Raw genomic sequence first — 72,089 nt, 5'->3', positions numbered from 1 at the left:
CAGGTCTCCTTGTGGCCTGTCTAACCGACCCAGACATGCAGCGTTCTTCCACGATCGTGGGAGCCCTACTCCAGCTGCTGCTGTCTGCCACTGTGGATGTCTCTGATTACCATCCAGGGCTGTGCAGCCACTCAATCGCCATCGGTCGTGGAGGAAAATTTCTTGCTGCCTGACCCTGCTCTGGGCAGACATTGCTGTTGGGAGCTGCCACTTTTTTATGTGGTCACTTGGGAGATCGTGTCTGCCTTGGCAGTCCTTGACTGGCACCACTAACCAGCGCAGTCGATGCAGAGTTCCTGTCCTGCTAGATCACTGCACGATTGGCATCCCCATCTCGCCTCATGCTGACTCCAATGCCTTCGTCCACTGCACTATTCACATTTCTTGGGTATTGCCTGCCTTCATCATAGCCTCAACTACTGTTGCACTCTGAATAATAAATATTTACATTGTCGATACCGTTTCTCTGGCACCTCACCAAGCCTCTAACACATGATTACCCATAAATAATGCACCCTGCAATAGTAGAAATAGCAGCCCTAGCCTCTGCAAAATGTCACTTGCACAGTACCAGAAACAACTGGATACTAGATGTAACATTTTCGAGGCTGTCGCTGATACATAATAGTCGCAAACGTCTAAGTCTGAAGACATAGAAAAACTGCCAGAATCAGTAAAACTCCTCACTCTAAGGAAATTTAAGAAAATATTGAGGTACAGTTTAAAAATAAGCCATGCTATCTAATGGAAGATAACTTAAACGTAACTTAAAGAACATGCATACTTAGGAAAAAACCTTAGTTACTGGAAAATAAGAGTATCATAGCCATGTAGTTATTCAAAGCAAATGTGTAATCATAATACACTTTTTCATACATGTCAGATGTAGATATACCACATACAATGTGAAATCAGAGGAGAGTGGGTGTACTTCCGTAACCAACAACCAGATATGTAATAGAAGAGGTAATACAGCATAATGGAGTAGATACATAATCAGAAAGAACTAAAACATAAAGGAAATGGGACCAGAGATCAAACTGCCAATACCCGATGGATTGTGGAGAAGGCAAGAGAATTCGAGAAATATGTGTATATCTGCTTTATTGGTTATGCTTTTCTGTGTCGACAGCAATAAATAATGGGAAGTGTTCAAAACCATCGGAGTACCAGATTACCTCATTTACCTCACATGTAAATTATATTCTGACAAAGAAGGCACATTGAGAATTCTAAATGGAGCAACTAATTGGCCAAAGGTTGAGAAAGGAGTGTGGCAAGATTGCACAGTGTCACCTTACTTATTCAATGTACATATAGAGCAAATTATGAGAAAGAAGAAACCAGAATTAAAAGAGCTGAGATTAATGTAAATAACCTTAGTTAGTTAGTTTCTTGTACTATGTATCATTTGTACAATATAGCATAATGATGTGGAACACATCGTTTTACATTCACATCACAAATTTATTTGTAAATACAGCTACATCTTGAACATTTGTGAGCTAATTGTTATTTTTTATTTTTTTTAATATACCGACATGAATTACTAATTCACCTTTTACACTTTACAGTAATAGACATTCTATTTCATATCACTGGCTCAATTTTTGTTGCAGCATTGCGCATCCATTTTTGTGCCAAAGGCAGTCTTAATCTGGAGCAATGAATATCATTTATCCTTCTGGTATTGCAATTATGTACACAATTATTCTTTTTGAACTGCAGTGGATTCCTTACAACAAACTTCATGAGGCAATAAATTCACACTGAAATGGTATTCAGAGTACCCAACTACTTAAATAGACATTTATAAGATGATCATAGGCGAGCACCACATATTATTCTTACAGGATGTTATTGAGCAATGAAGAATTTCTTCCTTAAAGAAGAGTTCCGTTGCACATTATTCCATAAGGTATTACTAAGGTATTACTAAATGACAATATGCTAATATCTCAGCTTACTGGTTTGTCTCTTCCCAAGACTTGCAATGGTTCTGAGTGCAAATGTAGCTGATCTAACTTGTTTTATTAATTTCGAAATGTGCTTTTTCAAGTTTAGATTCTCTTCGAAATGGACACCTAACAATTTTGAAATTATTATTTTCTCATCATGTGTTAAACTTATCACAGCTATAGTACTCCTAGATATGCAGAACTGAATAAGTTTTGTCTTTTTAAAATTGAATGTGAGATCATTAATAAAAAACCAGTCAATGATATTTCTAAGAAACTTATTTACCATTTCTTGCACTGCTGTATATATGCTTGGATTAATTACAATATTAGTGTCATCTGCAAAAAGAACTGACTCTGCTTATTGTATATTAGGCAATAGATCATTTACAAGCATTTACAACAGTCAGCAGATATTTTAACTCTGCCCAATTTTAGCTCAGTCAATGTGAAATGTCAGCTATCTTTATTGCATCAAAATATTCGAGGACTAAGAAATAAAATTAATGAATTAATTATCTGCATAGATGAATTAGAGTCTTCAAACCCAGCTGACATAATCTGCCTCTCTGAACATCATGTGACCACTTGTATAGAACTATTAAATGTTACAGGGTTTAGGTTAGCATCTCACTTTTGTAGATCAGAAATTGAGAAACGAGGAATTGCCACATTCATCAGGAACTGTCATAAATTTAAGAACATAGACATTAATACATTTTGCCTAGTACAGCATATGGAAGCATGTGCAACAGAAGTAGAATTTCATAAAAAATCCTTCATAATGTTAAGTGTATATCGAGCACCTGCTGTTTGTAAACCACTTTGAAGCTGTACTGGCCCATTTAACAACCAAAAACAAAGAAATAGTGGTTGCTGGTGATTTCAATGTAGATTTCCTTAAAGACTCTCCCAATAAGAACTTATTTGAGTTACTAACACTATCATTCACCTTAATTCCCACTGTAAAGTTCCCCACTAGGGTAGCTGATTGCTCACAAACAGACATTGATAATATCTTTATAGAAAAGTCCAATGAACAAAATTATATTACAAAGCCAATAGTCAATGGCCTCTCAGACCATGCATTGTTCCTTCTGTTAAATTTTAATACTGAACAGGATATAAAATCTGTTAAACCTGAGCTCAAGAGGGTAATCAATAAGCCAAAAATTGGTTATTTTAGGACACTCCTCAGAGACGTTCACTGGACTGATGTTTACAGTGCTCATGGGATGAATGAAAAATATAACACTTTTGCTAGTAAAGTGGTTACCTTATTGGAATGCTGTTTTCCCCCAAAACTTACCAAGGTTAGAGCAAAGTCTACAAAGATGTTGTGATAGTGCCACGACATTTAACAGTGCCGCCACGACAGTACGCACAAACGGCGATAGAGGCGCTCCGCAAATCAGATGAGCGCGGGAGCGCCACCTAGCTACGAACGGCACCGGCCGCATGTCACGGCACAGCAGTCGAATACGAGAGACTGAGTTGTAATCATGTGATCAGCTATTGTTTCTAAGAGAGAGTGTGAAAATCCACGCAATTATTGTGATTAAAAGTTATAACACTTTTTGGCGACGAGGTCGGGATATTTTCACCGCGTTGTGGATTTGCGTGTTCGTGACGGGGCAGACATGGAACAGCTTATGCAAGCGCTCATTGAACAACAAACACAGCTGACGGCAGCGATTCAGGCGTTGTCGACGTCGCTTACTCATCGTCTGTCTTCCTCTTCTCCGCCTCCATTCCCTCCTTACGACGAGGCCGCTGAAGACTGGGAGAATTATGAGAAGCGTTTGCGGCAACACTTCTTGGCTTTCGGCGTTGTCGACGCTCCTATGTGTAAGTCGTTATTTCTATCTTGGATTTCCCCTCGGGTCTATCAGCTGCTATCTCAGTTAGCCCCTCTGCGGGAACCAGCCTCCCTGTCCTTCCAAGAAATGTGTGACTTATTGTCTGCCTATTATCGAACAAACACCCACGTCGTTGCCGCCCGCGTGGCGTTCTACCGGTGTCGTAAACAGCCCCATCAATCTTACCGGGCTTGGGCGGCGGAACTACATGGCCTGAGTAGGAAATGTCAGTTTGTCACGGACACTCATCACGAGTCTTATGCGGATTCAATGGTTAGGGATGCTATTCTGCGGCTTGCTCCTGATAAAGAAGTTCGGCAACGTGCCCTACAACTGCCAAACCCGTCGTTGTCGGAAGTTCTAAGCATCGCTCAATCCTTTGAAGTGTCTCACGCTGCTGGCGCGCAAATAGACGCGTGGTGTGATGTAGGCGCTGTACAGTCAACTCTCGACAAGGACAATTTGCCTGTTGCACAGGAGAACGAAGATGTGGCGGCGGTTCACTCGCGTAAACAACGTCGCGTTGGGCCGCAACGCTCGCAGCGAAACCAGCAACCACAGAAGCCGGTTCGTTCCGCGCTTCCTTCTTGCCCCCGTTGTTTCGTACAGCACGACAGGGCAGCGTGTCCAAAACGTTGGGCCACGTGTAATTCATGTAGGAAAAAAGGCCACATTGCTTCTGTGTGTCAGTCCCATAAAGTTCCTGTCGACGAGGACGAGGCGTCGGACATGGATGTTCACTGTGTGCTTTCTCAAACAAATAAGTTGTTTGTTACTGTTCGTGTTCTGAATAAAGACATCCGCATGCAAGTGGACACTGGCTCTGCAGTAACTCTCATTAATTCTCGCACGTATTTGGCGTTGGGCTCCCCTCCTTTGTCTCCAGTTACGCGCAATCTGAGGACTTATAATCAGCAGAAAATTCCTATCATGGGCCAGTTTGATGCTTCCACTGCCTACAAGTCTGTTGTTCGGCCCCTCACGTTTTATGTGGTGGATCATGCGGGCACTGAAAACCTGTTCGGTTATGATGCTTTCCAGTTGTTTGGGTTCTCCATTGATGATGATGTGCACCTCATATCTGAGGACATTCCGTATCAACAGCTTGATGGATTGTGTTGTGAATTTTCGTCCGTGTTCTCTGCTGGTCTGGGTTGTGCCAAGGATTTTGCAGCCCACATTACTCTTAAACCTACGGCTCGCCCTAAGTTTTTCCGGGCACGCCCTGTTCCAGTGGCGTTGCGTGCACCTGTCAAGGCTGAGCTAGACAGGTTAACAGCTTCAGGGATTCTCCTTCCGGTTACCTCCAGCGAATGGGCATCGCCGATCGTGGTGGTTTCTAAACCAAACGGGAGTCTGCGATTGTGTGGTGACTTTAAAGCCACTGTCAACGCTCAGAGCGTCATTGACACTTATCCTCTTCCTCGTCCTGAGGAGTTGTTTACCAAGCTCGCTGGGGGCCAGTTCTTTTCCAAACTTGACTTATCGGAGGCGTACCATCAGTTGCCGTTGGACGCTCCTTCCAAGGAATTTCTCGTTATCAACACTCCTTGTGGGTTGTATCAGTACCAGCGATTACCATTTGGCGTCGCTAGCGCACCGGCCATTTTTCAGCGGTTTTTGGAACAGCTCACGGCTTCCGTTCCCGGCTGCATAAACTATCTGGATGACATTGTTGTCACGGGAGCCTCCACTGCGGAGCACCTTCGTAATTTACGTTCACTGTTTCGGGTTTTGCATTCGGCTGGGTTGAGGTGCAATCTGGACAAGTCACAGTTCTTCCAACCCTCCATTGAGTATCTTGGTTTCCAGTTGTCCCGTGAGGGCATACGCCCTCTCCGTGAGCACGTTGCGGCCATTAACGCTCTACCCCGGCCGTCTACGGTCAAAGAACTGCAGGCGTTTCTAGGCAAGATTGCTTATTATCACAAATTCATTCCATCCGCAGCAGCGGTAGCTTATCCTCTGCATCAGCTGTTACGCAAAAACGTCCCCTTCTGTTGGTCCGACGGGTGTGAGCAGGCTTTTGTCCGCCTGAAGGCTCATTTGCAGTCGGCGCCTTGTCTTGCCACATTCCGTCCGGGTCAGCACTTGGTTCTGGCGACTGACGCGTCACAGTATGGCCTAGGGGCTGTTCTCGCCCATCGGTATGAGGATGGGTCGGAACGACCCATTGCCTATGCTTCCAAGACCCTCAACGAGGCGCAACGGCGTTACTCTCAAATCGAAAAGGAGGCGCTCGCTATCATTTATGCTCTAAAAAAGTTCAGCGTTTTTTTGTATGGTTCTAAGTTTCACCTCATCACCGACCACAAACCGCTGGTCTCTCTGTTCAGCCCCTCGGCGTCACTTCCGGATAAGGCAGCTCACCGCCTGCAACGTTGGGCCTTATACTTGTCTCGTTTTCATTATGAGATTCACTATCGCCCCACGGCCCAGCACGCAAACGCGGATGCATTGTCGCGATTGCCGATGGGCCCCGACCCTGTTTTCGATCGCGATGAACTCCTCTGTTTCCACATTGATGAGGAAGAACGTCGTGCTGTCGAGGGCTTTCCACTTACAGGTTCGCAGGTCGCGTCAGCTACTGCGCGGGACCCGGTCCTGCGTCGGGTGATCGGTTTTGTTCAACGAGGTTGGCCAGACAGGACCGGGGGCCGGGCATCGGATCCCCTTCGCAACTACCATGCCTTGCGCCTTCGTCTGTCTGTTCGTGACGGTGTTGTTCTTCTGGCCACGGATGGCGCATCTCCACGGGTCGTGGTGCCAGCCTCTCTTCGCAAAGATGTTCTCAAACTGTTGCACGGAGGCCATTGGGGTATTTCTCGGACTAAGTCCCTGGCCCGCAGGCACGTTTATTGGCCCGGCATTGATTCGGACATCGCCCATATGGTTGCTGCATGTGGCCAGTGTGCTCAACAACTGGCGGCACCTCGTACAATGCCCTCTCCGTGGCCTGATCCAGCTCAGCCATGGGAACGGGTGCACGCCGACTTTGCTGGCCCCTTCCTCGGTACTTATTGGCTCCTGTTGATTGACGCCTTCTCGAAGTTTCCATTTGTTGTTAGATGTCCGTCGCCCACCACTGCGGCGACGACGCTGGCTTTGTCCAAAATCTTTGCGCTAGAAGGTCTTCCATCCACGATCGTCACGGACAATGGCCCTCAGTTCTCTTCGCAGGCCTTCCGTGATTTTTGTACTGGACAAGGGATTCATCATGTTACCGCACCTCCCTTCCATCCGCAATCGAATGGGGAGGTCGAGCGCCTTGTCCGCACTTTCAAATGCCAGATGAAAAAATTCCTTAGTGATTTTTCCACAGATGACGCCCTGCTGCAATTTCTGAGTTCTTATCGCTTCACGCCTCTGGGTGATCGCAGCCCTGCTGAACTCTTGCATGGCCGCCAACCGCGCACTCTACTGCACCTGCTTCACCCTGTCAGGCCTTGTACTGTGTCCCCTAGTGCGGGAAAATACTCGGTGGGCGCCGACGTGTGGGCACGAGGGTATGGATCTCGCCCTAAATGGATTCCAGGGGTGGTCAAGGCTCTTCGCGGCCGCCGGCTTTGTGAAATCCGTACGGGCGACGGCACGGTTGTTCGCCATTACGACCAGATGCGCCCACGAGTGGTGGCCACGCCTGTGCCACCGCCCCATTTTTCACCTCCACCAGCTCGAGACGCCAGTCCTGTCGCTGCTGCCGATCTACCGTCCGTGTTGATGCAGCCGCCGTCGCTGCCGCTTCCAAGTACTCCGGAACCGGCCCCAGTCGCGACGCCGCCTTCTCCGGGACCCATCTCGCTGGAGCACACTCCCAGGTCAATGACACCTATGGATGCTGCTCCGGAGTTTTCACCCATCATCTCATCCAGGAGGCACGTTCCTCGCACGAGCTTCCGTCCTGGACATTTTCGACCATACTCCCGTGTCTCTGCGCGGGATCTCCTCGGGGCCTCACAAGAGGCCATGGATGTCTCTGCGCTGTCCATGTCTCCAAGGAAGTGAGTGTTTATTTTTTTCAAGGGGGGAAAAGTGTTGTGATAGTGCCACGACATTTAACAGTGCCGCCACGACAGTACGCACAAACGGCGATAGAGGCGCTCCGCAAATCAGATGAGCGCGGGAGCGCCACCTAGCTACGAACGGCACCGGCCGCATGTCACGGCACAGCAGTCGAATACGAGAGACTGAGTTGTAATCATGTGATCAGCTATTGTTTCTAAGAGAGAGTGTGAAAATCCACGCAATTATTGTGATTAAAAGTTATAACAAAAGAAGCCATGGAATAGGGGTATCTTGTAAAACAAAAAGAAAACTGTATCTGTCAATCTGAAACAGTTATGATGTTGATGCTATAGCACATTACAAGAAATAATGCAAAATATTCAAACTGTAAAAGATAGCCATATCAGATAACAAAATAAAGACTTTATAGGATATAGTGAAGGTGGAGACCAGTAGAAGCAGACATGAAGAGGGACAAATAGCATTAAGAGTAAATGAAGCACTGGTGATATATGTGTATAGTGTTGCAGAACTTTTTTACAGACATTTTATAACTGTTACTGACAAGATGGGGTTTCCAGGTTCTGTAGATGCTGCTATGGAATACCTGAGACCAGACATTTCAAGTAACTTCCATAATATGAATTTAACCCTCACTACCCCAGCAGAAATAATAGCCATCATAAAACCATTAATAATCAAAACATCTAGTGGGTATGATGAAATATCAACAAAGTTAATTAAAGAATGTGATTCTGAGTTAAGTAACATATTAAGCTATCTGTGTAACCAGTCATTTATCAGTGGAATATTTCCTGAATGGTTGAAATATGCTGAAGTTAAGCCACTGTTTAAGAAGGGAGATAAAGAAATAGCATCAAATTTTCCATCCAATTTCACTTTTGACAGCATTCTCAAAAATTTTAGAAAAAGTGATGTACAATTGGTTTTATAACACTGGGAATTAATTACATGTGAGGTCACACAAAGTTCCATTTTAGGGACCTTACTTTTTCTTGTGTATATCAATGACCTTTCATCAGTAACATTACCAGTAGCCAAGTTCTTTTTGTTTGCCGATGATACAAACATTGCAATAAATAGCAAATAGAATACTGTCAAAGTCATACTTCGGTTTTCTAAAGGGTTCTGATATTGAGAAGGCTATCTACACTTACAGTGAAAATGTGCTTAATTCATTAGGCAAAAAATTGTAGGCAACTGGTATATTTTCTGATCTGTCAAAGGCATTTGACTGTGTAAATCACAATATCCTTTTAAGTAAATTAAAATATTATAATGTAACAGGAAATGCTACAAAATGGTTCAAATCTTATAACTCTGGCAAGAAACAAAGGGTGTTATTAGGAAAGAGAGATGTATTAAGCTATCAGGCATAATCCAACTGGGAATTAATTACATGTGAGGTCCCACAAAGTTCCATTTTAGGGACCTTAATTTTTCTTGTGTATATCAATGACCTTTCATCAGTAACATTACCAGAAGCCAAGTTCTTTTTGTTTGCCGATGATACAAACATTGCAATAAATAGCAAATCAAGTGGAGTCTTAGAAAGGACAGCCAATAAAATATTTGTGGACATCAATCACTGGTTCCTAGCCAATTCTTTGCCACTAAACTTTGAAAAAGCACACTAAACTCAGTTCAGAACTTGTAAGGGGTGTCCCAAGAGTATATGTCTAACATACGATGATAAGCAGATAGAAGAAGTGAACAGTGTTAAATTCTTGGGATAACAGCTTGATAATAAATTCAACTGGGAGGAGCACACCATAGAACTGCTGAAGCGTCTTAACAAATCTCTATTTGCAATGCGAATTGTGTCAGACATAGGGGATATAAAAATGAAAAAGCTGGCATACTACGCTTACTTTCATTCCATAATGTCATAGGGGATTATTTTTTGGGGCAATTCATCAAGCCAAGCTAAAGTTTTCTGGGCACAAAAACGTGCAGTAAGAGTTATATGTGGTGTGAACTCGTGAACATCCTGCAGAAGCCTGTTTAGGGAACTAGGGATACTAACTACTGCTTCCCAATATATTTATTCCTTAATGAAATTTGTCATTAAAAATATACGACTATTTCAAACCAACAGCTCAATTCATGGAATCAATAATAGAAATAAGAATAATCTTCACAAGGATTTGAAGTCACTTAGTCTTGTACAAAAAGGTGTGCATTATTCAGGAACACATATTTTCAATAACTTGCCAGCAGCCATAAAAAGCTTAAAAACCAATGAAATTCCGTTTAAGATGAATTGATGAATTTCTCAGTAGAACCAATTGATTTATATATACTTCTGCACAATTTCAGTGCAGTAATGTGTTCATTGTAAATAAGTGTGTGTGTGTGTGTGTGTGTGTGTGTGTGTGTGTGTGTGTGTGTGTGTGTGTGTGTGTGTGAGTACAATATAACTTCTGCACCAGTTCAGTGCAGTAATGTATTCATTGTAAATAATTATTTAGTAGTTGTATTACAAGTTCATTACCTTATAAATAAATAAATAAATTATTTTAAATTCACTGCATTAGTATTTGTAAAATGATCCTTCCATATATCGTTCATTAAAAAATGATGACCATGCCACTTGGGACCTGTGGAATGGTACATCAGCTTATTTGTTTGAGTTGTAAATATTTGTCATGTATTGTTGTTTTTCTGACATGTTCTACATCCTGGAGGACCTCCTCACGACAGATCAATTGGAATGAAAGTAAATCTAATCTAATCTAATCTAATCTACACATATGAAGTACAGTAGTGGGCCTATGGGCCTACGATTTAGCCTTGGGGAAACCCTTAATTGATTTCTTCCCAGTCATAATAACGTTCCTGGACTGTGTTGGCTCAACTACTAAGTACAACTTTCTTCATTCTTTTGGTTAAGTATCACTTTAATGGCTTAATCCATTGGTTGGCCATGCCATCAATCCCATACAACTTCCGTTTATCTAGGAGACTACTGTTATTCACACAGTCAAATTCCTTGACTAGGTTAAAGAAAATACTATCTGGCACTACTTTACTATTTAATGCTTGTAAAATCTGTTGACTGAGCATATAAATGACATCAATAGAACAACATGCAAACTATGATTTACTGATGATATTATCGTTGCTCAGGTGAAATACTATTCTAGACGACATTGCTTCCCAAACATTTTGTAAAGTGATGTCAATAGTGAAGTAGGTCTTTAGTTAAAGACTTTTCTCCTATCAGCTATCTTATGGGGGTATTTGTCAATGGCATATTTCAGTCTCTCTGGAAAAATGCCTGGATTTAGTGATACATTACATATTTAAGATAAGACAGGGCTTATCATATGCAAACAGATCTTTAGTATTTAATAGAAAATAGTGTCAAAACTAGGCGAGTTTTTAATTTTGAGAGAATACACAATTTTCTTAATTTCAGTAGGAGAGGTTGGTGATACATGCAAATGAGAGTTGCTTCTTTTCTCTTGAACTGTTTGTCACTATACTCTTTACTATATTTCAGAAATGATTATGAAATCGTTTTGCTAACTATAACTTATCATTTACAGCTCTTCCACTCAGTTCAGTAGTGATGATCTCCCATTTATAGGCGAGTGTCCTCTCTGTAATTTCAGAGCCCTATGTCTGTTTCCTGAATTCTGACATTATGTGCACATTCCTTGACTTTTTAATGATTTTTCTTAGTAATTTTGAGTAGTTTTTGTAATGTATAACTATCACATGATCTGTTCTTGTTCTTGCAGACAGATACATTTTCTTTTTCCTTCCACAAGATATTTTAATCCCTCTAGAGGGATTATATCCATAGATTTTTACCTGACTGTTTATTGTCCTTTCTCGTCACCTTTTACAGATAGCTGTTTTCAAATGATGATATGAATTTATCATGGAATAGACTAAATTTTATGTTGACATTTGGGTCATTATAAATTTCATCCCAGGTCAGATCTTGCAAACTATTCTTAAGGGGGGGATGTATTGGATTTCGGTCCAAAAAAACGAATTTTCAAAAATATTATTTTCTTGATTTAACAGTTTAATCTATGTTGTGTGTGAATTTTATCATGATAGCAGCTGTAGAAATGCCTTTAAATTGTTAAACTGGTTAACTCTGCACTGGCAGCCACTCCCACCTTTTCCAGCATTTGGGAAACTGCTTGCTACAGTGGAATTTTTGTTAGTGTGAAGGCTATTTTCTTTCGATATCTTTGGCTGACATCTATATCTCTGGCTGACATATATATCTTAGCCTGAAAACTTTCTCGCATGTGGTTAATTTACATATTGACAATACTAACACATATTAGTAACTGGAAAGTTGAATTCCCAAATGTTTACATGGAACTCAAGATTTATGGGTGGTGGAAAAACTTTGTTTAGGAAATGGACGTTCCATGGAAATCGGTTTACCAACAAAACAGAGGAATCAAATCGAAATGAAGAACACAAGCTCTCAGCTTCAGCATTGTAACTCGAGACAGGGGATTTGTACAGGTGCATGAATAATGTTCATATGGATTCCGTTGGATTCAGACATATTGATTTAGAGCTTTTCTGCTGGGCTGAAAAGTTTTCATGTTCATGTGTTAGCTGTAAAAATATGGAATGCATGATTGTTGTTCAAGGAAGAAGAGTGGGAATAACTTGAGATTTTAAATTAATTTGTAATTCGTGTGGCTTTGAATTTTCATTTTCTTCCTCCAAAGAAACTTACACTGGTACCTATGAAAGTAATTTTAGGTTAGTATATACTCTGAGATGCCTTGGGCAAGGCAAGGAAGGAGGTAATTTATTGTGTGGTTTTCTGAACATGCCTCCACCGTATGCAAGGTTTGAAAAAATAATTAAAGAAATTTCTGATGCTGTATGCGATACTCCCAAAGTTTCTACGAAGAAAGCAATGGAGGAATTGGTGGAAATAAACCAAAAAGAAATAGATCCTTGGTAGATATTCATGACAGTAAATCTCCTACAAATGTTACTGATCTGTTTGTGTGTCTCCAGATGCGATCTGGATGAAAAGGGATCACAGATCTCTGTATCGAGTTGCAAAGTTTTAGATGCAGAAATTAAGTATAAATGCTGCCGCCAGTGTGCAACAAGGAAAATATCCAAGAGAGAAGACAGTGATAAACTGTCACAAAGAAAGCATTCAGTAGCACACACTAAAAATTATAGTGGCTGAAGTGGGGCATGGAGGCTGCTGCAGTTGCTTGGTGATGGGGACTCCTCTTTGTTTAAAGCTGTAACAGATAAAAATCTGTACAATACAACAGCATAAAAGTTGGAATGTGTTGGCCATATCCAAAAGAGGCTTGGTGGTAGGCTTCGTTGTTTGCTGAAAGAGAAGAAAGGTGAAGGACTTGAGGATAGAAAAACACTAGGGGGAAAAGGCAGGCCTACTCTGAAAGAAACTGATTCTCTTCAGTTATTTTATGGGAGAGCTGTCAGGAATTTAGAGGCAATGAGACGTGCTGTGTGGGCAATTTTTTCCACTATCTATCCACTGACCAAACACCAATGCACAATCTGTGTCCGAAAGACGATTGGTGTAAGTTCAACAACAGAAATAAACACTCTTTACCAGAACCTGTTATGAGTACAATGAAGCCCACATTCAGGTTTCTTGCAAACCCTGATTTATTGAAGAAGTGTCTTCATGGAAAGACAAAAAATGTAAATGAAATCCTCAATAATTTAATTTGGATTAGATGCACAAAAAGGACATTCTGTGGACTTGAAGTACTCAAAATAGGTATCTATAATGCAGTTTTATTTTACAATAACGGAAATAATGGCTGAATTGAAGTGCTGAAGAAAATTGGTATACATCCTGGTGTGTTTACAACAAAAGCATTGTACACCATGACGAGAGCAGGGTCAAGAAAGCTAACAGATCAGTGTCTTACCTGCAAATACAGGTCAGGCAGATTCAAAGAGGAGATTAGAGAAAGCTTTAGGACGAGGAGTATCAATATGGAGGATTTTAAAATTGACGTATGAATATGACAAGAAAGTCTTTGAACCTCATTTTCTCTGTTTTACATTTTTTTATGTTATTAGAAGTCTTTTCTCAAAAAGTATATGCCCTACTCTTATGAAATTTTCAGGAGCTGTTTGGAACGTGTTGCTGTCTCCCTGGAACTAAAAAATACGATGTACTCCAATTACATTCTGATTTTTAGATGGTTGTATGTAGAAAAAAGTTAATTTTGGATGTGCAAAATTAAAATCTCTCTTAATGTTACAATTTGTACCATAAATTAGTAACTGTAGTTCAAGGGCCTTGTAACCTTCTCAGGACACTACAATAAAATTTTCAGATTAATTGCACGATTAGAATTTCAGTTACAGCTTTTAATAAAAAGAAAGTAAAAAAATCCTTAAAATTCACATTTCTGGCAAAATGTTAATCCTGAATATTATATTATATTATTCCGTTAACACACAACTCTTTTGTTTTACACGTGCAAAATTTTAGATTTGTACATTAGTAAATATGGCTGTAATGATTTTTTAAATAAATGTTTACGTTTTATGTTACATCTTCCCTTAAAATAATTTGTCCTGAAGCGTCTTATCTATTGTAACAGTGCATGATGTTCAGAGAGAGTATTTGTTACTGGACAAACATATATTTTCTTCCTTTGAGCTTCACCAAAGAAAATATTGTCAATTAGGGTCCCACTGTCTATAGCCAACCAATTTGGATAGTAAATTATTGAGGTCAGGTTGTAGGATACAAATATGGTTATTGGATCATTTTTCTATATCAGAATCCTTTCTAAAATCTACATCAAAGTCCCAAAAATTATTAAAGGCATGCTGCAGTCTGATATCTAAATCCAGATTCCTCATAAACAGTTCAAATTTTCCCAGTGGAGTTCTAAATACAGTAGCAATTAAAACTGAATTATTTTTTTCATTATTAATTCAGAAGCACACACTTCTGTGTGTTGATTACTACAAAATCTACTTAGCTAAATATTTTTGAGGATGTGTTCTGTCTTAATACACTTAGATGATACTGAACTTGTGGCAGAACAGTACAAAGGTTGGTCTAATGCTGAATGTCAAGAAAACGAAAATTATGGCAACTTCACCTATCGCTTCATGACATATAAGAGGAGAAGCAATTGAAATAGTTTCAATGTTAAGTTATCTCAGCTCCCAGTGGAAGTAGTTTCTATGTTCATTTATCTTGGCTCCCTGATTTGTGCCGATGCTGACTGCAGCCATAAAATCAAGAGGTGCTTGTTACTTGGTAGGATGGCTCTGAGCACTATGTGACTTAACTTCTGAGGTCATCAGTCGCCTAGAACTTAGACCTAATTAAACCTAACTAACCTAAGGACATCACACACATCCATGCCAGAGGCACGATTCGAACCTGCGACTGTAGCAGTCGCTCAGTTCCAGTCTGTAGCGCCTAGAACCACACGGCCACTCTGGCCAGCACTTGGTAGGAATCTAATGTCCGACCTTGACAAGGAGTCAAGTTTTAAGTAGTAGAGACATCACTTTAATAACAAAGTTCCATGTAGTAAGAGCTATTTTCTTTCCAGTTTTTATGTACAGATGAGAGAACTGGGTCACAGGAAAGGCTGAACAGCATAGAATAGACTCCTTTGAATTGTGGTGTTGAAGTAAATACCTCACGTGCTCTATGGACCACAAAGAGAACGAATATGTCAGTATCGTAGCAAGAAAACTCAGTTTGCTCCATAGAGAGCCTGATACTGAAGCAAAAATCTGATGTTTGCAAACTTGCAGCACACTACAGCTGGATAATAGGTCCACAACTTGTCTTATAATTGAAATAAATGGTTGCAGCTTCATCACCAGTTGCACTGAGAGGTATTTATTTTTTATTTCTTGATGGTGACTAGTTTCGGACACCTGCGCCCAGTTTCAAACCATTCTTGCTGTAAGTTTGGCAAATCCAGGTGATAACCTGTGTACAGAAACAGCCTCTGCATTCATCAAGGTGGTGTAGTACAGGCTTAACAACAGCAAATTACACCACATGTGGTGTTAAGTCGGCCATATACCTCTTTGACAGCTGCAGGAGCAGTTTCTGTACGTGGGCTATGGCCTGTATTTGTCACACATGCAGCACAGCTGATTTGAAAAGAGATTCCGGTGTCCGAAACTAGTCGCCATCAAGAAATAAGAACCAGATACTTCTCAAAGAAACTTATGGCAAAGCTACTACCATTTATTTCAAAACAGGTCTACTTTGGGCATATCATGAGAAGACATGACCCGCTGGGAAAGACCTTAATACTGAGGAAAGCCGAAGGCACTAGGAGAAGAGGGCGACAAAGGATGGACAGCGTCTCAGAAGTAATGGATTCGAACATGGGAAGTCTGCCAGTGATAATAGAGAACAGGAGAAATTGACGTGCTTTAGTTCATATGTCCATGGAGAGTCGGAACAGACTAAATGACTAAGGAGAGGTAGAGACGAGTATAACTTTAACTTACGAAGCCATTTGTATGGTAAACAGGATGAAATGCTAATAAGCAAACATCTAACCAATGCACTACAACCAGGAATTGTTTCAATCAGCAATCCAGGTAAGTTATAGTTAATTTTACGTGTCAGTCTCACATGAAGGTTGGTAGATCTAAGCAAAAAAAAATAGTTTCCTTTGAATTTTATGTACAAAGATAATTATATATTGAAACAAAAGCGAAATAAGAAGACACATGCTGCAACCTTTCAAAATGTATTGGATGAAATTTTGAATAAGAATGCAAAAACTGCAGTTTAGCTTATGTCTTATCAAAAAGGCTCCAAAAATGTTGTGGCGGCAGGTCTCGTTTTACCACAGTCTAACATGACAGTCGCGACACTATGTCTTGTTCGTGTTACCCACTGCGATAGCAGTGCATCAAGTGGCCAGCAATCGACATTCTTAATACTATGTCGGATGAGTGCAAATACTATCGTTTATATTGATTTGCAACATAGTTTTACAATAGGGAACGTACGTAGTGCCATAAACACCGACAATAACATAAAAAAGACACCCGATTTGTCATTCTTTATTTTCCTAAGGACCCTTGGAGGTATAAAACGGTACATTATTGGACAGTTTATTTATGATTCTCTTGTAACGTACAGATATTTACAAAACAATGTTGTGTTCCTTTAATAACTAGAAATTGCTATTAAACGGCAAAATACTTGATCTCTTGCGGAAAGACGTTGTATATCTAACAAACAGCGCTAAGTTTTGTTCGCTCACTTCCAGAAAAATCAATGAATGTGGAACGTGGGATCCTGTACACCTACATTATCGAACGTACCAAATATTCCAGAACACCTGAAGCTGAAGGGAAAACCACAAAGACATAATATTAAAAACGTCAAAAACAACAAAAATGTTTCCCAACACATATGAAACCAGTTCCAAGATTTTTGCTACATTTGAATCACAAATGTCAAGAACCTTCAACACATTCGTTTTGAAACAAAAGAAATTACTTCTATAAAAAGATCCGTGTATTAGACAGTCGAGCGATGTGTAAGAATGGGAGAATCATTCAACTCCATAAAAAATTCTTACCTGTCAAGGAAAATGACTAGATGTAATAAGAACAGACAAGAACAGAAATATATGCTTCATGTGGGTGAAATATGTGTTCATATTCTCTTACTTTTAGCGTAGTAAACTGAAATTATATGCAGATTCGAAACTATTCCTTCAGGAATAAATTGTAGCTTATGTCATTGAATCTATGACATTCGGCTGTTTTCACATTATTTCACGATAATGCATGTCTCTCGGTAATTTTGATAACGCGTGGAAAGCAAGAGATAACAATTGTTTCGTTAATTAAGCAGAAAAATTATTAAAAATGAGCTTTATTCTTACGACTCTTATACGGTCTGCTTTGTTGTCCATTGGAGCGCTAGTGTCGCTCCAACTATCAAATGGTAATAACATTCACACGGGTGTCACGACTGTATGTATTAGACTGTGGTTTTACTTTCTTATGCGTTATTCAGACTTAATTTCTACTGTTTCATTGTCTGTCAGTGCTCATCAAACGAAGACTTTTCATAATATGTTCAGAGATCAGATGAAAGGGAATAATATTATATCCAGGTGAACTTTACGATTTATTTGGAAAGTAACTCAGTGATTTCACAATATTCAAGAAAGTTCTCCTGTCAAACTAATAATATGATCAGTATAAACGTATATTTTTGAGGAAGATGTTCGCAATGAAGCGTAGCGTTTAACAGCAAAGTCATACAAATAGAGGAAACGTGTGGCTCCTTAGAGCAGTTCCAGTTAAAATCTCTTTTAAATTCTTCCAAGGACGAATTATATGTGGCCAAGTTTATTTCCCTACATCCTCATAGCTGGTGGAAATCCACGAAAGCACTAACCACTTTCTCTTACTAAAATATAACATAACTGTACATCGTTCATTTGAAGAAATCGTTGGCAAACACTCATATAAGTTTGTGTGTAATCTAGGGAGTAAAAATTTAAATACAACTATATCTGAATTTGTAAGTAGGAACTATTTCTTGTAACTGTATCTTTGCAACCTAAAAAACATAAATAGCTATCAAAAGCAAAGAACACGTTTCAGACTAGACAATTTTGCACACACAGAAAACTTTTTTTAGTTAGATAGTACCATAAACTCCTATGTTACTAGATTCAATGAACAGGAAAAACGAATGGATGTTACATGCAAGTAATCAGTCAAAGTAAAATTCAAGGGGTGAGTGGAGCATTAGAGTGAGAAACGTAATTTAGCGTAACCGAGTGACTGAAGTTTTATAGTAATGTTTCTTTTAGTATGATTGATACATTTTTAGTTTCTGTATACATTTTTCTTATGTTGATAGATTTTCCTTGATATGGTTATGTTACAAATAATGTAGGGCAACCGAATTATTTGTGTGCTGTTTTATGAAAAGTAAATGGGACTACTACTATTGTATCTGCCTTATTTATCACAATGGGCAGCATGCCCAATACCACAGACTTAGGTATGATGCTGTTGTGGACGCATGTCAAGAGAACTACTCACAGACTGCAAATGCAATGAGACAAATAAACCCCATAATGGCCTCTGACACTATTAAAGCCAGTGCCGGTGAAACGTGCCTGACACCTAAGCAGGACTAAGTCTCCCACATCGTTTCAATTATGTGACTACCTTCCAGACATTGGTAAATGATTCCTGTTTTCGCTGGCAGACACATCTTGTCAGAGCTGACAAGCAATCACGCCACACTGTGGAATCCTACAGCATCAAGGCGATGATTGCATCATAAAGCAGATTATGAGTCGGTGTAACTAATGCAATATCATTCATCACTACTGAATTTTTATTTTCTCTGCAGTCTGAACTTGCTTTCTCAGTAAGTTTGTTCAAGCAAAAGAAGGGACCTACAACCACCAGTACTTCGAACATTTAATCTCTACAATTTGCTACTACAGCAATACTTCTAGACCATTCATAGGAACAGTAGTGAAGAACAATAAGCTTACGTAATCTGATCCCAACGATGAGAACAACGAAAGTTGTAACTTTTGATTTAGTGAGCCCTTCCCGTTCTGGAACATAGATGTCGAAACGCCACCAGGGAGGATAGCTGATACCATCAGTGTTGTCTTCAGTCGACTGAACAGCTGTCTTGCCTTCTGGCTCCTCTTGCTCTTCAGGCGGCGGTGCAGCTCCATCATCGTCATCATCGCCCATACTGTTTCACGGACGGCCCCAGGGCATGTATCAAGGTAACGTTTCACACACCTCTATTCCAAAACGGTGGTAACTGCTGCACGCGTTGCGTCATCGCACAAATACCGATAACGTGGGCTCGTATTTCTAAACCTTTTTTTTGTTTCCTCTCACCGTGAACATATAGTCTCTTTGCTGCTAACATTTAGACGATAATTAGATATCTCTGGAACAGATCACGTAGTTTTGTGAAGAAGCAGCCAAATAACGCTTCCTCATATTACGCCAGGATTTCATTGATCTGCTTCATCACCTCAGTTCATAATGCTCATACTATGTTAGGAAAGTGAACAGGGACTGCATTCTTGATTAACTGCAGTAAGGCCGAAAATATTCCCGGCAACCTTCTGTACCGTAGCGACGCAAGCTGACGTATTCACAAAACACGCAATTACGCGTGAACGGGCGGCTGTCAGACGATAAATTTCAAAACGTACGAATTTTATCATTTTGTCTCTATTTCCACGATTTCTTTTTCACGCTCAACTTCCCCATGATAAATGTACTTTAAATCGTTAAAACTGTTTTTATCTAGACGTATGGTCACGAATAAGCCCCTACCATGCCCTAGCGGAGAAGTGAAGCTGATGAACTGAAGTTGACAATTCCAGGGGCGAATATGAATACTGGCATAGTGATTCAAAGAGCACGAGAGGGAAGTACAGGAAAGTGAAGAATAACATAATAGCTTCTGTACTTCACAACACTTATTTTTCAATGAAATATGTCTTAAACGAATAAAGTTTCCTACTTTTCTGTATTAGCTCTACATCAAAAGACGGGTTGCAGATACCTATTCAAGAATGTAGTTTCGTTTCTAATAGGTTGGAGCGAAAATGCAAGTTATCGAGCCAAGATAGTAGCATGAGAAGTAGCGTATAATGATATTATTTTGATATTTAATACATTTTTCACACTAAGTTCTTGTTTAATTTCTCCTGACACATTCTCTGCGCTTATCTGTTGCGCTTATTTTTAAATTTTTAATATATTGTTGTGTGACACTATTTTATCTATTTCCTTTCCACAAATTTATCGTGTTTTTCTTTTGGCTAGCTTGGATGTGAATAATCGTGATCTCCAACATAATATGAACTAGCCATTTCATTTTCACGCATGTGTCTGACACATATACAGAGAAATAATTAACATCTATTGCGCCTGTTCCCGTTATAACCGCCGATGGGACATTTTTATCCCATAGCAAAATTTCAGTCCTACTCCCTCTTGTAATGACTGGAAGAGGTGGACCCTTTATTTTGAAATTTAAATCAACGCTGTCAGTTGCATGGTTTTCGAGAAATAACAATAAATGCCTAAAAATATCGATAGAAAGTTTCTATCTCATGAAAGGAAGTAAGCGTTGCCGATTTCCAGACATTGTTGGTAGCTTTTATTGTTATGTGTTAGCACAACGCATATATGGAACTACAAATATGGCATTAATGACAGAATAATCCATACACGTTATAGAAATGGATGTACAGTCGACAGCAAAAAAAGTGGGACACACCTGAATTCCAACGTGTACGCTGCACCTGAATCTGTGCAACCAACATAGCATATCTGTGTTGCACATCGTCGCAACCCACCACAGTACAGTCGTTGTAAAATACACAATGGGTGCCGCTAGAGACTACTGGAGAACACCGGTCTTTATGACAGTCCGTCCAGATGTAAAGTAACTTCACGATAGTATAGAAGAGATCAGACAGTCCTTAACGTTTGTAAACTAAACTTAATTTCAATAAGTGACATTTCAAACGTTATGGGACAACTAATTTTTTCACATAAATCGTTCAGTAATCCTTAGGCACAATTAAATATTTGAGACATTATATGGATTTTTAAAGTTGTATGGCAATTGGAAACAAGTTCTTTGCTGTCTAAAAGGTTTTCCCAACACATGCTGAACGTCGTTCAACGTTCAACGGTGAGTGGTTTCGCATCAACTTTATGTAATACTACACAGTTAAAAGAAAACGTGATTAATGGCGGCAAGCACTCTAAGGAAATCCCAACATTCACAGCGAATCACAAGTAATATCATTGTTAACATTACTCATCAACAGTTACTTGTACACAAAGTTGTACTTTAAATGACATGACCAACGTCTTTGTTCTGAATCCGAATGCAAACCCAGAACATAAAGCCACTGTTAACGAAGCAAAGCCTTGTGCCTTATCGAGACTCGATCACTAGGCAGAAAGAGACGTCAAATATTGACGTTTGCACCAGTATCAGTTATCAATTCTCAACTTGAACGTAACAGTCTGGAACCGTGAGACCGCTACTGTCGCAGGTTCGAATCCTGCCTCGGGCTTGGATGTGTCTGATGTCCTTAGGTTAGCTAGGTTTAAGTAGTTCTAAGTTCTAGGAGACTGTTGACCTCAGAAGTTAAGTCCCATTGCGGTCAGAGGCAGTTTTGGATCAACGTGAACGTAAATGACGATAATTTTTGCACGAAACCAGGAACCCTAATATGACAATTACCTTCTTGGAAATTAAACTCGAAAGACGTTGTATGTTGTTGCATTGTCAAGGAACAAAGGATGCACATGTTTAAAATTGAAATGCCATCATGTAATGCTGGTGACAAGGATGCGAACCCAGCACCTAATCGGATTGTTGAATACGTTCGTAAGAGTCGAACGCCGCACACATGGTTGTGAAGATACGTTAATAATCAAATCCTTATTCAGTAGTAGCTAGGAGTAGCATGTTTAGATGCAAACCTTAAGGCCTTTCTCATCCCTAGTAACGTGTTGCCTAATACCTGCGATATAATGCTGTTAAGTTACAAGTCTATTGACTGCCGCAAAGAGCAACGTTCTCTAGTAGTCGTGTATCATTGAGATGTAAATGAAGTGCCTCAGCAGAAAGTAATTTCCGTCGTGCATCATATGCAGAAGCTGCCGCCAAACCGGTTTACTTTTACATTCCGCTTAGTTGTCGTGGTTGAATACACGTTTTCTTAAGGCTACATCTAATGCAGAGCGCTTGCAAGAAAGAATAGTTTCCTGCGTCATGCTATTGCCAGCTGAGTGAAATATATTGTGGTAGCTATGTTTAAAATGAATGTATTTTTGAACATATTGTTCGTCAAATATGTGAATGAATCGTACACTGTGGGTGTGCCTGCACATGTTGTAGCATAACAGCTGTAGCTGCGTTAGTTTATACTACAGACTTGGGTAGGTTAGGTGTAACTTTTGATCCTTCAAGGGGTGATCGTGGCCATGCGGCCCGGGTCTGTACTAGCCGCGGCTCGCGAGCTACGGGCCAGCCAGGCTGACCGAGGCGAGACGGAAGTGAGCGAGCTGGCGGTGGCGTTGGTGGGCCAACAGCCCCGGACAAGCCAGCACTGCCTCTGCCTCTCCGTTTGACTTAAATATGTTTACCTCCTCTCCTGGCATCATTATAAGAGCGGCAAACAGAAATACACATCAGGCTTTCCGCCGTAATGGCTCACTGGGACAGGCCTATTCGAGATAGAGTCGTTGCTCTCATTGAAGAAGCATGAGAGAAGCTGGCAGATGGTATGGCGTACCACATACCACTGCAAAGAGATGGTGGAGGATCTGCTTTGAAAGAGGCACCACCAACAGGGCTCGTGGTTCAGGCAGGAAAAGAGTGAGCTCACAGCAGCAAAACAGTGACCTAGTGTCTAGGAGCAGAGAAAATTTCTTTCTGAACGCGAAGCAGTTGAAGCGGGAGACCAACTTCCCCGCCTCCAGTGACACGATTTACCGAGGCTGGGGGACGCTGGACTGCATTCACGACGATCCGCCGTGAAACAAGAGCTCAGCGAAGACAACTTTTTATAGCGGCTAGCATTTGCGGAGCTCCATCTGAGGGCGTCGTGGGACAACGTCATCTTCACCGATGAGAAGGTGTTTTCCACCAGTAACGACGGTCGACGAATCGTTTACAGGCCGCAAGGGACTCGCCATCGACGCGAATATGTAATCACGACGAGAAGAAGTGGCCGGCCTCCTGTTACCTGCTGGGGTTGGATTTCTGCGAGATGGGCTGGAATTCTTCACAGGATAGAAGGAACTCTGGACAGCGTGCAGTATGCCCACATATTGGAAAATGTGATGCTTCCGTCAGTGCGAATGCTGTATGCAGAAGGGGGCGTCACATTGCACGAGGACTATTCTCCCATTCACAAGTCTGCATTTGTTCAGCAGCGGCTCTCCACGATTGGCGTCAACGTCATGGACTGGCCGCCACGGGCGGCTCATTTGAACTCCACGGAAAACATGTTGGCTGAGGTCGCCCAAACATTAACAGAGAACTGGCCACGAAAACAACCAACTACCGCGGACACTCTTTGGGACTGCGTCCTGGAAGCCTGGAAGAAAGTTGCTTCTTCAGGCTGTTGCGTCGGACGGCTTGTACATTCTATGCCAAGATGCATGATAGAAGAACAAAATAATGAAGGATTCTGGGTAAAATATTAGATCCTTAAAATGTTTTGTTATGTCTTCTTTTTCGTCTCTTTTCCTCATTGGGAGCTAGTGGAAGATCGTGTGGCAACAGAAAAGGTACAATATGGGTTAGTTTTCCTTTGAGTTACCTCTTTAATTCAAGTGGGTTTCTTTTGAATATACAATTTGTTAAATATTCTATTTTGATTTCATTTATATTCTGTCTCCATACTTACAAACTAATTAGCGTAGATGGACTCTGATACAGTAGTTTTTGTTATTTCAGATACATCTCTCTCTTTCTCTCCATCCATGAATACACCCTCTGTACTCCACACAATACGCAAACGATTTCATATTATGTTTACTCGTTGTTAATATCTCCTCTATTCTCTCCCTCTCTCTCTCTCTCTCTCTCTCTCTCTCTCTCTCTCTCTCTGACACAATCGCCGCAAGAGCCCCCGAAACTTTATAAACAAATCTAGCGGTTTTCATTGACGCTTCATTTTCTCTTTTAATTGCTGCTGTCTTTACTCTCTATCATTCCTCTCAACACCTATGAATCCGTATTCGTTGATCTCCCCTTCTCTATAACCCATTCTTCGTTCTGAAAACAGTCCTTCCTTATCTCTCGGTCCTAATATAAAACAAACTGTGGCACACATCTAAGTAAGCAACACTTTGGAATCATTTCACGCTTATATTTTGCACTTCTGCACTTCTATCCATTCCAAGATCCCGCCCTCCTTCCTGTTACCTGTCCCTTGACGTCTGCTCTACATCTAAATGAATACTCTGCAATTCATAATTATGTGCTTGGCAGAGGGTTCTGTGGTCTGGTGAATTAATCTTGTGTTGATGTGTAAAGCATGTAGGTTCACATTTCACGTCAGGCGTAGATTTTTAACATACACAAGTAACTCTCGTTCACCCCTAGCAACGCCAACTGCAGAACGCCAGTAAGCTCCGTAGTTCAATATCCACAGTAAAGATAACATCCCTTCGCTGCCGGTTGGGGCAGAGCGGCATTCGTTTTAGCTGTGACAGATGGAGAAACCCCGGAAGGCAGAGACTCTGTCACCAGCAAGCCGTCGTAGAATAGAAAACGTATTTCATTTAATGAACCAATGGCCATGTAAGTTCACAAGGCTCTTATTTTATTTGAAATTGAGACGTTGAAAATTGTGGTGCTGGACTGGGATTAGAATTCGATTTCACTGTGTTCCCGAGGATTGCAAACTCTTCTAGACGTCCTCGAAAGGCACCTATCTGGTTTCAAATCCTGATCAGCACAAAATATTCATTATTTCATTTCAATCCCTAGCACGTGCACTCCGAACTACTAGTGAAAAAAAGTTGCATTTTCAACATCTCTTCTTGCATTGCCAGCGGTAACGTGTTAGTTTCAACTCATAGTCACATTATGAGCTTTTTATCACAACGTTACAAGTTCAAACGTTTCCTTACATCTTTTCAAGTTCAAACATTCCTCTTCATCCTACTGGCGAAAACGGACTTGGGTTTGGCGTTGTGTTCATTGTGATCACCATCGACGATATGTTGTGGATTCAACTTCTAGCCAGCAGAGTATTTTGCATCACATCATTGAAGGTACAAACATGCCACTCCTAGCTATTATTGGAAAAGAATTTGATAGTTAAATTGTCTTCATGACCACATGTGTGGGGTTTGAATTCCATTCAGCACAGAACTTTTCGTTGCCTGACGTTTAGTTAAACATGCACACATCTCGCTACTGATGAACCAACAATAGCTATTTATCGTCTGTTCCTGGCTAGAAAACGACGGCGCTAGATGCTGGGTTGAATCCCAGTCAGGCAAAAACAGTTCTATCGTCATTTAAGGTTCCAACATATCGCTATTGGTGAAAACATTTGATATTTAACTTCTGATTTTACGTACTTCGTTAACAATTCGATTAGGTGCCGGGTTCGCATCCCTGTTACAAGCTTTGTATGATGGCATTTCAATTTTAAACATGAGCATACCTTGTTCCTTGTGAACGACACCATATTAAATGTCGTTGGGGGTAGTTCCTAGGAAGGTAACTGTTATGACAGGATTTCCAGTTCAGTACAAACATTTTCCTTATTTATTTTCAGGATCTGAATTGATAACTGATACTGGTGCAAACGTCTATACTTCATGTTTCTTTATGCCTAGTGATCGGGTCTCAATAAGGCACAAACAAAGCTTAGCTTAGTTAGCAGTGGCTATGGGTGCTGGGTTTGAATCCAGGTCCAGAGCGACGACGTTGGTCATGTCATTTAAAGTTCAAATTTGTGTACACGTAGCTGTTGATGTGTTACGAGAACAATGATATTACTGGTGATGCGCTGTTAATGTTGAGATTTCCGTGGAGTGCTTGTTGCCGTTAATCGCGTTTTTTTACTGGTTCGTCCAATATCCAGTTTCCAGAGCCGCTCGCCCTTGAGCGACGATCAGCACGTGGATGGAAAACCTTTTCGGGAGCGAAAAGCTTTTTTCCAATTGCTGTATAGCTTTGTAACTCCATATATTGTCTCAAGTGCTTAATTTTGACTAAGGATTACTGTACGATAAAATAATCCGTTTTCTCAGAACATTTGGAATGTCACTTGTTGTAATTAAGGTTAGTTTATGAGTGTTATGGGGTGTCTCATCGCTAAGAACGTGTTTTCTAATATGTTTTGTATGGCAATATTAGTTGACACTTAGACTGATTGCCATAAAGACTTTTGGTCTCTAGTAGTCTCTTGTGGTACCCATTGCGTGTAGTCAAACGACTGTACCCCACGGGGTTTTGGTTTTTAGAGGATCTGCAACGCCGCTACATTATGTTGGTTGTATTCGACAGTGACCCACTTTTTTTGCTGTCAAGTTTACATATTTATGTGTGTGCATGTATGTTCCCAGTCTTCTCTTAAACCACTGGACCAATTTCAACCAAACTTGGTACACATATCACTTACTGCCCAGAAAGAATCGCTGTGAGGTAAGAATCACCTACCTATCAAATGGGTGCGGTTGGGCGTGAACCAGCAGCGTAGTCCATGGCGCGAATTCCCATATTTTAGCTATCCAGTATTTGAGAATGAAATCACGTAGTTATTCCCAAAAAAACTTTAAACATAATTTCAAACCTTTACAGAACTTTTTCTTGCTGATAACCTCCACAACATGATGAAGGAAAGAAGATGAAGCCTTACTACTTTTTAACATGCATGTAGTAAAACTACCACAGAAGCATCACATTTTAATTTATTACTTATTTATTACTAAATGTATTCGCGACACATTTTGCAAACAGTATTCCCATATAATGCTGAATGTAACTACAAAAACATATCATTTATCGACACATAGTTCAGGAGATATGACATCACAAACACTGAGATGCATGAAAAACTGCCGCATAATACATGACGTTTTAATTTATTACATATTTACTACAGAATCTATTCACAACACATTTCGAAGACAGTAGCAACATAAACGACTGGATATACCAGTTACATTATATCTTTGTACAGCACATAGTTCAGGAGATACGGCGTCTTAAACATTGAGCTGCATGAAATTCGCAAGAGATACAGGTGAAATACGTGTACAAATACGTGCCAAATATGTCAAATATATATGTGAAATGTGTTTGACATGTGCTTACGCCTGAAAAGTCACGAGAAAAAAGTTCATCCTAAACCAGGAGGACGATTTCAATGAGATTTGGTACACATATTAGTTACGATATGGAAAGAAATACTGTGGCGGTAAGAACCGCCGGCCTCCTATTGGGCTGAGCGTGAAAACGTGGATAGAGAAGAGGAGATGCACAAACAGTGGGCGGGAAGGAGGACATGAACACAAATAGGGAGTGGGAAGAGATTTACATCTACATCTACGTACATACTCCACAAACTACAGTATGGTGTACCATTACTAGCCGTTTCCTTTTCTGTATCACTCGTAGACAGAGGGAGAAAAACGACTATCTATATGGCTCCATACGAGCCCTAGTCCCTCTACTCATATCTCCAATATGCTTACGCGAAATGTACGACGATGGTGATAGAATCGCTCTGCAATTAGCATTAAAATGCCGGTTGTCTCAATTTTCCCAATAGTCCTTCTTGAAAAGAACATGGCCTTCCTTCCAGTGATATCCTTTTGAGCTACCAAAACATCTCCGTAATATCTGCGTGTTGTTCGAATGTACCGGTAACAAATCTGGCAGCTCGCCTCTGAATTGGTTCGACGTCTTCGAGTAATCGTCGCGCGAAGTGTCCAAGTCGTTTGAGGCGCCATGTTACGGAATTGCGCGGCCCCTCCCGCCGGAGTCCTCCTTCGGGCATGTGTGTGTGTGTTGTTCTTAGTTTGAGTTAGTGTAAGTAGAGTATAAATCTAGAGACCATTCGAATAGCTCCTGCTGTAAGCTGGAAACATGAATCGTTACCGCTGCAGGCCACCACCGCCGCGCGCCACGCACCCCCAGACAGAATCGTCCTGGAAACCGGCCACATATATATTTGATCTCTGTACTTACAATTAAATATTAAGATAGCAACCTCAATTGGGCGACATTCGAAAATGAGTGAAGTATTGGAGATACCCCCTCCTGACAACTGTGGCTCTGAAAATAGAAATATCTGTACCACTCTTATAACTTGACATAATTTTCCAAGTAAAAAATAAAAAAGATCTTTCATTCCCTTTGCGCCTATCACAGTTTTCCACGTCAGATCCATACCTTCACTTACAACAGGACATATCCATTTTCTTTGCACATGTTGGAACACTCACACGTACTTTATAAGCCTGATGCTTAAGGCGAATCTATCACTCAAGCCCTGCTACTAAGTATAATACGTCGCCAATAAATGAATGCTAACGATACGAAACAATACTGAGCGAAAATCTGCGATAGGTTGGACGTATCACATAAGTTTTTCTTGCAAGTGGTACCACTGTGTCTTAGGAAGAGAAACGTGATCGATTTACAAGCCACCAGATGTTAAAAACACGAATGCGACGACTATGTTACTGTCACAATCGGTCTTGGTTCTACAGGTGTTCACTAGTACCGCTAATGATATCCATGTTAGAAACTATGTGAGCCTTATAAATCGAGGTATGACATTACCTCTGAATGAAGTGGTTTTTCCACACAAATACCACGACACTGAATATAGATGGTGATGGCCAGAATGTGTATTCACATTGGTGTCTAGCTGAAATTGTAACATGAGAATTTGCATTTGCCCACAGAAATTGTTTGCTAAAATTCGCTATTTCACCTCTTCAGCATACTGCCTTATTTGTGAAAGAAGACTGAAGGTAGAAACAATCTATTAGTAATGACGCATAAAGAAAATGGAAGAATAAATAGAATAAGCCAGTGGCACAGAAATTTACCTGTGATCAGTCACTGGCAGGTGAAGACCGTGAGTAGTAGGACAGCAAAGACACCAGCACATTTTGTTAGTGTGGGCTGCCTACATCAGGGGCAGGTATGCACTCAGGAGCAAACCTATTGTTCTCCTTTGATTGACAGGTACTTAACCTATTGTTCCCCTGCCCCCTCCCCCACCCTGTCCCCCCTTGCTGCTACAGGTGCACTTTCAGGTCTGAGTTATTAACTCACTCTTATCAATTTGATTGACTACTTAAGTAAATTGATCGATTAATTAACCTCTCACCCTCTGTAAACCCCCTCCCCTTCCATGCTCCCTCCTGGAAGTAGGCAGGAAAAAGACTCAGTTGACTGGTTATTTAGAGGGAAATCGGTTGTTGTGTATGGAATAATGTTTTAGGGGATACAAGGCGATGTATGGATTATATGGAAATTGGTGGAGAGGAAGGGTCTCATAATAGGAAATTCAAGGGTATATTGTTTATTTATAAAAAATTCAGTCTGTGGGGTTGGATTTCTCTTGCTCATCATTCTCTGCTGTTTGGCAAGAAGCAATTACATGGGGCAAACATGTTACATAACCTAATGTTCAGCACTGTACTCTGTCTTAACCTATTGTTTGAGCCTTTGTTGGCACTTAACCTATTGTTCTGTTAAGCAGTTTTCGATGTCGCTGTTGTACCGCCTTTGATACCAAATTAAGTTATCAGTTAAGTCCTGCCACCATTTTATGGTACACTTTTCGAATTTCACATGCTTTTGAACGCCACTTCTAGAGCATTTTTCTTTGTCACCAACCCCCTTAAACTATTGTACTGCGCTTTATATAATAATTATGCAAATTAATGTAACGTTCTGCACTTAAACAGCTGTTCTGCTCCATGTCACCCACTCATGCACACCCTCCCCTTAACTATTGTACCACTAACACCATGTTGATATAAAAAATTAATGCAAATTAATTAAATCGATTTTCTTCACATGTATGGAGTAGTTTTTTAAATTCACAGCATCCTATTGGTGGATGAAATCGATGGAATATAGTTTAAACAAAATATCGTTAGTAAAAAAACACATCCCGCCACTCAACGCCCGACGCTGACACCAAAGTTGGGCTGTACCAGCAGCCCCCGAAAAGTGACGCAATGGCCAAGCCTCACACTGGTGCCCATTTGGTTCCCTCAAGCAATAGGCGGCAGCATCCCTTTCATACTTTACATCTGAGAAATTCCTCTCAAAATACGTGCTCACCTAGGCACCATTTCTGATGCAACCAGATAGGAGCAAAGACCTATTTGCAGAGTGCAGACACTCCAAGGGTGCACGCACGTCGATGCCGCAGCAAGCCCCCGCCGGACTCAATCCAGCGTGAGCCATCGCTCCATGCCACTGCTGCCTACAGCGAGCAAGTGTAAGTTGGGTCTATTTTCGTGTACACAGTTAGAGTTCTTTGAGTGTTACACTGATGTCACAGAACTCCAAGATGTGCTCATGTCTTAACCATCCTTCTACATACGAGAGAGTGAAGATAAAATCATATACAAAGAAATATGAATGATGGCTTTTTTTCCATTTGTCTGCACCTTACCACGCATTCATAATTAATGTTTTTGCCAACGCTTATGGTCAATTGCTGTTTCAATAAATTTTAACCTTACCATATCCGAGGGGTCTTTCACCACGTACCTGCACATGCTCAGGTAAGCACACTGTATTCCATATTCCATTATCCGGAAGCCATGGTTCAAGGAACAGTTTTAACACATCAAGGTAGTAGTTACCTGTTATTGACCTTTTGGCAAAGAAAAATTTCGCGTATAGTTTTGCTTTTGTCATAGACAACCAAGCACTCACCTTTGGCATATCACGTTCCCACTCTGATACCTGATGTGGTTTTTCACATGCCCATATTTGGCTGTTGTGTCTGTGCACTTTCCCACAAACGTGAAATGTGGCTCCATCGGGGAATAAAATTTTGTCCACTAAATTCTCGTTCTCTACAGATTTCAGTAGGTCATAACACATTGCACAACGACAGACGAAATCGTCATCCTCAAGATGGTGCAGAATCTGAATGTGGTAAGGACATTTTCGTAGAGTCAAACGCAGGAATTTCCACAATGTTTTGAGACGGACAGTAAATTCGCTACGGGGATGTGTAGTTGATATTTTTTGGACTCCTATCACTGGCAATTTGAACCTGCTGCACTGTTTCTACCGACAGCCGTTGTTGTCCATGACGTGCCTCATCACACACAGTGCTTGTTCACAAGCAGACGAATGTCTGCCCTTGGTTTGTAGAATTTATGGGTAAATTTCGCTCTGGCGTCTTCATATGACAATCTGTGTAACTGTGCACAAACAATGACAACCCATTTTTCTGTGCAAAACATCTTGCATGAAGGTACCAGTATCTGCAGGGAAAAGGAAAACAAATTAGCGTTTTCATGGATATGGATAGTGACTTTAGAGACACACTGTATTACACTGCCCTAGAAGATAAGTGCAACAGATGACACATGCTACTTGCTTGTTTAGATTTTGACAATTAATGTGTTTCTAAAATTATATTTTTGTCTGTGCATATGTTATGTATGACTGAAAACTGGTGGATGGAAATGAAATGAGCGTTTGGCGTCATTGGCCGGGAGGCCCCTTGCGGGACAGGTCCGGCCGCCTTAGTGCAGGTCTTATTACATTTGACGCCACATTGGGCGAACTGATCGCCGGATGGAGATAAAATGATGATGAAAACAACACAACACCCAGTCCCTGAGCGGAGAAAAATCTCCAATCCAGCCAGGAATCGAACCCAGGCCCGTAGGGCTACAATCTGTCATGCTGACCACTCAGCTATCAGGTCGGACAAAACTGGTGAATGACTGAGCAGAGATAAATCATTGAAGCAGAAAACGGTTTGATATCCACAGAATTGGAATATGATTAAGCACAATACTCTTCGCTGACCTCATAAATAGTGTGACTGCATAAAAATATGCTGTAAGACCTTTTTAACCGCTTAGTAATTGTAATTCTTCAGGCTTTCCTGGCGATCTAACGACATCTTGGGTTGTCGGGTATTCTGCCTGATATCAGTGTCGTACTTGTACGATATTTCGGTAACGTAGCTCGTGCGACTTGAAACTACTCCTTGAGTGGACCTGATGCTCCCTCTGCGGTCCGTGCCCGCTAGCTGCGATCTTCTGGAGCATTGCGAAGACAGATGGCAGATGGATTAATTGGCCCCAGTGTTTATCGAAAACCCTCACACACACTGCTTTATATCTGCAGGCCAGCAGCTGTCACCACCTAGCACAGAAGAATGGTGTTCTTAAGACATCGGTCCACAGAGCACATGCCCTGTCAGACCAAGAAAGTCTACTGACAGAAATAGAGCATCTCACAACAGTGTTCTGCAAAAATGGATATACACCAAAACAAATTGAGATGGCACTCCAACTAGCCACTACACCACAAGTTCCAGAGGCAGAGCAAGATGAAGCGTATTTGCCCTATGCTGGTTCTATTTCTGCCAGAATTAGTAGGATCCTCCGTAAACACAAGTGTGTTTTCTGTCCATCCAGCAAGATCAGGGGACTGCTGGGAAAGGTTAAGGACCACCTGGGTTTACGGAAACCAGGAATTTATAATATACTTTGCCAATGTGGCATGTCCTACATTGGTCAGATGACAAGAACAGTAGATATCAGGTGCAAGGAACATCAGAGGCACACACGATTAAGACAGGCAACAAAATCAGCCATTGCTGAACACTGTCTAGAGCTAGATCATACCATGAATTATGAAGAAACCAAGTTTCTAGCACAGACGCCCAGATTCTGGGATAGTGTTATAAGGAGTCAATAGAGATAAAAGTGACCGACAATCTCATGAACCATGACACAGGGTACCAGCTAAGTAGAGCCTGGGATCCTGTTCTGGAATTGTTGAAGAAGCAATGGGGACAGGTGCAGCACTCCACAAATAGAGGAACTGAAGGCGAGGCCATGGAGAACGATCCCCATACAGAGTTCCAGGCGCACCAGACCGAAGATAGAACGCCCATGGTAGGGTCTGACGGGGGCGGACCGCAGAGGGAACACCTGTAACCGCAGCGGACCGAAAATGGAACGGCAACGCTCCAGCACGCCACAGTGAGCGGGAGAGGACCACAGGGGAAATGCCTGGTTCCACAGACGCAATTCCGAATGCACCACACCGAAGATGGAACACCCAGGAGCGCGTCTGGCGGGCATGCGCCACAAAGAGAACACCTAGGACTGCAGCGGACGAAAAAGGGAACGGCAATGCTCCAGAAGATCGCAGCGAGCAGGCGCGGACCGCAGAGGGAGTGCCTGGTGAAGGGGGAAGGCCACAGGCATAAATATTGGACCAGGTCCACTCCAGGAGTAGTCTCAGGTCGCACCTGATCAAGGTAACGAGCTAGTTACCGAAATATCGTGCAAGTACGACGCTGATATTTGGCAGAACACCCGACAATCCAAGCTGTCACATAGTAATTGATTATCTGAAGGCTGTGATGTAGCAGTGACTTTAGGGTCCACTTGAATCATACTACACACAGCAGTGTTCATATGTTCTTCTTGTAGGCATACAGCTTTTTGTGAATGAGTAACCTCTGTGCTGAATGGGATCAAGTTAAGAAGGTTTTTACAAATGCAGTCTTGGCTGGAAAAGTCGCCCCTAATAAGTACGTTATCATTGCGAGATCTCAATAATATTTGATGATTTACTATGTTCCATATCACACTATAACATTTTGAAGTGAGAATCTACAAATGCAGAAATCAACCACGGTTGAGTAGGGGGAGGGGGAGGAATTAAGAAAGGACGAATCCCTCTCTCACTTATTTTCATATTCAAGGCTACTCTTTAATGTTGTTATTACACCCTAGACATCATTTTTGTGAGACAGCAGGGAGTTATCAACATGAGCAGGCACTGATGGGAGCATGTACACTGTTAATGCACTTGGAATCTTTATCATGGCTCCCTTTCGAATAGCACTTTCTAGAGTTAGGAAAAAGCTGGCAGTTTTCTTATTTAACAGTAAATCTTATGACATTTGGGTCTTGGAAGCCACGTGCAGCTGTTACGAGAGGAACATCTCGAAGCACTTATTGGGCAGGACGCTGGTCCCAAGAATTTCTCACACCACTGCGCAGACAATGGTTTCTGCAGAAGAGGCGAAAACAACTGCCTACCTAGATCTATCTGTTAGGCTCCTCTGGCCATGGCAGAGACAGGGACACGGGAGAGAAGTAGGTTGCCCAGCCAAGGCATTTAGACAGTGTCATGAACACCCTTTGTGTAAAGGGATGGCGCTCATAAAAATTCATGAGCTTCCAAGTTCACCTTGGACTGGACACTATCGATGGAGCCGTCAGATGGTTTCATCCCTCTGGCTTCCAAGTTCTTTTGGGGAGCCTCAGGACTTCAGAAAATAGAATGGAACGCAAAATTTATGATGGCTTTGAAATGGTCTGTGTTAGGACACAAAAACACTTCTCTTAGTTTAGCTGAGGCCCTAATCAGCCATACTCTAACGTTCAGCATGTCCAGATAATAATGTATGTGATAAATGTGTCGTTCACTTTAGGCCTAAATGAAAACTCAAAACATGCTACCTAAAGTGGCCAGGGGAAAAATAATTTGGGAGGGTAACGTGCTCTCCTCTCTATGTCGAAACTTGCAAGTCATGGATTGGCTGCTTCTCCAACAGGAAAGAGAATGTTATTGACTTTGGTTAGAATTGGACAGAAGGTAGAGCCTGAGCAAGAGAGGAGATATGATGCTCAAAGAGTCTTGTAATTGGCATGAAAACTTGTGGGTGTCGTTGTGTGGGCGCTTTTTCCGAGTTTACTGAGGTTTGTTAGAAAGGGAGAAGTGGCGAAATTAGGCCTTCTGATTCAGACCTTGGTCTAAAGAGAAGATTGCTCCTTGGGAGGTTGCTCTTGGGACAATCGTCCTGAGCATGAATTTGCACTGGCATTGTCTTGACTGGGGAGCCTGTGGTGGAGTCTTAGCTGTACCAACAGTTTAGACTTCAGTGATCTCGGACAACTCACTGTGTCGAGGATAATCCTATTCGTATAAGATCTGCCACTTTGACGATTGGTGTCCTTGTGTGCACTGCTGTATGAGTGAATCAGATTACTCCGTGGTAAGAATGGCACATGGGAATCTGCCGAAATTTCAGGGATCCATCAGAGAGTAATCGCGATTCATCTAACAGATGGCGAGCCTGCAACTTTGCATATTTCACGCCTGCAATAACAAATTCCAGCGGCGCATATTGCTACTCTGTGATTGCTTGCATCACGACCATCACCTGAAACAGCGTTACTCATCATGAAAAAGGTATAGTATTGATGCTCCAGCTTGTTGTGGCAAAGAGAATCCCAGTCTCGCCACTTGTTCTCGGCTGCACCAACACAGTGTAACTTCTGTGTGGAATAAACCCATCAAAATCTACTCAGCGTTACATAGTTTCAGATTATGTTATCCATGTTCTGAGACAGAGTAAATAGATTAAACAGATAAACCTTAGTCGATAACCAGCGTTTGCCAGAGCAGAAAGGACTGATACCTCCAGCGAAGTCACAGACCCAAGCGAGTTCTCTCGAGATCCCATCACGTTACAACAGCACTGTTCCATAGTTAGAAGGCTGTCAGGTCCTCTATCCATCACTGACTAGGTAGAAAGTTGTCACAACGAGAAAAATAGCACACTAACTTACAGGACGAAATTCACAACCCCAGAATGCACAGAAAAATTCAGAAGCATAGCACTTATAATTCATCGACACCGAATGATATTATATAAATACCCCCTGTACATGTCCCAATCTCCTTCATCATATTCCTATGACTACCACGATAGAAATACGACATTGTAATGGTATCAGTCTTCGCTCACAGCACAGTCTCTCTCTCTCTGTCTCTGTCTCTCTCTCTCTCTCTCTCTCTCTCTCTCTCTCTCTCTCTCTCTCTCTCTCTCTTGTTACTTTTGCAACATCCAACAAAGTTACGAACTATAAAAAATTCGCTAATGTCACCTGGTAGATGTGTCTCCGTCTCTCTCTCTCTCTCTCTCTCTGTCTCTCGCGATACATCGACCATATGTGGTGAGACCATTAAATAAACATATATTGGTCCAATGGGGCAGGCACCTAGCAATCGAAGTCGCTTCCACAAACCTGTGTAAAGTTTTTTTGCCAGTACTGGAGAAAGAGCGTATCCCACAGACTATCAAACTCAGTAGACGATTCTTGTGTTGTTGTTTCATAAACAATTTGATACAATGCTTTTTGCTGTAACACATCAAATCACTGTATGACTACAGCTGTGTACAATCCATTCTTTTTTATTCTACCATGACATTGAGGTCTGTGTCAGGTACTAAACCAACATTAGAACATTGACTTTCACAGACAGCTGAACATTGTAGGGACTGAACTAATAAAGAGCGTATGGCATTGGTGGCCGGGAGACCCCTCGCGGGGCGGTTCGGCCGCCGCTCCACAAGTTCTTTAACGCCACGGCGACTTGCGAGTGAATGAGGATGAAATGATGATGAGAGACAGAAAAAATCCCTGGACCCGCCGGGAATCGAACCCAGGACCCCGTGTGCGGGAAGCGAGACCACGAGCCGCGAACATGGCCTGAACTAAGCTGCTCCCACAACACGCCAGAGTGGCTGAAATAAATGACAGACGTAGTGCTTATTATTGACAAAAATGTGGAGGACATCTCAATAAATGGAAACTGGAAGAGTCTGCGGCATTGTCGAGCGTTTCCAAACAACTGTCTGAAGGTGATGACATCTATATTTAATATCATCTTCCACAGTGATGGAGTAGCAGATGTCTTGATGTTCTGTTTCCAAAGAGACCCAAGACTTTGATTCCTCATATTGATGGTGCATATCGCATCCATGCATGTGGTCACCATTTCAGAGTCTAGGTGGTAATCATCTTGATTTCTAAAGCTTTGGACACTGTGTGTTTACACATCCATAGCTGGATGTGGAGCAAGGGAGTATTCTGCAGGTCTTAAACCCATTGAGCACTGATAGCATGAACCATCAGTTGTCAATCCCACTGGTGGAGGAATGGAATGATTTTCATAGACCCAAGCAAGCATGTAAGTAACCTCATTCCTCCATACTTTTTGTTGCATTTTTTCAATTTTACGTATTTTCCATCAATTTTCATAATTTTACCAGGTTTTCCATAATTTCAACACATTCTTCTCAATTACCCAAGCTCCAAACCACCACTCTCCAAGAGCTGCCACGTCAACAAAATGTCTGATCTTGTCGGTCTCGTGATTATATCAGCCATTGACACTGCAAGACGGTTCTCAATTTCATTGCTAACCCACCCCCTCAATTATTTTGCAAGGATAATACACGATTGGACATATTGTGAACCCCGTTACACTGCCTACATCACATGACACAAATACTGCTTCTTAATGTAGGAAATAGCCATCAGCAGAAAGGAGATACTAAAACTACCTTCCTTACTCGAAAAACATTATAAACTAAGAAAAAATTTAAACGTTTTTGAAAGGTGACTATCAACAGACGTCAAGTAACGTTTTAACTCTTGTACATGGAAACCAGTATGCGACAGCAAGAGCACTATGAGAAAAGTCGACATGGAAGCACCAGGAACCGGGGAAACGGTCATTATTCGTGGACAACAATAAGACAGTTGGAATCGATTGTTTATGACTACCAAATGTAGGGTAATACAGTTATGTATGTCGGATCACAAGCCCAGGTGCGATCCCAAAGTCATCGGCGATTGACTTATAGATTCTTATGAAATGCCCTTAGCCTAAGAGCATTGTATTGCCAGCTTGGGGGTGTGCAATAAATAACTACAGAGTGGATCACATGTTTGACCTTGAGGAATAGTTTTTACATGTTTTAAACTCTAACGAATAGTATTTCCAATTTGCTTCTCTTTATTCTGTAGTAATCACGACCATGTGGTGTCAGCTAACAAATGCCTTACAGAACAGTTGGTGCATAGTTTTTAACAACATTCTAATATATGTCTATTGAGGTAACAAGGATACATGCAAGTTTAGTGCTGTCTTTGATGCTTTCCTGGAAAGCAGTACCATTGCCTCTAATTGACGTGGATCTGCATTAAAGGATGATAGAAAGTTGATGGAGTAAACGATAGAGGGGCTGTAATGAGGTATGATTTAATGGAAGACTAATGGCATTCTAGAGAGAGAGAGAGAGAGAGAGAGAGAGAGAGAGAGAGAAAGTTGCGGCAGGTCGTTTATCACACGTTTAACCATTTTTTACGCTGTTCTCTCAGGGTGTATCATTTGTGTGGTATAATCTGCATGTTTCATATGTGACTTAGAGTGCTATATACCCGATTTCGTTGTTCCACGCATTTTCCGTTGCAGACGGTCATTTTATGGGACTGATGCAAGGATAGCAAAATTTCAGAGCCGCAATTGGATGAGAACAGCAGGCGTTATATACCTCTGGAAAGCTGTATAGCGCATGGATCACAAAGAAACTATGTTTTTTTTCCTTCGCGCACAGAAAGTACTGGTTTTATCATCTTCAGGTTTCTCACCATAGTGAGTGGGACAGAAAACTTGCAGATTGAATATACAGCATGTGTTGGAAATATATTTCCTGCATTGGAGTATTAGAAGCATTTCATTCCAAGTGACTAATATGTCAGAAACCACATATTTTAATATTATAGCATGCATAAGTGCAGAACTGTGTGTTAATGTTCTACGATCATTTCACTCTTCCCAGTACTTTCTCGTTATGGAATCGAAACACTACAACAATTCTACAGAATTTACGTAAAATCTTTCAAACTCCTTCTGTCTGGAGCTGCATTGTGGATAAATCACACATTTCTTCTTTTCCTTCTTCGTCTGTTATATCGCCACAGTACTCTCAAATGTATCAAGCCCATACCCACCAATAAGGAGTGGTTAACTCTTCAACATGCAATCATCTAGAGTGATCACATGTAATTGGACGGGTGACGTGAGTAAGATTGGTACAGAGCAGTCTTCGCAGAATGACAGTTACATTATTGAAATAAGAATACTGGTCTATGTCACTAGCGTTGGTCAGTACAAGTTTGGAACACGTGTTATACTCTTTGCGAAAGCAAAATACCGAAGTACCGTATATTGATTACATGGAACTCAGTTAATTCTGTTCCTTCACGAGACATGTAGCGGATATAGTATCCTCCAGTTCTGAGCAGTTCCAGATTAAATTAGAGACAATGTTGCAGGGAGGGTTAGTTAAAAAGAGAGGAAGAGATCGAGATGCGCAGAGGAAGGCCATCCAGAGTATTCCTCTGGGTCCTTAGTCGATAGATTCAATGGAGGGATAGCTCATTTCGAAATACAGGGAAGAGTGCTAGATCTTTGAACCCCCGACTTTATCTTACGAATGCGAGAATACTTTTTGACTCCCATGCAAATAGGTGGAGATGGCAAATCGTAATAAAATCTTACGAAATTTATAAAGAATTTCAACCAAGGAACATAGTTTTTGCACCTTCTCTCAGCTGATGGCTACTTCCTACATTGAGAAACAGTATTTGTTCCATGTGATTTAGGCAGTTCGCCGCTTTACCTCCGAGGATGTCTCCCGCAGTCGGAGACGAAACGTCAGGAGAGAGTTTTATACTTCGACCACGGCCTGTTAGCCCGGAAGTTTTAAGTGAAGACAATAACGGCCGTGAAAGCTTACATTGTATGATCAGTTTTAACAGGGTTTTCAATATGTCCACACGTATATGGCACTCGTAAAGTACTTGGGAGGGGGGGGGGAGAAGGGTGGTTGATCAGTTTTAACAGGGTTTTCAATATGTCCACACGTATATGGCACTCGTAAAGTACTTGGGAGGGGGGGGGGGGGAGAAGGGTGGTTTAGCAATGAGAGAGAAATTGAGAACCTTCCTGCAATGTCATTGGCTAATAACTTCACGAGATCGACGCGATGAGACGTTTTGTTGAAGTGACAGCTCGTGGAGAATGGTGGTTTGGGCCACGAGCAGTTGAGAAGAAAGCGTTGAAATTACGGAGAATCTGGTAAAATTATGAAAATTGGCGGGTAATAAGTAGAACTGCTGAAAATGCAACAAAAAATGTAAGAATGAAGGTACTTACAGTGGGATTGACAACTGATGGTTCATACTATTTGTGCTCTGTGGGTTTAAGTCCTGCAAAACCACCCCTTGTCCCACATGCAGCTATGAAGTGTAGGTCACAAGATTTAAAGATGCAGTATCCACAGTTTTGGGGGTGAGGATGACTACCACTTAGGACACCGAAACAGTGATCACATACCTAGATGCATTATGACCACCAATATAAAGAAACAATATTCTGAGTCTCTTCGAAAACAGGACACTGAGACATCTACTACTCCATCACCATGGAAGATGAGATTAAGTGTAGATTTCATCACCTTCAGACATTTGTTTGGAAACGCTCCACAATGCCGCAGACTGTTCCAGTTTCCATATATTGAGATGTCTTCCACATTTTTGTCAATGATAAGGACCACCTCTGTCGTTTATTTCAGCCATTTTGTGTGTTGTGGGAGCAACTTAGCTCATACCATACGATGTTCAGCTTTCTGTGAAAGTCAGTGTATCGAAATGTACTAATGTTGGTTTTGTATCTGACACAGACCTCAAAGTCATGGTAGAAAAACGAAGCATGGTTGTGTGCATAGCTGTATTCACACACTGCTTCGACGTATTATGCAAAAAAACAATGTATCAAATTACTTATGAAACAACACAAGGATCTTTATTGTGTTTCATAGTCGGGGGGAGGGGGGGTGTAAGGTCTCTCTCCAGTACAGGCGAGAAAACATTACACAGGTTTGTGGAAGTGACTTCGGTCGACAGACACCTGTTCCAATGGACCAATTTCCCCTTGTCCCAATTGCAGTTTTGCATATATCGAAAGCAGTGTATCTACCAAGTGATGTTAGCGAAGTTTTTATAATCATAGTTTTACTTCATTGGATATTACAAAAATGACGAGGGTGGAGAGAGAGGGAGAGAGAGAGAGAGACATGTACAGAAGGGGGGTATTTATAAACTGTCATTTGGTACTGATGAATTGTAGATGTTATGCCTCGAAATTTCTTTGTGCACTCTGTGCATGCTCTGAATGTTTTGTGAATTTTCTCCTGTAAGTTAGTGTGCTATTTTTTTCATTGTGATAGGCCTCTACCTAGTCAGTGACAGATAGAACACTAGGCAGACTTCTAACAATGGAATAGTACTGTCAGAATGGGATGTGATTTTGAGAGTATTAGAAGGGATCTGTGACTTGGCTGGGGGTATCAGTCCGTCCTGTTCTGGCAAATGTCAGCTATCATGCAAGAATGTGCATAACACAAATAAAAGACACAAGGTCTTTTTAATTGTAATTACTCTCCTTACTCCTCTACAAATATGTGATACTGACGATGTGGCAGGAGGGTTTTGCTACTAGGAAGCTATGGTAGGCCATGTGAAATGACACCCATAAAAAATATTCATGGATGGGTGTGTACTCCCTACATACTGCCCATTTAAGTGTTTTCTTAAACGTATTAGGCAAACGTATCGTCCAAAATTTATTAGTTAATTTCAAATTGGATTAGGGGGTGAATGCGTGTGTGTGTTTGTTTTCGTAATATTGTGTTTCTTTTATATATGGTTATATGACTCTTGTTTGTAACTCTAGTTGAAGACTTTCTAAACGAGCTTTGGTTTTTTTGTGAAGAAGTTTCTGTGTGGTAAGTTGAGTTTTTTACTTTTTGTTTTTTTTTTTGTTTTGCTGTGTTTGCCTATTTTGACGTATTTCATTGTTGTATCACACCATTAAGTATATTTTCGTTAAATGCTATACGCAATACAAATTTTGTAGTTGTTGCTCTTCTTTCCTTTCCCAGCACTAGTATCAGTACGACTTTTTCGAGTCTATACTAGCACTACTAAAGGCGAAAAGACCGACACACGTAAAATTTCTATCCTGTACTTCAGTTGAAGTATAAAGTTCAACAGAAGTACAGGATACTGTTACTGCCTAGACGAAAAGAGCAATATATGTAACATTGATGTGATTTACCTATATAGATCAACTGAAGAGCAGGATACAAATGTTAGGTATGATGCTATTTTTCGTCTTCCATAGCACTAATATCCTATTTTTCAATTGACATACATAGATAAATTAAAGTACATACTACGCATGTTATACATACCGTTACTTCCCATTCACTAGTACTACTATTCTATTCTTCTGTTGAACTATATAGCTCAACTAAAGAATGAGATACAAATTTCACTGCTTCTGGTTTTCTTGTCCTTGCAAACAAGACTATAACTTTCAGTCAATACTACTAACATCCAAGGCAATAAAAAATTTGTATCCCATACTGAAGTACGGGTTACAAATTTTGTGTGTCGACTTTTTGTGCCGGTAGCATAGAATACCCCACGTCATATATATATATATATGAGTTGTATCTCAAACTTCAGTTGAGCTGTATAGGTTAACTGCAATACGGGATACAAATTTAACGTACGTCGATTTCTTCATTTTCGTTAGCATTAGTATCCTGTTGTTCAGTTGAACTATATAGGTCACTGAAGTACAGCACACAAATTTTACATTTGTTGCTTCTTTCACATCTGCTACCACTAATAGCCTGCTCTTACATTGACAGTAGTACTACCGATGGCGGAAAGATCTATGTACATAATATTTGTATCCCATACTTCAGTTGATCAGTAGACGTATATATAGCAAAGCATTTCATTGTAAAACATGAAATACCAAACCGCTATGTATAAAAATCCACTTTATAAATGAAGTAGAGGGCAAGTGATTTAGTACGCTCATGTTGTACAATTCAGACTACTGTCAAGCTGCTTCAATTAATCTTTCGTCATTTATTATGAATTTTAACCAAATGAATATCGAAATGAAAAAAATTATGACAAACAAAAAACAAAAAACAACTAATATTAACCACAAAAACCATAATGAAACGAAATATCGAGATCTGTGCATGACCAAGTATCAGGCGCAAATGAGCTTGGGAGTCATGTGATCAAAACGACATGGATGACGTCTGCCATCAAAACTTTCTTCCTGGGAAATCTTGATGGCACCATGACCTGTTGCGGCAAGGTGGGACAGCCAATGGGGATACCATCATTTGAAATTTCTTGTAGAATGTCTTGACAGGATGGAATGTGATGTGATAGCCAGTGTGAACTGTCCTCAGTTCTGGTCTTGATTATCTTATTGTATCTTGAAGGCTTGTATCGCTGATGTGTCATCAAGCGAAATTAAATGATAATGATGATGTGTTTCTGATAAATTCTCAGTGCTCCGTTATATTGAAATGGCGTACAACAAATTAGAAACAGGTGTGTTTAATTGTAAATTTATAAATTATTGACGATAAAGGCCTGTCCACACTGGCCATCACAGCGCTGTCACATCACCGCACTGTTACATCAAAGTGTAACCACGCTGTCCATCGCATCATGGCACATCAAGTCAATTTAAGTCACATGATCTCAACTTGCTGTTTTTTTCCTTGAGAACTACGATCTTCACAAGATAATTTCCAGTGTTTTATGTGTGAACTGCACATGCGCAGTGTGGTAGCTTATATATGTGGATATTTAAGTCCATGTTCATACGAATATGACATTCACTGGACTCAATTGGCTTACAGCTTGCAGGGATAGCTTGTATATCAGGAAAAGGAAGACAGAAGTGCAACAACACAAAAAAATATTATTATGTGGTCCAGAAAGGGAATTTCACGTGCTATACATGGAGCTCAAGGAAGAGGAATCTTCATTTTATATTTTAGAAAGTTTAAACATATTTGTTATATTAAATTGCACCCAGAATTATCAAAATAAATTCTTGATTAATTCTTGTTTTAAAGATAAGTAACTATTTTGTGGTGTATATAGGAGAACGCTTTAATCTATCATTCACTTATGTGCAGCACTACAGAATGCTTGGCTAAGAAAACAACTGACTGACACAGAGTAACTATTTCAGCATTACTGCATGGAACATATATAAAAAGACCTTGCATAACATATTACAAGACACAGAAAATAATTAACACTTAACACTCCTCCTTAATTATTTTTCTTTCTAATTCTTGAAACACTTACAGTCTGTGCCTTAGTGAGTATGTCAGAAAATTGACTTGAACTAACATATGTGTCGCAGCTTTATTATCAACACAGAGTTCTGTTGGGTTTATTCAAGCCTGAAATTCTAAGTTCTTATACAAGGCGTCATATCCAACGTATATCATCGACTGCAGAGACAGCAGCTCGATATTCTACTTCAGCAGTTGAAGTTGCCACAAGACATTGCTTTTGAGCATACCAGACACTGGGTCCTCCTCATGTAATAAGAACTCTGCTGGTGGAGCATCTGGTTGCAATATCACTACCATAATCAGAATCAGCATAAGCAAGCGATGTTGAGCCTCCATAAAATAATATGCCATACTTCATACTTCCTTTTAGGTACTGAAAAATTCGTTTCACCGTTTTCCAGTGACCAACCATTGGTTTATTATTGAATCTGCCTAAGTAATTAACAGCAAAACTAATATCAAGATGTGATATTGTTGCAAGATACAGTAGACAACATATTGCTTCTCTATAAGGTTCAGTAACTTCCAATAGTTCATCATTGACAATATATTCTTCATCTGTCATCATTCCACACTCCATAGGTGTGGCAACTGAATTTAAATCATCGAACGTAAATTGTCTTAGGCCAGTATTACACTGTCAAATTTCTTTGTCCAGTATCTTTGTCAAAGAAATTTGATGGTGTAATAGGGAACTTTGTCAAATGTCGTCAAATATTTGATCAAATCTAGGCCCTCGCTGTAGATTTCATCAAAGAAGTCGCTTGTCTTCTATTCACTGCAATGTGACATGTTACCGCAATGAGCGCAGCATCGCTGCAGCGTTCTGTCACCTGTAGTGTTTTTATAAACATTGCAAGTAAATACAATGGTGTGTACCGACAAATACAGATGAGGCGCTTTACAACGTGAGGCACCCTGAATACAAAAATAGATTAAGAAGATTGGAGACCTGACCTCACCTAACCTAGCCTAACCTAACACTCTCCTGTAGCAAGGAATCGCAGTGTTACAGTGAGCCTGTTTTCTGCAGATATAGCAGTTCTCAAGTGAGTATTGTGTTTTTGTGATATGAGGATACACTTCAGTGAGCACATACAGAAATGTATGCTCATCCATTCTTAAGTAATTGATGTACGACATGACGTCCTCCACTACAAGCTTACGTAACAAGTTTTGTTGAATGCTTTTATCGTGTCGTTGTAAAATCCATGGCTTCACCTAGGTATGTTTCCATTTTTTTCCCCGCTTCTCTTCCGCATGTGCACACAGTGCAATTGTGGTACATGCAAGTGCTGCGGTTAATAATAAGTTGTTGTTGTCAGCCATCTTGAACTTTGACGAAAAATATGATGACAGTGTAATACCCCCTTTTAGCGCCACATCAAGGATCTTTGTCAAATATATTTGACGAATATTTGATCGCATCTTTGATCAAAACGTCGACAAAGAAATTTGATAGTGTAATACTGGCCTTAAGATTTTCTTTGTGTATGTAGATTGATGTACGAAGATTCCTTGTGAACTTATTTTAATTTCCATTCCAAGATATGTCATTTGGTTTCGCATTTTCCTTTCAAATGTTATTTCAAACATCTGACTAAGTTTGTTCAAAACTTCAGTGATGTTTTCTGTCATCCTCCCAATAACTAGTCCATCATTAACAAACAATGCTATAATGATGCTTCTGTCTTAATTGTAATAGACACAAGGATCATAATCTGTATTTTCAAATCCTAATGTCATCAGATAATTTGAGAATTTCTCATTCCAATTCTTAGGCCCTTGTTTTAGGCCATATAAACTCTTCTTTAGATTACAAACTCTATTTATACCATCGATGAATCCATCTGGTTGATTCATGTAGATTTCCGCTTGCAGATCACTGTATAGAAATGCTGTCTTCACATCAAATGTTGTTACTTTCGTTTTATTTGTAGCCACAATACTAAGTAATAGTCTAATTGATTCATATGGTGTCACAGGACTAAAAGTTTCTGAATAATTCAGTCCTTCTTCTTGCTCAAAACCTCTATCAACTAGTCTGGCTTTATAACGCCCATCTTGCTTTTTACGCAATACTCAGCTACAGGTTAAAGGTTTTGGATTCTTTAGAAGTTCTATGAGACTTCAAGTTTTTAATTTTATTAGCGATTTGTATTCTTCAGACATTGCTTTATACCAGTTCTTATCTTTTGAGGCATTTGAAACAGAAAGTCTTCAACTTCGCCAATCATGCCAAAGTTTGCATTATTATTGTGTTGCATGTGATCCACTTCGTAGTCTGTAAATCTGACTGGTTGCCTAAGGTTTCATTGGTCACGTAATTTCGGTGGTGAGACTTCATTTTGTTTCATGTTATCAGATGACATACTACAATCTTCAGAGACATCAGAGAAACAATCATCAGGTATGTGTGTTTCTTCCAGATCTGTGAAAGATTTAATTACACTAGCTGCTTTTCTATCTTCTATTCTTTCGTCAAATATGACATTATCAGAGGTAACTATGTCCTTTTCATGAGGTAGATAGATTCTGTAGTGGGGTGAATCATATCCGACAAAAGTCTCTTTCTTTGATTTCTTTTCAGTCTTTCTTCATTTGTGAGCTTCAGTCTGAACATAGCAGTCACATCCAAAACTTCTCAACTTATCAAAATCTATTTTTGTTCCAAAGCACAATTCATCAGGACTTCTTCCTTTTACTGAACTTCTACCAGTTTGATTTAATGTAAAGACGCCATAATTTATCGTTTCAGTCCAAAGATTCTCATTCAGGTTTCGTGCATGTATTTCTGATCGTGCTGACTCAACAATTCTGTGCATTTCTCTTTCAATTCTGCAATTTTGCTGAGGTGTGTATGTGTTTGTCTGGATGTGAAAAACACCAAGTTCATCCAGAAGCCTTTTAGTGAGTGCAATCTTGATTACGGTCATGTTGTCTGACTTTAAACATTTTACTTTCTGTCCAAAATGATTTTCCACCATTTTCATGAAAGTTTCTAATTTGGAAACAGCTTCATCTGTCGTCTTGAGAAAATAAACAATTCATAAATGAGAAAAATCATCTTTAAACAAAAAGAAATATCTTGCTCCTCCTAACGACATGAGATACATTTCCACAAGTCAACGTGAATTACATCCAAAGTATTTTCAGCAACTTTCGTATCTGTCAGATGAGATTTGCAATGTTGCTTGCCATAGATACAACCAACACATGCACAGTCATTCCAGTCATCAACATAATCAGTGCCATTTCTTTTTAGTATGTCCCTGACATATGCAACATTTTGATGAGTTAACTTTTGAAGCTGCATTTTAATTGAGATTGCTGTCATACATTTGTTAAATTTTTTTCTATGAAACAATATTTTGTACAGCTGTCGTTTGCGTCAATCTATTGCAACAGTTTCCAGATTGGCAGCGGTTTTGAAAACAGAGATGTCTGTATTAGCAGTCTGAACATAGCCTTTGTCTAAGACTTGAGTAACAGAAAGTAAATTAAAGTTCATGATATAGAATATAGAATATTCTCCAGAACTACAGCATATCACTGTTCTCCATAGAAAGCCTCTAATTCTACACCTCCCATTCCAGTTCCTTCTAATTCGGTTGCATCACCAACTTTCTTAGAGAGATTTAATTGTATGTAATTTATTAACCAGTCCCTTCTAAATGTCATATGTTGCATAACACCACAATCTTGGTACGAAATGTTCTCTTGACCCAACTGCAAATTTATTTCATTTATATTGGCAATAGATAATCCAACAGTGACCAGTGGTTTATGTTTGTAACCTTTTGTTTCTTTACTGTCAAGTTTATCACTTGTTTTGTTTCTGTCTAACTTTGGACTTGGACATTCCCTGGAAAAATGACCCTTTTGTTTGCAATTGTTACATGAATAATTCTCTCTACAATATAGTAAATATTTGGCTCATGGTTTATTTCTGTAGTGTTTCTTTACATGCCCGTTTTTGCCGCATTTGAAACATTGAACTGTAGACTTTTCTTGCTGACCTGCTTTGACAAATTGTTTACGTTGTTTTGAGATAAAGGCAAGAGTGTGGGACGTGCTTAACGGTTCTGTCTCATTCAACCTATCTTCCTCCAGACGCAAACGTTGAAACAATGTGTCAAGATTTTTGTCAGCTGCCGCTACATTATCCCATGCAGTGCGGAAGTGGTGAAGTTTCGGCGGTAGCATTCCAAGAATTCGCGACATAATCCAGCTCTCTTTCACGGCTTCACCTTCCACTGTTAAATCTTCTGCATATTCTTGAATATGCATACAGTTTTGAAGAGCATACTTACTCGTATCGTATTTGTAACTGAAGAAATTTCTCTGCAAACCTTCAATTGTCAAATCAGATTTCTTGCCAGATAGAGTTGCTAATTTTTTAAGCATTTGACTAGCATACTTGCAATTTGCTATTTTCCTGGCTATGTTGCTAATGAAATTTAAACCAATAAAACTTTGTGCTTCAAGATCTATCTCAATGCAAGCTTTTACTTGTTGATCGGTTTCTTCTCCTGTCGGTTTAATTTCCTGTCTGGTTGCTACTGAATACAATTTCTTTGACTTTAATGTTAAGTCCAGTTCAAATCCCCAAGAAACTAAGTTAACATTTCTGTGATGATCCTCTGAAAAAACTTCTCATTGTGACTTGATAGTATCAATTGATAACGGGTAAAAACTCTACTGTCTGCGAAGCTAACATACGTAACTGACTTTTCTGACTGTACTTTGACGATTAATGAAGTTTTCGTGACTTTAATCTTCGTGACACTAATTTGCTGATTAACGCTGCTTCTGACTATTTACTGATATGCAATGCGTCCCTGACCTGTTTGTGCAATCCTTTAAAAAGTTATCTAGTTTTGCACTTGCGTTTATCTGGGCAAGCTTACAGATTCATTCTAGGTCCATAACCTCTTGATAAATTCTTGCTTTAAAGATAAGTTACAATTTTGTGGTACATAAGGGAGAACATTTTACTATATCATTCACTTATGTACAGCACTACAGCATGCTTGGATAAGAAAACAACTGACTGACACAGAGTAACTATTTCAAAGTTTTTGCATGGAACATACAGGGTGTTTCAAAAATGACCGGTATATTTGAAACGGCAATAAAAACTAAACGAGCAGCGATAGAAATACACCGTTTGTTGCAATATGCTTGGGACAACAGTACATTTTCAGGCGGACAAACTTTCAAAATTACAGTAGTTACAATTTTGAACAACAGATGGCGCTGCAAGTGATGTGAAAGATATAGAAGACAAGGCAGTCTGTGGGTGCTCCATTCTGTACGTCGTCTTTCTGCTGTAAGCGTGTGCTGTTCACAACGTGCAAGTGTGCTGTGGACAACATGGTTTATTTCTTGGAACAGAGGATTTTTCTGGTGTTGGAATTCCACCGCCTAGAACACAGTGTTGTTGCAACAAGACGAAGTTTTCAACGGAGGTTTAATGTAACCAAAGGACCGAAAAGCGATACAATAAAGGATCTGTTTGAAAAATTTCAACGGACTGGGAAATTGACGGATGAACGTGCTGGAAAGGTAGGGCGACCGCGTACGGCAACCACAGAGGGCAACGCGCAGCTAGTGCAGCAGGTGATCCAACTGCGGCCTCGGGTTTCCGTTCGCCGTGTTGCAGCTGCGGTCGAAATGACGCCAACATCCACGTATCGTCTCATGCGCCAGAGTTTACACCTCTATCTATACAAAATTCAAACGCGGCAACCCCTCAGCGCTGCTACCATTGCTGCACGAGAGACATTCGCTAATGATATAGTGCACAGGATTGATGACGGCGATATGCATGTGGGCAGCATTTGGTTTACTGACGAAGCTTATTTTTACCTGGAAGGCTTCGTCAATAAACAGAACTGGCGCATATGGGGAACCGAAAAGCCCCATGTTGCAGTCCCATCGTCCCTGCATCATCAAAAAGTACTGGTCTGGGCCGCCATTTCTTCCAGAGGAATCATTGGCCCATTTTTCAGATCCGAAACGATTACTGCATCACGCTATCTGGACATTCTTCGTGAATTTGTGGCGGTACAAACTGCCTTAGACGACACTGCGAACACCTCGTGGTTTATGCAAGATGGTGCCCGGCCACATCGCACGGCCGACGTCTTTAATTTCCTGAATGAATATTTCGATGATCGTGTGATTGCTTTTGGCTATCCGAAACATACAGGAGGCGGCGTGGATTTGCCACCCTATTCGCCAGACATGAACCCCTGTGACTTCTTTCTGTGGGGACACTTGAAAGACCAGGTGTACCGCCAGAACCCAGAAACAATTGAACAGCTGAAGCAGTACATCTCATCCGCATGTGAAGCCATTCCGCCAGACTCGTTGTCAAAGGTTTCAGGTAATTTCATTCAGAGACTACGCCATATTATTGCTACGCATGGTGGATATGTGGAAAATATCGTACTATAGAGTTTCCCAGACCGCAGCGCCATCTGTTGTTGACAATTGTAACTACTGTAATTTCGAAAGTTTGTCTGCCTGAAAATGTACTGTTGTCCCAAGCATATTGCAACAAACGGTGTATTTCTATCACTGCTCGTTTAGTTTGCATTGCCGTTTCAAATATACCGGTCATTTTTGAAACACCCCGTATATAAAACACCTTGCATAACATATTACAAGACACAGAAAATAATTAACACTTAACAAAAATGCAATATTACGACCTGCCACTATATCCCATGAAAAATTGGTTTGTTTAAAATTAAGTTCCGTTGCTAGTCGAGTGCAAATTTTTGTGCAGTAGTCATATCTTCCTAAGTACGTTTCCCTACAAGATTTAATAGTTCAAGTGCCTCATTTGTACTGGGGTTAACTAGTGAAACCACATAAATATTGACCACTGATGCCTGCAAAACTGTTTCATTTACAATCCAGAGAGTTACTTAATAAATAAGCCTGCCACAGACACATATTGAAACAAACAACTTTCAGAGTCTGAAGGTTTCAGGCCATTCCTTTATGAAACGCTATAAATGATATACAAATAAATTTCAAATACTAATCAATCTGATTCTACCCACAATACTTATTTCACTTCAATTTGCAGTCATATTGCGTGCATTTCACTGTTAAATATTTAATACCATACTGGAATGTATAAAAATCCACTTTATAAATGTAGTAGAGGGCAAGCAATTTAGTATGCTCATGTCATACCATTCACACTGCTGCCTCACAGCTTCATTTGATCTTTCATTATTTATCATAAATTTTAACAAACGAAATAATGAAGCAAGCAATTTTATAACAAAATAACGAACGAAAAACAACAGATATTAATCACTAAAACCACAACCAAAAGAAATAGGGAGATCTGCTCTAGGCTGTATATCGGGAGAAAATGAGCTTGGGGCTCTCGTGATCAACAACGGACGGATGACGTCAGCTGTCAGAACTTTCTTCCCGATGATGGTGTCGCGACATGACGTGATCTGACGGTCAGCGTGAATACCGCAATTTGAAATTCATTGCAGAATGTTTTGACGGGACCGGAAGTGACTTGACGTGAGGCCCAGTGTGTATTGGATTTAATAACTCAGTCCCAAGAGAGCACTCTTACATGAAGGCATTAACCGTTAATAACCCGTTGCATGACATTTTATTATAGACATAATTGTAATAAATCATTCCATTTTATTATAGATATGATTATAATAAATCATTCCAAGAATGATGTGTTTTTGTAAATTTCTAATACGCCTGTGTGAAACTTTGTGAGAGGCCGGTATCGAATGTTAACGAAAGTCGATAGCTGATCACGCGGTGAGGGTCGTCCACACGCAACGATCTGTCTGCGCAAATATCTGCGCGCATCACATCTGCACAGACAGATCGTTGCGTGTGGACAGAAGATTTGCACCAAACTGAGGTGTGTGCAAACCTGGAAGTTGGAGTTGGAGGTTTGAACGAAACCTCTCAAATCTGTGGGTTCAAACCACATCTGCACAGACAAGTTGGAGCGTGGGGACAGCAGATCGCCGCAAATCTGGCGCGAATCAGCTGTTTGCTCAGTCTAGTGTTTGTATTTGTGCACACAGGAAATTAAAATGGCTGATACTCGTCAGTGTGAATTCATTGAAATATACAGAAACCACCCATGTTTGTGGAATAAAGTAAAGAATATAGTGACCGAGACAAGAAGACAGCAGCAACAATGTTCTAATTGAAAAATTTTGGGCGTTTGATGCCTCGGCAAACAAAAAAAAAAAAAAAAAGGAAGAAAAAAGAATTCGTTGCGAACTGTTTACCGAAAAGAGTTATCCAAAGTTCCGAAATCTAGAAGATCTGGTGTAGCTGTAGATCAAGTGTACCAGCAACGTTATGGTATTTTGATCTGCTTGGCTTTCTTAGTGATCAAGAAACACCAAGACCAAGCAGGAGTACAATTGAAGATGAAATTGGACTGTCAATGTGCGAGGAAATGGAACACGAGGTACTGTAAAACAATATATTTCACATACGTTTATCAAAAGTTTATTCAAAAGAATATGTTTTTGTGCAATAAAAAATTAACTGCTGTTATAAAAAGGAACATGAATATACTTGTCCATGTTTTAGGTTCGCCCTGCAACTATCGCAGCAAATTTACGTGAGAAAACTGCTTTCGCTTTAGCAGCCACTGTCTACACCATTTTGACCGCTTTCTCTGCTTCCTGTGGTTGCTCTGAATGTTTCTTGCAACACAAGTTGCGAACATAGACCACAACAGAACTTCCTCCATCTCTATATTTCGAAATAACTGAATTAAATTTTTGACGTTTACGGGGAGCGTAGTCGCTTACCACTGACATTTCTTTTCTACACCGGCAGATGGCGGGCAAGTCGTAGATTGGGGTTTGTGTCGTGTGAACACACCACATTTGCAGCGATCTTTTGCATGTACAGACATCTGCGCCAATGTCTGCGCACACTGATCGTTGCTTGTGGAGGTCGCCGATCGTGGTGGCCGCGCGGTTTTAGGGGCTGCAGTCTGGAACCACGAGACTGCTACGGTCGCAGGTTCGAATCCTGCCTCGGGCATGGATGTGTGTGATGTCCTTAGGTTAGTTAGGTTTAAGAATTTCTAAGTTGTAGGGGACTGATGACCTCAGATGTTAAGTCCCATAGTTCTCAGAGCCATTTGAACATTTTTCGTGTGAGGTCATGTTTGGGGAAACAATTGTGAAACCAGTGAATATTAACGGTATAGGTCAAATGATGTTAGAATCTGGGTTGTGATATGTACGAGAATTTTCGTACGCATACGAGAATTTTTTCATTTGTATGATGTACGAGGCAAAAGTGAATATCGTACACGAAGGTACGAGAATTTTGCCTAAAACTTTTTTTTAGCATTTAATCCTATCGATGACTGGAGTCGTTACAGACGACGTACTCTACCCTATCCTATCCTAACTTAGTCTACAAACATCACAGAATCATACATGCCCACGGGGGAACTCAAACCTTAGTAGTTGCGGCCTCGTGGCTCTTGACACCACACTAAGTCGTGTGGCTATGGAGGCGGCTCAAAAATGGCTCTGAGCACTATGGGACTCAACATCTTAGGTCATAAGTCCCCTAGAACTTAGAACTACTTAAACCTAACTAACCTAAGGACATCACACACACACCCATGCCCGAGGCAGGATTCGAACCTGCGACCGTAGCAGCCTCGCGGTTCCGGACTGCAGCGCCAGAACCGCACGGCCACCGCGGCCGGCTATGGAGGCGGGTCCAAATTTACATTATACACATTTGTTTGGAAAATAATCAATTCATCTGTTATATTTTAAAAATGATTAGAAACTGTTACGAATCCATGCAGTCTCTGTCAATCAACAAATTTCAGGCAGGAGAGAGAGCGCCAAACTACCATGAGAAAACGATTCAAGTCGAGAATGAGGCTTAGTTCAAAGCCTGGCCCTGGAAAATAAATTAAATAAGCTAACAATAACGAGTCGCTTTGCTTTGCATGACATATTTCACTCAGTTCGAATTGTTAAGTTTCAGAAATAGAGCGGCCAACGAATCTCAAAGCACTAAATGGAACTTTAATCTAATATTATTGGAAAGCAATTAACAGTAGATCTAATTACCCTATAATACTGTGGAATTGTTAAATACAAACGAAAGACATTTCATCAGACGGTATTGTTTCGTCTTCAACAAACGATACTCTTAACAATGCGTACTTCGCGTATAGTCATTACGAGTACATTTAGCTGAATTCATTTACTGTGTATTTTCTTTTTGTAAGTGTTTCGGGTAACTGTGTGTTACTGTGAGTGGAGAAATGAGAAGTGACAGTGAATATGAAAAAACAAGCACGAAACTTTCGTGAACGCCGGAGAAAACACGTCTAAAAAGAGGAGAAATCTCGAAGACAGAACGGCCTGTCCACCAACAACAAAAATTTCATGATGAGTGGCTACATATGCCAGGTTTACGTAATTGGCTGGTGCGCGATAGTGATCCACTCAGGGCGCGATGCAGATATTGCAATACCAGCATGGTTTCCGAAATGCAGAATACTAAAAACCATTCCAGAAGTAAGAAGCACTTAAACATGGTTCAGTCTGCTACCGTGCGACCTTCAGTTGCTCAATTTGTCACAAACGCACAACCAGTTAAGACGAAGGTTGCTAAAGCTGAAATCAAATTATCAGCATTATTAGCAGAACATAATGTGGCATTTTTAGCTGCTGACCATTTATCCGGTTTGTTAAAAGATATTTTTCCAGACTCGGATATTGCAAGGGCAATGACTCTTAAATGGCACAAAGCGCGTGCCATTGTTTCTAATGTTATTGAGACGTCACACAAAGAAGTGTTGCGAAAAAACTACAAGAAGCCAAATTTAGCATAATGATGGACGAGTCCATCGATATCGGAACTGTGAAAAATACCTGCGTGGCGATCCGCTTTTATGACAAAGATCCAGGTGAGTAATAATAAGAGCTAGTTTTGAAATAATAACCAAATTAATTCTAAAGTTACCACTTTTATCACTTCTCCTTTTACAGTTTGTATTGAAAGTAAGTTTTGGGAGCTATATAAAGTTTATGAAGATGGAGACTTAAATGTTGAGAAAGCTTCTACTGCAGAAAATCTCTACAATGGTGTAGTAAAATCGTTTCAAGAGCATAACATTCCATTTGCCAATATTATTGGCTTAGGAGCAGATGGTTGCAATACTATGATGGGAGTTCGTAATTCTGTAGCAATCAGAATCCGTGATAGCTGACGGGAATTTTTATAATGAAGTGTGTTTGTTATTCGGTGCATATATGCGCGCTTGTGAGGACCTCGCAAGGAATATTTGTGGTTTTTTCAAACTCAGTGCTAAGAGGCAGGCAGAATTCAAGGAATTTCAGGTATTGTAGCATTTTATATCTCGTAGACTTTATTTTACGTCCGATGGTGTGGAAGTAGGCTAAACATTATGTTTTATTCCAGGTATTTTTAAACTTGGAACCACACAAATTACTACATCCTTCACAGACACGTTGGCTGTCAATGATCGCGGTTGTTTGGACAGTGCTGGAAAACTGGATGCTCTAATGCTGTTTTTTTTTTTAACCAAAAATGGCTTTCTGAGCGAGTTCTAAGTGCTTAAGAAGTTTTTAACTGTTTACATGACTCCTTTGCAAAAATGTATTATAAGTTGTTAGAGAGAATTCTACCAAAATTTACTACTTTCAACGAGTATTTCCAATCTAGAGCAGTAGTAATTGTTGACCTTCATGACAAGATTAGAGCTCTCTATACAGAAATACTTCTATATTTCATGAAACGCACTTATGTCATGGAAAAAAATCTCAGTGATGTTGACCCAAAAAATGCAGCTCATCATCTGGAAGATTCACAACTGTATTTGGGTGTGACAATTCTGAAGAACCTTGGCACACCAGAGGTAAAGAATCACCCACATCTTATCAAGAATAAGGAACTTTCTTGTGGTGAGTACACCTCGTTTGCCTGGAATCATATATAATTTGTGTTTTTTGTTTTCTATAAATTTGTGTGTTTATGTGTGGCATACTTAATGAAAGCTATTAATGCTCAAATACTACAGACAGCTTTGTGCCAGATCAAATTACGGTATGATATGGAAGATAAAGTGCTGTCCAAACAAGCGGCACTCAAACCTACAAATGCCCTGTCACAGAGTTTCCGAGATACAACACCTTCACTCATGCCTTTAATGGAACTGTTGGCACGTATAATTCCACCCTCAGATGTCGATTTGGTACATACTACAGATGACCAGTGGAGGCATCTCCCTCTGGTTTCGGCTTGTCTCCCAGACTCACTACAAAAGGAACAATCACTGGATAAAATGTGGAATATATTAAATAACGAATCTGAAGAATTTATGGGTTTGAGCGGTTTTGCTCTCTCGATTTTGAGTTTACTTCATTCAAATGCAGACTGCTAAAGAGTTTGTTCTAAGGTATGTAAGGCAATGAAGCTAATAACTAGTTAATAATATGATTTAATACTAGTCAGGTTATTGAAGTTTCATGTTCAACTTCAGGTAAACCTTACGAAAACCAAAATCAGGAACAGACCCTAAACCAATACACTGAATGGAGCACTTTTTTGACTCTGAATGCATTAAAGAACGACCAGGAAACAACGGAACATGTGTAACTTTTGAGCCAACACACGAAATGTACGGGAAAATGACGTCTGATACTCTTTATAAAACGAAACAGGAAGAAGAAGATGTAGACATCGAATTTGCTTCATAATTACAAATTCTTGTTCATAGTTTTATTGATTTGTAAATAAGGTTTTGTAAAGCTGTAGGAATAAAAAAAATTTCAAAACGTACGAGAATTTTTACGAAAATACGAGAATTTCATGAGGTTGGTACGAGAATCGCGCTGTCTGGATATCACAACCTTGGTTAGAAAATTTATTTTAACATCTTTGATCGAGTGTTGTGATATTGTGTTTGCTAGTTAGGGAATTGCTGTTACATTGTACATTGAAACACGTAAAATGGACAGTGAAAAGAAAGCTGTGCTTTTTATTTGTCTTGGGAATATTTGCAGATCACCAATCGCAGAAGCTGTGTTTCTTAATCTTTTAAAGCAAAGAGGCCTTACGGATAAATGGATTGTTGACAGTGCTGCTATTGGGCCCTGGCATGTGGGTAAGGGTCCGGACAAAAGGGCTCGGAGTACTTTGGAAGCCAATGGTATTGATTATAAACATACCGTTAGGCAGATTCGAAAGGATGACTTCAATCAGTTTGATTATATATTTGGAATGGATGACGAGAACATGGAGAACCTAAAACATCAGGCACCAGCAGGCAGTAAAGCGCAGTTACACCTCGTAGGTGCTTTTGACCCAAAGGGAGAAAGAATAATTCGAGATCCGTATTATGACAGTGACGATAAAGGCTTCCATAAATGTTATGAGCAATGTGTTCGCTCATTGTCAGCGTTTCTGGACCAGCAATCAAAGTGAAGATGAACACACCATTATGCAGCATTAAGCAGTCAATCGACAGTTGTAAAATGTTTCGCTACGTTTCATAAACAGTAAAGTTAATTTGTTCTATATGCGGTAGTATTCAAGTGTTCATGGTGACCGCCGAGATATTTGAGGTGACATTTGTTGTATACATTGTATTGGAGCTGTTACACAAAGGAACTGGTATGTTTACTATAGGGCTTTAAGACTGCTTCAGTTGCATTTAATTTGACAAGTTATCAGTGTAAAGCTCAAAACCCATTATATAACTTTAAACACGTCCCAAGCTGTGATAAATATTTCAATATTGGTGAATGAATAAATGAACTAAAACTGTTATGACGAAACTGTTAAATGTTTACATGATGGTTTTTTTTTCCACCGTTTCTTTTATTATGACTTCGAAAAAGATTTTTCTTTTTGATGAGTGAAATTTTCACATGCACCTTGTTGTACCATTATAGAAACTTGAGCTTTAATTACTAATCCTGTCCCCATCATGAAGAATAACTCCTTTCTCTTGGTACAGGCATCTCTGCTGCTGTAGCTGTCACTTGCATTTTGTCAAAGCTATTGCTTGCAAATACCTTCTTAACAAATTGTTTGTTGAAGAGGTTGCAACTTCTTTCAGATTTATGCAGTTGCAGTTTCAGGGCCATTTTTAAGGTTTTGAAATTGTTTGTTGGTTCAGCAATGAACAAAAGCAGTGATCTATGCGTGAAGAGATTTTTGCTGTCACACTGCTGGTAAAATTGAATATGAAAGTTCATATAGCATGGACAAGATACAGTGTGTATTGGTGTTATAAAAACATGATACTGAAGATGTCTTAAATTCATTCTTAAATATTGTTTGTAAGGAAATGGCAATGGTTAATGTGATTTGTAATTAACTATTTACAGTACTGGTGTTGCATTTAATAATTTTTCTGGTTACTCACAATTTCACTAATGCCTCTCCTCCCCCTGAAATCTTGATTGTGGTGACAGATTAATTTGTAGTATAGCCACTGTGACAGTTCTCAGTTGGTGAAGCAAGTGCCAAAAAAGGGTTGTAATAAATTGCTCTGTAATACAGTCCAGACTCTGTACCATGTGTAACACACTTTTCACTTTAAATGTTTACTGCAAGGTAAGTTCAGGAAAGCAGTATTAGAGAATGTGCAAACCCCCATAAATTATTTTGGTACATATTATGTAGGCCTACCTAGTGTAAATTACAAAATTTTAGTGTTTGGGAGCACTACACAACTCTTGACTGTATTTATAATTCCACCTGTTCTTTCATCAAGAAACAATAAAGAATAGTGCTGACACCAAATTTGCTAAATTGAGCTGTAAATCAATAGCAGTGATGACTCGCCAATGTATTTACAAGTTTCTCAAGATTATTTTTAATCAGGAATATATTACATTTCTTGTTCAATTGGTAAGAACAACATGTTGAATAGATATTGAAAATATTTTAGTAGACTTAGAACTGAGACTGTCAGAACTTTATCACATTGCAGTCAGTCACTGCAAATACTGTTACCTGTTCATAGAAATCGTTCTTTAATGTAATTTTCTGCTTTGATCAATGATGCAGAATGAAGTGACCTTGGTTATGGCAGTAAACTTTCAGCAAGTGTGCTCTATACTGCAACCAAGTCCAGTTCATGGACAACCAAGTTGAACCGAATAAAGGTTTTGACCTCCCTCCCCCCCCCCCCCCCCCCCACAAAAAAAGGAAAGCCTCTGGAGGAATTTGGGTGGATATCATTTATCTTCCTATATTAAGTGTATTATAATATATGGTTTATTCAGAAATAAAGAATTATTGTAGTTAACAATAATAGTATGTGGATAGTAGATATTTTGTTGAAGTCTTCAGTCCAAAGGCTGTCTTCTGTAGCAACACATTTTTAAAGCATCCTAGTCTCTTCTTGCGTCAACTGTTTATCTTCCACATACACTACATACAAGGCTACATCCCATAAAAATATCTGCAGAAAAGACTTTTTAGCACTTAGATTTATATTTGGTATTAACAAATTACTCTTTCTCAGAAATACTTCAGCTGTCCATAGCAAGTCTGCATTTTACATCCTTTCTAATTCAGCCATCTTTAGATGTTTCTGTGACAAATAGTAAAATCGATTATTTTTACTGTCTATTTCTTAATTTAATTAAACTATGTTCCATAACCCTTGTTCTACTTTTTTTGGTGTTGTTCTTACAACCTCTTTTCAAGACACTGTCCATTCTGTTCAACTGCTCATCCAAACCCCTTGCCATCTGACAGAGTTGACATGCCATTATCAAACTGCAAAGTTTTTATTTCTTGGTGAATTCCTTCATAGCTCTGTCAATCCATAGGTTAACATCAGGGATAGGTAACCTTGTCTTACTCCCTTCTCATCTTTGTCTTCACTTTAATGTCCTTTGATCTTTATAACTGCTGTCTGATTTCCTGCACAAGATGTAATCAACCTTTCGCGTCCTGTATTTTATTCCTGCTACCGTCACAATTTCAAGGGGTGTAGCCTAGTGAACATTATCAAAAGTTTTCTCTAGATCTAACAATGTTATAATCATATGTTTGCCTTTCTTCAACCGATCTAGGATAGGCCTAAGCCATGTGATCAGTATTGCCTCACGTGGTCCTGCTTTTCTACAGAAACCCAGCTGATCTTCCCTGAGGTCACTTTTATGTCTTTTCCATTCTTCAGTAAACAGTGTGTGTCAGTGGTTTACAAGCTTCAGTTATTAGATTAGTTGTTCAGTAGTATCCACATTCAACAGTTGTCATCCTTGGAATTGGAGTTATTATAGTCTTCTAGTAGTCTGAGGGTATTTCACCTGTCTTGTACCTCTTGCACACCAGGTGAAATAGCTTCCCCAGGGACTTCAATAATTATATAGGAGTGTTTTCAACTTCAGGGGCCTGTTTCTACTTAGGTTTTTCAGTGTTTTGTCAAATTACTCTTGCACTGATACTAAAATGTATCATGTCCATTATAATTATCCGGGCTGTTATGCCGTGGTTGGTTGGTGAATTCTGTGTCGATTCCCAATGTTTCGTCTCCGACTGCGGAAGGCATCTTCAAGGGGGTCCATAGCTCAATGGAAGGCCCAGTGTCAGTAGCGAGCCAGTGGGTGTGCTGGACCTTCCATTGAGCTACGGACCCCCTTGAAGATGCCTTCCGCAGTCGGAGATGAAACATTGGGAATCGACACAGAAATCATCACTCAACCACGGCATAACAGCCCGGATAATTATAATGGACATGATACTCTTGCTCTGTTTTGTATCTCCTCTTTAACTTCACTTAATTCCTCTTCTCGACTATAATCTTGTTCGCAGGTTCATTTCCCGTGTATAGACCCTCTATATATTCTATCCACCTCTAGTTTCCCCTTCTGTTTTTAGTACACTATTGCCATTATTGATAGTCACATAGTAGGCATGTTTCCTACATTCTTTTATAGGTGATCTACCCATCCCTGCACAACCATTATACATTTTCTGTCAGTTTCATTTTTTAGAAATCTATATTCTTTTCTTTCCTTCATTTGACGCTTTTTATACTTTTTTCCTCTGGTCACTTACGTGAAATATATCGTGTGTTATCCAAGAACTTTTACCAAGCCCTGGCCTTTTATTTGTGTGATCCACTGGTGCCTTCACTTATTTAAAGCTACTGATTCACCTTTTATTGTATTCATTTCGCCTGTTTCAGTCCAGCATTGCCTAATACAATGTCTAAAATTCTCAACAACCTCCAGTTCTTTCATTTTATGCAAGATCATCATCTTAATTTCCTATGTTTTTGTGATTTCTTCAGTTTGAGTCTGCAGTCTATAATCAGTGAATTATGATCAGAGTCAACATCTGCCCGTGGAAATATCATCCACTCCTGGAAATATCTTCCAGTTGAAAATGTCATAGCATTACGTAATCTACCTGAAAATTCCGGTGTGACCAGGCTTTTGCTTATATGCAACCTTAGTTCATAATTATTAAACTAAGTGTTAGGGATGATTAAATTATGTTCCGTGCAAAATTCTGTTAGGTTACCTCCTCTTTCATCCCGGCACTCCAGTCTGTGTTCCATTACTTTTCATTTTCCTACTGTTGCATTCCAGTCACTCATCACAATTAAGTTTTTGTCTTCCTTAATTACGAGAGTAATTTCCTGTATCTGATATGCGTTCTTGCAATCTCTTCATCATCTGTATTCTTATTTTCTTTTCATCATTAGGCCCATTGCATTATCTCTATTTCATTTTGTGTCAATAAATCAGTATGGATGTGATCATAACTTCTGTGCTTCCTGCCACCCACTTCACTAGTTCCCACTAGGTCTTGCTTCAATCTATCCTTTTCCTTTTTAAATTCTCTAACTCCCTGCCAGATTTAGAGATCTAACATTCTACACACCAACCTGTGGAATACCACTTTTTTCTTTCCTGATGACATCCTCCTGAGTACTCCCACACCGGAGATCCGAATGGGAATTATTTTACATACAGAATATTTTAAGCAAGAAGGTGTCATTAAGCCACACAATAGAATTATATGCCCTCAGGGTAAATAAAGTAACAGCTGTAGTTTTCCCTTGCTTTCAACTGTTTATGGTAGAAAATTGTTGTAGGCAGTATTCTGTTCTCATTGGACATCGAGGGGAGAGGAGAGGTGTAACTGATTGATAAACTCCACTGTACCTAAACTTATGTAGAGAAAATGTGAAAACACAACAAGAGAGATCCACTGCTGGTGTAGGAGATACTTAATGTGAGAGTCTGACAAGCTGATAAGGAAGAGAGCCGGAGAAGGACAAACATGTTCCACAGATCATATTTTGCATCAACTCACCATGGTGTGGAAGATGACAGTATGTTTACCATTAATATAGATTTCCCTGTGAAAACGTACTCCACACTGGCCATTTACATAATTGATTTTTTACATTAATTGTAAATTATAGTAGAAGTTTTTGTAGCCCAAGAAAGGTTATGCATGTAAAACGATGTACTCTAGCATCTTACTGTTGCAGAACTGATACAAGAAAGGAATTGTTACGTGTATTAAGACGAAATACAAATTAAAAAACATTGAGACAAGTAGCTTTTCAAGTGATCAGCACATAAATGTTTGTGCTTTTCAATTAATACTGAAAAATAGTTCACCTTTGAATGTAACTACATACACTGAGGGGGAAAATGTCGCCAAACCAAAAGTTGGTAGGTGTGTTTCTACATCTGAAAGATTTCGCACTAGTCGCATAAGAGTGGTGCTAATAGTGCTACTGTATGGTGCAAATCAGTTTAAAGACACATTGTAACTGAGATGAGCATTAGTTAATTTTGAGATTGGACACGGTGAGTTGATGTTAATCAAGAACGCTAGTAAAGTGACAAAGAGGCAATTATCAGCACCTCACTGAGTTTGAGTAACATTATGTAATAGGACTACGAGAAGCTGGACATGCCTTCTTTGATACTACAGAAAGACTTGGCAGGAATGCAGCCACTGTACAATATTATGGGCAGTGGTGGTCGCAAGAACACACTGCACAAAAAGACCAGGCTCGAGACAGTCACGTGGCACTACCAAAGAGGGAAGACCATCATGTTCAGCATATAGCTCTGATGTATTGTAAAGACCGACGTTCGTTTCTAATAGATTAAAGTTAAGTATTCCACCAGCTACGTCCATTTTTTGCAGCAGTTGACACCACAGTGACACAACGAACTGTTACAAAGGACGTCCTGTAGTGTACATTCCAGCGACCCCAAACTACAACCATTTGCGAGTTCAGTGGTGTCAAGCAAGAAGTCGTTGGAAGGCAGGATGGAGATTTGTTGTGTTTTCTGATGAAAGCTAGTTCTGCCTCGGTGCCAGTGATGGCTGTTTTGGACACACTGGACCTGCATCAAGGTCTGGGCTGTGATTTCATGACAGCAGGAGCACTCTCGTGGTCATCCCAGACACCCTGACTGCAAAATTGTATGTCAATCTGGTGATTCGACCTGCTTGCTGCCATTCATGAACAGCATTCCAGGGGGTGTTTTCCAAGAAGATAATGCTCACACCACAAATATCATTACTCTACATTAATTACTTTTTTGGTATTGCAATTCTTTTCCCATTAATGTAGATCCCTACTGGAAAATTTTAAACTGCTTATGAGGAATTTTGATTCCTTACTATGCTATCTGTCGGACAGAAGCAAGCAGTTAATAGTGACTTCAATGTAGATTTTATAAAGCATTGTGATACAAAATCTTATTTGGATCCTACAATTTGAACTAGGTAATTAACTTTCCAGCACAGTTTGATAAAAATAGTAGGACCATAATTGATAATGTTTTCTTTCTTAAGCTAACAGCAAGAAAATACTGTCTACCCAGCAACAAATGCTCTCTTTGATCATGATTCATCGTTACTTAGGATAAGTAAGGTAGTCACATTGTTGATACTCCCCAGTGGAAACCAGTTAGAATAATTGACTCCCGGACAGTAGTTTTGAAGAATACTGCAAAGGAGATGACCCATCATGAAACCAGATGCCATCATAAAATCAATCTGTTCCATGATAAATTCCTATCATTATGTAAAAACAGCTTTCCACATAAGCTAATCAAGGATGACTTTAAAAATCCGTGAAAAAAAAGTATGGATCTCTAGGAGATTAAATTATCTTTTGAAAGGGAAATACGTATGTTGGCAAAGACAAGTGGAGATCCTGCAGTAATTGCACACTACAAGAACTAATCAAAATTACTAAGAAAAGTTATTTAAAAATCAAAGAATGTGCATACATTGTCAGAAATAAGTTATTTTGACAATAGACTTAAGGCTGTATAGAATAACGAGAGATTAGACATCTAGCCACTGACAACATCACTATTGAACTGATGATGAGAATACAGGAAGTGCCATCACATGGTTTCCCAGAAACTTTGTTGAGTGGAAGAGGGTCAAAACAAGCAAAAACATGTCTTAATTTATCAACAGATACTCAACTGTTCCCGAGAAAATGACTGTCAAAGTTTCCGATTTCTGAGGATTTCATGTGTTCAAAATAATTCCATTGCAAACCATGCATAATGGATCATTTTTCAAAAAATGCACTTTATAACTGATTATGATACAGTACAGCAATTTCACCAAAAATAATTCCAAATAATTTTCTTAATTTTAATTTTTTTTTATTTATTCACCAGCAGACAAATAGTTGAATAAGGAAAACATTACTTTAGCATACATTGTAAAACATTCATGTTGTAATCTTCTATGGATGTGGGGTGGATAAATGGAAAACAAAAATAAACACAATAGTCAGGTTTTGAAGACAGGATGCAAAAGTGTGAAGTTGCGACACTATGCACTAAAAGGCAGATAAAGTACCTCAAAAACTTTAACCATCATTTTCTCTGAATTAACTGGGGTCAGGAGGAATAATGTACAGACACCTTGGTGAAGTATTCAATACATTATTGCTGTGAATGTTTGTGTCATGTGGAAGAGTCCCCAATACTGATGTTGAAGTTGTTGTATTGGGGGAACATCCACACCACAAAGGTTGGGGGTGGGGGAGGTTGAGCTAGTAGGTTGGAGAGGTCAGTGTTCTCCTGTGCTGTTATCTTCGAGGCCAGTTTAAGCAAGTGGCCGAATACGGTTGAGGGTTTGTCCGTCTGCAGTATTGAGAATGTTTGCCACCACCCATTGGAGTGCTTTGTATTGACCGGTGCAGCACGAACTGTGTCATTGCGTAGCATGATATGAGAGCAGTCACTTAGCCCCTTGTGAATGGTGATTGGTCGTAACCCTGGGCATGCTTGGGAGGTATGAGGGAGTTGTCGTGACATCGGATGTTGTGTACTAATGCAAGTAGCCCCGCATTGTAAGTGGTTAAGACAGCAAGAGAAAGTCTGCTGGGTGGGTAAGGCATTTGCCGTACAACACCTTACAATTGATGACGGGTCATCTCTGTATGCTGCTTGGCTGCCTAGCAGAACCCATGGTAGAGTGTCAGTCCATTGCATGTCATGGCATGTTAAGAACGCCTTCAAAGTGCAATGCCATCTTTCCACTAATCTGATGCTCTGTGGGTGATAGGTCACTGTATGGAACCATTGCATGTCATAGAGCTTGCACAGTTCAGCAAAGAGGGTGGATTAAAATTGCCAGACCTGGTGGGTTGTGATGGATAGGGGGAACTGAAAAGGGAAATTCAGCTATTAATGAAGGCCTATGCCATTGATTTGGCTGCTATGTCATGTAAAGGGCCGCCCACACCCAATGGGTTGTGTAGTTGATGGCGGATAAGACGTATTTTTAGCCTTTGGACTCAGGTAGAGGGCCAACTAAGTCAAAGTATACATGCTAGAAGTGTCCTTTAGGTACCATGGAGTCGTCTTGTGGAGGCGATGTGTGCTGTCTAGTCTTGCTGCGCTGGCACAGAAAACATGTCCTCGCTTATTTCGTGTAGTCTGGTTTAACTCCCAACCAAACAAAACGTTCTGTTATGAGCCTCATAGTGGGGCGAACCGCAGGTTGTGACATGTTAAAAGGCATTCAAAAATTGATTTCTTGAGCGGGATCAGTGGGCGTGGTCTTACCTGTGATTTGTCACACCAAACTTTGATGTGAGATCTGAGGAGCTTTATTTGTTCAAGTTGTCAACCTATGTTGGTGTTATTCGAGAGCACACGTTAAGATTTCATCATATTCATTCACATTCGCTAGATTCTCGTAGTTGAGTAGGATATTGATGGTGTGGGTACAGAACATCTAATCCACTACTAAATTTTCCTCTTTGTCCACATGCTGGAAGTCTGTTGAGAACTGAGGTATCAGGTTGAGAAGCCGGAAGCAGTGAGGTGATACATCCAAAGTAGGATTGCAAATGGTGAGTACCAAGGGGCAATGGTCAATGAAAAGTGTTAGAGGGTGGCCCTCAGTTTCCTCTCAAAATTTTACTGCTTCATAGAGAGCAAGCAGTGTGCGGTTGTATGCGAACTACAACTTTTGCAATCCCTTCAATTTGTGTGAAAAGAATTGCAGGGGTTGGTATCAGCATCAACTCTTTGCTGTAGGACAGTGCAGATGACAGTATCACTAGTGTCAGCAGTGACTGACAGGTGAGCCACTGGTGAGGAGTGTGCTAGGGCCACGGTCCTCTGTAGTGACCGATTGCCTTGAAAACTTGTGACATTTCTTCTGATCATGAAACAGTTCAGTTACCTTTGGTGTTGCTTCCAGAAAGGGCATTGGTGAGGGGTGGCTGGGTTTTGGCTGGTGTCAGTAGAAATTTACCATTCATAGAAATCTATGTAGCTCTATATAGGTAGGAGGCCTGGGAGTGAATTGGATTTGTTCCATCCTTTCTTCTGTTGGCCTGATCCCTGCTGACAAATCCAGGGAATTTTTGGCTCTACTGACCATAACACATTTTTGGTTTTGATAACTATGTCTAATTGTTCTAGGATATGAAAAACCTGTCATGTGGCCTTCATGCTCTTGGGGCATAACAATGTATCAAAATATCATCCAGGTAAGTAAAATAGAACAGGAATTTGTGTACAGTGTAATCAGTGAATCACTGCCATGTTTGAGCTGTGTATTTTAGTCTGAATGGCACAGATAGGCATTCAGATTACCTGAAGGGTGTGATAATGGCAGTTTTAGCAATGTCTTTAGTCACCATTGGTATTTGCAAATATGCCTTTTGGAAGTCAATGACTCTGAACAATATTGCGTTGGATAATGCATGAGAAAAGTCCTGAATGTTGGGTACTGGGTATCGATAGGGAAAGGATTCTGTAATCCCTGCACATTTGATAGGTACCGTTCTTTTTGCTGGCCATATGCATTGGTGAAGCCCAAGGCCTGTTTAATGGGCAGATGATGCCCGAGTTAAACAACTCATCTACAGTGGCTTTGGTGATATGCCAATGTTACTCTTCTGTGCCTCATGTTGTCAGTAATAACATATCAGGTAGGAGGTTGCGAGGGGGGGGGGGGGGGGGGGGAGTGTACAGGGGGCAGACATGTTTGCGTAGTCACTTGTTGAACAAACACTGACTGCAGTGTCACTTGTTTCACTGTTAACTGACGTGTTCATTCGTAGCGTTTGTTGTTGGTAAGAGGTGGCGTTGAAGACTTGAGCAGATCGATTCAATGTTGGATGGAATCCACTGCCTCTTTGCAGCAGGGGCATCTGGCATGTTGTCAGTAATGTCAGTGGAATCCAGCGTGCGCAGCGTCTGAGTCAATGGTTCATTGAGATGACAGTACTCATTGTCATCACCAAGATTGGTCGAGAATTGCTGCACACTGATACTGAAGTCTTTCACCACGTGCATGTGGCCACTGGGTTTTGGTCCTAGGGCAGTATTTGTTTTGCAATGATGATAGGTAACGTCTGAAGGGTCCTAAGTTGTAATTCTGCCTCCACTAACGTGATTTTGACACTTGTGCAGTAGCCACTAAAGGGGTGATTTTCCTCCGGTAGTGCGAGGTGTTCTTTCCTTTTGTCAATGTACTGCTGGTTGGTTGGTTGCTGTCAGTTGTTTCTTAGTGGGGGATTGTAGCACTTGGAGCCTGCATACTACTGAAAGATTGGTGCCCTCATACCGTTGCCTAGCTGGGGTCAATGGTGCCCTTGCTGGTGATATTACTTTGTTTGCAGAGCAGTACTTCCTTCCATAAATCCAGGCAGAGATGGAATTGACATACAAAATCGGCCCCAATCAGTGGCTCGTTGACATTGGCACACAGAAATGTCCATGTGAAGGATTGACCACTGCCGAGGTCAATGTCCTGAGTGAGAATGATCAATCCATTCTCTGCTTCTAGTGTAGGTGCATGGTTGGGGGTGTGAGGAGGGTGATCTTCAGGGATTGCACTGCTTTCCAACCTCCAGTCCACCAAAGAAAGTGCTGTTTGGTGTGATGATGTTTTACATAGAGCCTGGAGTTGTTGCCAATGGGTGGGTGAGACACACAAACTGGTTTAGTTCACCAGGCATGATGATGTGGCTTCTGAGGCCTAATGAAGGTTGTGGGAGTGTTTTGGGTACGGCAATACTTGAATGTAACGGTGCCAAAATAGGTGTGAAACCAGCACCACTTGCACAGTTTGTTGCCTGCATCGTGCACCGCCACCACAGGTGGCATCGCGCCATCTGTTGTTGTCACCTGTGGGTGATGTAGTGTGGCCAGCTGGGGTTGATAACCAGCCACTGTGGCATCAGGCATCATAGGGAAGATACAGTAGCAGATGGTTGTGGCGTGCTGGGTATGGAGGTAAGATCACTGTCACTGCTCCATGTGTGACATTTTGGGGAGCCTCGGGTGAGGTTGGCGTTGTTCGGTGGTGGTGTCCTCAAGAGGGCAAGATGGCTGCCACTGCTCTAATGCTTGGCTTTCAGGTAACCCCGAAAGAGGTCAGAGTCACTTGGAAGCCATCTGACAACTTGGTATGCAACATGACTGTCTGCAGTATGTAGTGCCGATAGCATCTGGTAGTGTGGGTGGCCATTTTGCAAAGCATGTGTGCTGTTTGGTGTGATCATCTTGTACGTAATAGTAATTTGTGGTCCAATGGGAGTCCTTCATTGCATAGTAGCACAGCTTCGATTTCATGTGGCAATTTGCTTGACTGTATGGCTCACAGTGAAATGTTGGGAATTGTGAGGGATCGAATGTGGTCTGCAAAATGTGTCATGACTGCAAAGGTGACCATCTGTTTAAGTGTCCCACGTGGTTGGCTCGAAGTACTTGTTCAGGGGTCTTGGCTGCCTCGACTGATCATGGTGGTGCATTTGCCTAAATGACACGATAAAGCAAGGTTACTTTGAGGTATTATCAAATGTGCTGTGTGTAGTGAAAACGAATTCAGTGATAACAAACCAGTATGACGTCAATCTTCTAAGAATTGAGACAGTTTAGGAGGCATACGTGATGTTGTCGAGATGATGTAGGGAAGGTGTCTGTAGGTTAATACTCGAATATATCCGGGGGTAGTGTTGTACGGAACCACATTGCTTGTATGCGGTAGGGACTTAAGAAATGTTCTGACATGGCTCAGCCAGCCACACACCACTGCTAGGTGGGAACAGATTCATTGCCCGAGAGCCCAACGCGATAGCACGTCTCAGTGGGGAGGTGGGATGGGCCGAACAAGTGGTGTTGCATATGAACACTTGCGTCCTGCAGGATGGTGTTGGATCCATATAGTGTTCCATAGGAGGTGAGTTGATCTGATCCATTGTGGTGTGTGGTGGCAGCTGGTGCCACATCTGAATGAGAGTTTCAAGTGTACATGTGGGAGAGTGGAAGAAGTCACTCTTGTTCGCACTTTCTTATTTGACGTATCACAAATCACTCGTTGCACCATGTAGACTGTGAAGAACACTTTCGAGTCCTATGTAAGGTTCAAAAATTCCCTGTTGATCACTGGTATCCATTGTCCTTGTGGCAGTTTGTGTATCCCTCAAATACATGGCAAATGTACTGTGTTCTCGTGCCACCAATGTGGGAATAACAGGTAGCTGGGGTCAAAGTAGAATGATGTTCAGACACCTTGTCAAAGTATTCCACACTTTATTGCCATGAACATAAACGGAACATGTACAAGAAAAATTATCATGATACACACTGTTAGAGAGACATGTGGGAACTGGCAGTCAAAGGTCATGAACTTAAGCTATAGAGAAACAACACTGATGAGCCATAACATTATGATCACCAGATTATTAGGTAAGATCGGTCGTTGGAACAAATTTCATTACTGATTCTGCATATCAGCGATCCAACAATTTGTTAGTAGGTTTATGGAGATGCGCAGCTTTAGATGTCTACACATTAGTCATATAATTCACACAATTTACAGGCCACTGATTTGCATATGCAGTGATGGTGCGCAATAGTGACCCAGATGAGTTTTATAGGATTTACATCAGGCAAATTTGCTCACCAAAACATCAATGTGAATTCACTATAATGCTCCTCCCATCACTGTAGCAGGATTCTGGCTCTGAGACATCAAACATGGCTGGATGCCGGTGGTTCACAGCTTTTAGCATGTCTTCAGTTACTACCACAGACCCCATGAAAGTGCAGGAAAATGTCTCCCATAGTATAATACTGTGTCCATGGCCCACTGCATGTTTCAAGCTGTTGTTCACCTCAATGACAGTAAGAGACAATCAGCGAGCTAATGTAGCAAAAATGTGATTCACTCAAAAGAGCCAACACATTTCCACTGATTGATGGTCAAACCCCAATGGTCCCATGCCCACAGAAATCGTAATTGATTATGTCATTGGGTCAACATGTGAATATGTAGGGGTGGTCTGCTGTGGAGCTCTATGTTCAACAGTGTACGATGAATGATCTGCTCTGAAACACTTGTGCATGTAGCAGCAGTACTCTTTAGGCAGAGATGCCACAGATCACCATTTATCCTACTTTACAGATTTGACAAGCCTCTGAACCCCATTTTATGTGGAGGATTATGGATGTCCAACCATTTAGTGCCTATTGATAATTTCACTTTCCTTCTACCTCTTTCTATAGAGGCTCATAACAGTAGCACGCAAACATTCGACCAGCTTCACTATTTTTGAGATACTTGTTCACAACCTGCATAACAATAATAATCTGCCCTTTGTCAAAGTCGATTACCTAACTAGATTTCCCCACTTGCAGCCCATTTCTTCAATAGTGTGTTCCTCTTTCAGTGTCAAGTGCCCTTTGTTACTGTGTCACATACCCACAATGCACCAAGTGTCATCCAACATTGCAGTGGACAGTGGTCATAATGTTCTGGATCATCTGTGTATGTCCATAGTTGGTGCAGCTGATATT

General features: G+C 40.5%; 1 protein-coding gene across 1 annotated transcript; it reads left to right on the top strand.

Annotated features, from left to right (window-relative positions):
• The first annotated feature begins 57,662 nt into the window (after positions 1 to 57,662).
• Positions 57,663 to 58,574, top strand: LOC126354573 (low molecular weight phosphotyrosine protein phosphatase 1-like). Its single transcript, XM_050004318.1, has one exon. It carries the CDS (start codon positions 57,748 to 57,750, stop codon positions 58,219 to 58,221), a length of 474 nt encoding a protein of 157 aa, XP_049860275.1. The 5' UTR covers positions 57,663 to 57,747; the 3' UTR covers positions 58,222 to 58,574.
• The last annotated feature ends 13,515 nt before the right edge of the window (positions 58,575 to 72,089 follow it).

Source organism: Schistocerca gregaria, chromosome 3 (genome assembly GCF_023897955.1).
Source record: "Schistocerca gregaria isolate iqSchGreg1 chromosome 3, iqSchGreg1.2, whole genome shotgun sequence".
In the NCBI taxonomy this organism is placed as follows: Eukaryota; Metazoa; Arthropoda; class Insecta; order Orthoptera; family Acrididae; genus Schistocerca; species Schistocerca gregaria.
The sequence above is the reverse complement of the archived record's forward strand: the minus strand, read 5'-3'. Positions and strand labels throughout refer to the sequence as shown.

What these genes read in the sequence shown, in the direction of transcription:
- LOC126354573 (XM_050004318.1), top strand. Translation starts at nt 57,748, where the DNA reads ATGGACAGTGAAAAGAAAGCTGTGCTTTTTATTTGTCTTGGGAATATT.